Source organism: Hyposmocoma kahamanoa, unplaced genomic scaffold, assembly GCF_003589595.1.
Source record: "Hyposmocoma kahamanoa isolate Upper Pololo Valley unplaced genomic scaffold, ASM358959v1 202, whole genome shotgun sequence".
NCBI classification, from domain to species: Eukaryota; Metazoa; Arthropoda; class Insecta; order Lepidoptera; family Cosmopterigidae; genus Hyposmocoma; species Hyposmocoma kahamanoa.
In genome coordinates this window covers 4181006-4253094 of record NW_020653726.1, presented here as the reverse complement: position 1 = coordinate 4253094, position 72089 = coordinate 4181006, and the positions used below count along the sequence as shown (strand labels likewise).

General features: G+C 35.9%; 2 protein-coding genes across 2 annotated transcripts; one reads left to right on the top strand and one right to left on the bottom strand.

Annotated features, from left to right (window-relative positions):
* Nucleotides 1-22724: 22724 nt before the first annotated feature.
* Nucleotides 22725-32546, top strand: LOC113227083. The gene is made up of 4 exons (XM_026459958.1): nt 22725-22793; nt 29049-29204; nt 31130-31279; nt 31872-32546. The coding sequence occupies exons 1-4, from the start codon at nt 22725-22727 to the stop codon at nt 32052-32054; spliced, it is 558 nt and encodes a 185-aa protein (XP_026315743.1). The 3' UTR covers nt 32055-32546.
* Nucleotides 32547-33956: 1410 nt separating this feature from the next.
* On the bottom strand, nt 33957-45240 carry LOC113226935 (serine protease 7-like). Its single transcript, XM_026459742.1, has 7 exons — nt 45027-45240; nt 42969-43165; nt 39390-39591; nt 38290-38398; nt 37648-37835; nt 36623-36715; nt 33957-34286 (listed from the first exon to the last, which is right to left on the bottom strand). The coding sequence occupies exons 1-7, from the start codon at nt 45076-45078 to the stop codon at nt 33973-33975; spliced, it is 1155 nt and encodes a 384-aa protein (XP_026315527.1). The 5' UTR covers nt 45079-45240; the 3' UTR covers nt 33957-33972.
* Nucleotides 45241-72089: the final 26849 nt, after the last annotated feature.

Here is a 72089-nt window from a genome sequence, read left to right as displayed (position 1 = left end):
ATCTTCATCACGCAAAGTTGTCGCATTTGAGATGAGAACGAAACTAAAGTCGTAAACTTTATGCAGTGACAACATATTTCACAAACGCTTGGCCTTTTATTAGACTGAACTTGCACGAATGTGAAAAACTGGTTGGAATAACTTTGAAATTGATATGATTTACTGGAGGTACGAAATGTTTCATTTTCATAAAAAAATGTGATGTTTTTGGAGGATACTCTGACTTAAGCTAAAATATGCTCGGGCTTATTAAATTTAGTTCGTCATTTGTAGAACGCACTAAATATACAAAATTTATCAGAAATAAATTCAAAACTCGTGTTAAAAATGTACTACTATGAAGAAAAACTTATTAAAAACTATGATTATATAGATGATACGAACTCTAGTTCCAGATATTAAACGTTTGTGACAAAATTAAAAAAATATATTCTCAATGTATGAAAATGCAAGATATTGTTTTTGTTGGGGCTCTTTTGTCTGTTGAGAAGACCAGAGAGAAAAACTATTACTCCCTTACACGAAAATCGCAGTAAAATGTATATTTTCAAGTATAGATACACAACGAATGTGAATACGCACTAGCCCTATTCATATGATCACAGCCCCTTTTCCAGGGAATTTAAACTTGAGCCGCCATGTATTGCGAAAGTTTTCAGCTCAACAAAAATACACAGGAAGGCTTTCAAAAGAGTGATGGTAGAATCTTTTTGACTTTATTATTGTTTGTAGATTTTTAAGAAGCGATTTACTAAATATATTATTCCGCTTTATGAATCATCACTCATTAATGCTACACTAAGAGGCATATCATCTTTACTTACTAAGTCGAACACAAAAAAGCCTTGGTTCTGCGTCTAGGGTAACAGTAAGTTGCCCTATATGGGCCTACAGACGCAGGCTTGCAGACGAGTTCTGTCCGATTGAAGGAATTTTTCGTTGTGTTCGATCTTTGTAAATTAATAACTATAACAAACTAGTAGAGTAAATTTACAAGAAAGAAACATCATAATATTCAATAACATCAATATTGTTTTTGGTTTTGCTCTGACAACGTAAAATGTATTTGTTATTGTCACAGCAAATCTAAAGTTCTTTGCTGCATTTCCATTTTTAAATCTACAACAAAATTCTTGATGTCTGTGTTTGTAAATTTTACAAAATTTCCGTGTGAAAATTGTACGTAAAAAAATTATTTCAAAAGAGAAACAAACGACCAAAAAACAATTTTCGATCAAAATTTAGATTTACAAAAATTTTACATTTTATTTATATGTCAAAAATCCACTAGCTTTGTGATTATGCAGGGTTGCAACAGAATCTGTGTCTTAGATAAAGCAAACAACAATTACCCTTCGGTGTTGAAGACACTTTTGATAAACTACATAACATAATAATGCGTACATACCTATCTATGCGCTAATCCTTAGATCAATGCTACTTTTTTCGTCATTGCCCGGATTAAGTTCAAACAAGTTCAATCAGAAGCCTTGGATTTGGAAGATTCTTTGAAAAGAGGACAATAGATGATATTATATATGTCCCTGTAATGAACAAAAAATATCAACTCTTACAATGGCCAGTAATAACTAAATTTCGTGTGTTATTAGAAATTGTAAAACTGATAGAAATTCAACTGTACAAAATATACAATACGAATTTTATAAACACATGAATTTATTTTTATTATTTATTAAATTACATCACGCCTGTCTCTTGCGTATGTAGGCAGACTCACTACACTCGTGACAAACTTACACCTCCTCTACTGGCATCAGTCTTTTATATATGCTCGTTGATTCTTAATACTTTTAACATGGCCTTTTTTAAGGAAAGACAGTACTTCAGATTGAAAGTACTTACGTCAAAGTCTTCTATCTCTCCCGATATATCCATACACATTATTATCATATACAGTAAAATAAACCTATTAAAATTGACTATGTCTGCTTAAACTTCTTATTATTGATATTTTTAATTGCGTTTTCATTATAAAGAAGGATTAAACAACGAAACAAACTAAAGACGCTTGACTCGATTCAGTGGCAAACACGTAAAGTGGTAATTTTATGGTCCGCAAGGACAAATTATCTGCCAATTTTTCCATTATCCGGGGACTTGACGTAGGCTGGGTTTCCACCCCTTAATAGCGAGTATCCAAGGATTCGCCTGAACTGGTAAGCTGCCATAGTTTTTTATCGTCGGTAACAGTTTAAGTGTATCGGAGAGTGGCTATGAAGTAGATTTCCCTGAACGCTGTAAGTTGAATCTTTTCACGGCGAGAGTAAATAGGCATTATTTAGGTATGTATGCTCCATCGTCGACCTCATCGTCATTTTTCACTAGGTAAGATGGAGGTTAAATGCACACTTATTCATTTATATTCTTTAAATAATACTTGCAAAATAAATTCATAATTATTGCAAACCAAACACAATACCTAAAATAAGCGACATAACTTCCACTTTTACCTAAATGTTCTACATCTAACAAACGAAAGCTAACTTACAAGACATTGTATATACAGAAGATACATTACACAAACGCGACATTGTTTACTGAGCCATCCGTCTCAAAAGGTCTGTCTGCATCTAGTAATATTATTTACGACAAATGTATAGATTGTACGGAGACGAAACTAGCACTGTCTTGCTACTTTACTTAAATAGATTTGATGTGTGGTCAATAGACATCAAGTCAAACGATCTGTAAAAATATATAAATGTTTAAATTTGTAAAGTAGACATTCGAACAAAGACATTGGACTAAGGAGCTACATGGCATTTTCAATGTTGATGACGTCTGTGGCCCAATGGTTTGCAATGTGGACGCTGAACGAGGAGGTCCCACGTTCGATCCCCGGTAGGACCAATTTGGGAAATAAACTTTTCTAAATTGATTCTGGTCTGAGTTTTTCAGGTAGCGAATTCCGTTTTTCTGGTACTCATAGTACAGGGAATTCCCCAGTTTGAGACCAGGTAATTAGTGTAGTCTGGCACTTCAAGACTCCAAGCGTGGTGATTACGGAAAACAGTTCTGCTTTGTAACACGCCAACATGATGGTGACATATACATAAATAGAAATATTTAAGTACTAATTTCATCACCTTATTTAAAACCTAGGCTCTTGTCGATGTAGCCTCCTCCGGTCCTCACGGTTCACAGCCATCTCGTTGGCTTATACATTATGGGGAAATAGTTCGAGTTCAAACGAACTTTTTGTGTGCCAAAACAAATTTTGTATGCCAAAAGAAATATGTAAGAATATTGGCCAACAATAGGTCGACAGACAGTTGCAGGCCATATTTCAAAAAACTTAATATTCTCACCGTGCCATCAATTTATATATTAGAGATGAGCAAATTTATAAGAAAACATAATCACCTTTTCCCAAACGAGGAGCCACTGACCGATAAGCGACCTTTGCGACCTAGACACAAAATACCTGTTCCACTTTCAAAATTGCAAATGCATAGCTCCGGCCCGTTTATAATGTGTTTAAAAATATATAACAAAGTCCCAACGATTATCAGGAATGAGATTAACATTGATAAGTTCACGAAAAGTTTAAGGAAATACTTAATACAAAAATCCTTCTACACACTACAAGAGTTTTTTGAGAGTAGAGATTGAGTTGTTAATCATGATTTAAATAATAAAAAATAAAATTTAAAAAGTTAAAACAAAATAAAATAAATAAATTTAATTTAGTATTTTACAGTTTTGATTGCGTTTTTTGGAAGTTTATCCTATATTTACGATATTATTTAATTGTCATTGTTATTATATTGAATGTTGTTTAAATTTTGGAATCTATTTAATTATTGTAATCTATTTAATTATTGTAATTTATTTTTCTCTTTTTTATTGACAATTAATCTTACCATTGACATATTTCAATTTTATTAATTATTCCACTTGACCTTATTTGACTGTATTTGTAAGAATTTTATTTGTAAAGATATGTAAATTATTAAATTGAAAGTGGATAATATGTAATGATATTATGTAGTATTATGTAAATAATGTAAATATTGCGGTGCTCTGCAGGGTTACACGGCAGATCACAACAAATTGTATACCTACTACTACTACCTACCCATGTAATGCAATGATTAAATGAATATGAATATGAATATGGCTTCCTTATAGTTGCTCACCTCAATCTTCTTGATTATTCACCATACGCTATTCTAAGCTTCCTCTCTTTCTTTTCCCTGCTATCTTCCCTTCAATTATCACAAATTCATCATTACGTAAGAAATGTCCAAACATTTAAAAAAATAAACAGATCAACTTTCAGATTTCCCAATATAAGTCGAAACATCTGTAGATGTTTGCATTTTACGATATTGCAGGGACAATTTGTATTCGACTCTTGCGCTGGCCGTAAAAGTTACAAGCATCGCCGCTGTCTGAATTTGTCCAGGTGCACAATCTGATAAGCAGACAGTGTCTTCAGTAAATTTAGATTTTTCTTGTGGTCATTTTGTCTAGGGAACTTAAACTTTAGGTTCAATGTCATTGTATTCAAAGCTTAGTAAATGTAAAGTTGAACAAGTGTGTTGAACGTGTTTAGAAAATTGTAAATCAATTCATAGTGGTTCTTTAAAGTTAAGGAATCCATAAACTATTTTATTTTTTATTTATGACCCAATAACAAACATCAGACGCAACCAATAAAGAAAAAAACACTTAAAATTAATACAGTAGGCTTATCTGTGCCCAATTATACGTGTGCTCAACATTCAAAAGTAGATGGACAAACAGATGCTAAATTAATTATCGGAATAGAAAAAGAAAAACAAAAAGAATACGTTATTCACCTTACAACAAAGCAAGAAGTGACCTCTTAAGCCGGGTACTCACTAGCGAGCTACAACCGTAACCGTTGCATGTTATGTTACGTGTGGTGCACGAGCTTGCCGCGAGAGGAATGCGTGCGGTTCGCAGTGAGCCGACGATAAGTAGGTACTCATCCTAGCGAGTGAAGACTGTTTCATATACTAGAACCTCGTTACTGTATCTGTCACGTTACGGTTACAACTCGCCGATGAGTACCCGGCTTTAAAGGCAGGAAAACCACAGTTAAAGATATCACAATTAGTACATATTTCGTTGTAATACTCATACATCCGGTACGGAAGATTATTGTGTGATAGATTATATATTAAGTAATCGTTGATTACACACAGACCGAGTCGGAACTTTCAACAGCAATATCTCCAGTAACCCATCATCAGACAGTCCATTAGCAATTTTATGCAGTGTACGTAAATGATTCATCCATCTACGTTTTTCTAGAGAAACCATAAGAAAGTAGCTCAAGCCATCATCGTTTTCACGTATATTCTGTTCCGTATATCACATTTCGCAGATAAAACTTGCAGGAATCTGCGCTCAGTAGCTTTTATCCTATCTATGTGGATTTTATATACCATAAAGATTACATTATGGTATTGATTGTAACGTATATGATGAAATTTTGCTACCATGATCGCATTTATTTTTTGTAAAAAATACTCCGCTAGTTTGTTATAATTATTAATACACTGATGGAACACCAAGAAAAATTCCTTCGATATGACAGGACTCGAAACAGTCGCTAATAATACCACCGGTACTACCACCGGTTTTAGCAGCAGTAGACCTTCTCGTGAAAGAGTTCATCCAAGGAAGTATTGCCACCTTACCTATTTCTGCCGCCAAGCAGTAACGTCAGCGTTACTGTGTTCCGGTTTTGGAGAGTAAAGGTGCTGGTGAAATTACAGCTACATGGTACTTGTTACTTCTCAGGGTCATGGGCGCAGTGGCAGAACCCCTGAGATCTTTGCAATTTAAAGCTCTGAGTGGCACTGTAACTGTTATGAACAGGCGTGTAGCTTACCATCAGGCGCACGACTTGTTTGTCCCGTCACTTGATGTTATAAAAAAAAATGCATCGTGTAAAACGCTTGTAGTAATGCCTTTGTCTATTCTAAGTCATCTCTATCCACAATTTAATTGATTATAACTATGATAGATTTCGTAGACAGATGGCTCTAAGATAATTCTTTAACATCACTAAAATAATTCTTGAAAAAGAAAATAAACGACAATATCTTTAAAATAAAATTTCAGTACTTGAGTATCGTTGCATCAGCCAAAACAAACAATGTCCAATCAGATAGTCTCCTGTTTGAGGACACACTTAACTTATATATAGAACTAACTATGTAACTATAGTTCAACGAACTCAAGTATATGAATCCTCAACTTTTTTTACTCCCACCTTGTTTTATCAGAAAGTTTTATTGACTGCCAAGACCCTCTAAGACCTTCTTTAATGTTTATGTAAAAATTGTTGGCAAAAGAATTTTCTTCTTTTTATTTTAGAAACATATTTTTGTTTAGTAACTTAATTACCCGAGGGTTTTTAAAGATTATTGAGAGTGAGTTATTTTAGAGTATCTAATTTGGAAAGTCCACGTTGTAGCCCGGGAGCATGCTATTTAGAGACCTTTCGGCATCTGATTGTTTAATTCGAATGTCAGCCGTACGATTGTTTTTTTAGAATTTAATTTGAAGTACGTTAACGTTTGCTTGCAAAAGGAAAATTTTGACAAAAATGGTTTACGCTTGCCGAAAAGATTCCTTCGGAGTAGGAGGTTTTTACGGAGTTAATATGTTTTTTTTAAGTGACAGTAGTGGTTATCCGTAACTGTTGCAATGACACTCAGAGCTATAAATCGCAAAGATCCGAGGGGTACTGTCACTGCATTCGTCATCCTGGGACATAAAGTTCCCGCTACGTGCCGTATGTACATACGGCACGTAGTGTAGCTCACGGTACTGTTTACTGTTTGACGGTAGACACAGGTATGTATGAACCCTTGCACAAGGAGCTCTACTGCCACTGATGTGATGTAAATAATAAAAAAATTTGTTTCTTTTGTTTCTTCAAAAACTTTTTGTTTCTCCTGGTGAGTGATGACACCACTACAGGTATACCGACAGTAACGTCGGTTTTTTGTTATTAAACGGTTTTTGCACACAACAACTTTCATCGAAACTCAAAACGGCTAACACCATACCATATTTCAACCAACACTTTCAGTCCTAAGGATTATAAATTGCTGTCCATCCTCGACCAAGCTGCAGCTTAACGAAATTTCGGCTACGACTATAAAGCATCCTATTAATCCATTAATGCCTGGATACAAACTCAGGGAACAGACACGATAGTCAACGCATAATGTACCTATACATGACAAAGCCGGGATCTGACAGAGTGGCGGCAACTTCATTTATGAAGTATAATTGGCGTACGTAATTTATGGACGTACGATGAGTGAACGACGTGATTGTCTTTGGCTTCGGCTAAGGTCATTTTAGTTTCCTGTATGTATTATTTTTCTTATTAAAAGCAGAACAAAATTATTGAAAATATACAGTTTTAAAAACTTATTAAAATGAAATGTATCTGCTTAAACTTTTTATCATTGAGATTTTTAATTGCGTTTTCTTTCTAAACTAGAATTGATCAGAGGTCAGTGGCGAACATGTAAAGCGGTTGGTAATTTTAAAGTCCAAAAGGACGAAATATCCACAAACTCTCCATCGTTGGGGGACTAGACGTAGGCTGGTCACTACATTGTGAATATCCAGGGATTCGCAGGAAGCGTTACGTTTCCACACTTATATGGCGAACGGCTATGGAGTGGAATTTCCTGCCTGCAAACTTATTCCCTGAACTCTATAACTTAGGCCTTTTCAAAGCGAGAGTGAATAGGTATTAATTAGGTATGCTTGCGCCATCATCGACCTCATCGTCACTTTCCATCAGGTGAGATGGTGGTTAAATTGTGTCTTTTTTAAAAAAAAACACGACTTAACAAAAGACATAATTTCTTATTATAGGAAATGTCGATGGGCTCTCCGGTATCGCCCGTTGTTGCCGATATTTTCAGAAGAAGAAGACTGAGGACTGAAGACTTTAAAGAGTAAGTTTTACACATAACCCCGGCTAGGCCGAAGATTTTCAAACGGTATGTAGATGATACTTTCACAATATTACCAAAAGATAGCATACCTTATTTCTTGGACCATCTTAATTCTTTTAGTACTGAGATCCAATTTACTATGGAACAAGATAATTGTGGTACTTTAGCTTTCTTAGATCTTTTCGTTAAAAGAAATCCTAATAACACTTTAGACCATACTATATTTCGAGAGAAAACCCATACGGATAGGTAACACAATGGTAATTCCCATCACCATCCTAGCCAGTTAGCTAACGTGGGCAAATCTTTGTTTCGGAGAGCACATGGTGTTTGCGACAGTAATCTCTGGCAGGAGAACTTCAGCATATAAAGCAAGTCCTACGTGCAAATAAGTTGAAGATTCCACGCCAATGCCACAGGCGCCGTGCGAAACCACCAACAGTCGAGCGAAGGCCTGCCATTTTACCTCAAGTGAGAGGTGTTACAGACTCCGACACGCCCTGCTTCCATATCGCTTGTTGCAACGTGTACGTGTAATATGGTGTATGCCCAGGGAAAAAGCGCCACCGATGCAGCAAAAATATCACTTCTTCAATTTTCTGATTTCAGATTTCTGTTTAGTATTATAAAAGCCAAGACTGCTAAAAAATTTGACGAAGTATGTTGAGGAGAGACACGTTTATTTTCATTTTTTTTGTAACTTTGTGACAGTCTTGATTTCTATTTTAACCACGAAACCCTGTCGACATGTAATCACAGCACAAATTGCACTAAACAAAGCCCAGTCATGGCTTCCAAGTAACTTAATTTAACAAAGTCACGAACTAGCAGACTGTAGGCACCGATATTGATTTCATTTAATTAGAAACATGATCTAATTAACACACGAAACTCTGCACTTTAAATAGTCTCCCTTGTCTAGACAAGGGAACGCTACAAACTCAAGAAATTTAGGTAGAGAGAACATCAATTTTATCTTTATTTAAATATTTCCTTACTGTTTTGATTCCAACTGCTATATGTTAATTAATTAACTGTGTTACCAAATTATACTTTAAGACCTGTTACCTAAGATTTGTTTTCTTTTTGTCTCTTCGATAAGACTATGGCAATTGGGAGACATAGCTGCCTCCGTGGCCGAACGCTTACCATGCCGAACTGCCACGCAGAGGCCCTGGGTTCGATTCCCGGGCCGGGAGAAATATTTGTATGGCCTACATTTATTTCTCTCGTGAGTTTGGGTGTAATTTGTCGTTGTCCATGTGTGTGTCCAAGGTATCTCGCTATTCTCGCATAGAAATCTTGTGCTCTACGGGGCTACACACAGGTTATTATTATTCCTAGTCTAAATATTATACTAAATAGTAAACTAATATATAGTCCCACTGCTGACCACAGGTCTTTTATCACAATTTTTGTGACACAAGGTTTGGGATGTGGTTTCTACGTAAACCTAATACGGATTGAAAACTTCACACTCATCATTAAATTGCTTTGCAGGTGTGTACACTGTACAGGTTCCCTCACGATATTTTCCTTCACCGAAAACTCACGGTAATAAATTCCGAAAACCCAGAGGTGCAAGCCCGGATTCGAACTCAAGACCCTCTGCTTGACCCCTCAAGGTAGGTCGAACCATTAGGCTACCACAGCTGTTCAACATTATACAACTGTGGCAAAGTGTCAAACAAAAACTGAATATGTATTTCGACGTGTGTATAATATAACGATGTCTTTTTTATGATACTAGTGACGGGACGAACAAGTCGTGTCTGGTGCTAAGCAACACGCCTGTCCACAACAGGTTCAGTGCTTTAAATCACAAAGATCTGAGGGGCACTGCCACTGCGCCTGTCACCCTGAGACATAAGTTGACAAGTTCCCTTACCCTTTAAAACCGAAACACAGTAATGCTCACATGACTGTTTGACAGCAGAAATAGGTAACGTGGCAGTTCTTCTCTGGACGAACTCTTTCACAAGGAGCTCTACTGTTACTAAGTATTATTTATGTTAAACAATTGTTCCCGATAAGTCTGTTCCAAAAGTCGCTTTGAAAACTAGGTACTTCGATTCGACTAGTAAAAAATCCGTTATCGCAGTTATTCTAGCCGGCTCGCAAATCCAGCGGGAGAAAGGGCGGCTATTGGCACATTCATGGCTGTAACGGGCCCAGTGTTTCACGGCTTACTGCGCTGTAAATTCGCCGATATCTCACTTGCCTGCGGCTCGATTCATGTGGGTGTAATTTGTAGATTAAGCGGTGCTGGTTAAATACACAATATTATTCTATAGTCGAAACTACGGTGATGTTTTGGTAATTTTGGCAATATCAGATACAGACAATTCTGTCCAAAATCCCTTAAGTACGTACTAAAAACTGCATAAAGAACGTCGGTAGTCATTAATAAGTGGTTAACACTGCTTCTCGTTGTGAGTTAATAGACCGTTCGCATCCTTTTTTATATGACGGAAAATGACGATAAGCAAGACGAGGCACATCTAAATAATGCTTATTCACTCTCGCCTTGAAAAGGTCCTATTAATGCGTTCAGGAAATAAGCCTGCCACTCCCTAGCCGCTTGCCATGTAAATGTGGAAGCGAAACGCTCGTGCGAATCGTGAGAATATCCACAACATTGGGTTGGGACTCCAACCTACGTCAGTGCCCGATGATGGAAAGGGGAAGGCGGAATTATGTCAATCAATTACATCGTACACTCTCTGTGATATAGCCTGTTGAATACCGACAAGCTGGCAAATTTACGGAGGTGTTCAAGGCTCTGTGTAGCTGTAGTAACCGTCATTGTGTGTAACCTCTGTACATATATTTGTAAAGTTTTTATATACGTTCTCCAACACGCAGGCTTCTTAACGTTTGTTTATTTTCACCGTGTGATAATTATTAACTAATTATTATATGTAGTAAGAGGGTAATAGGGTGATCCAGTTCATAACTGGTATCCACAACCAGTTTTATAGTTCCGTCGTAAAAGCAACAACGCTTATTATTTTCCCGTCGTAAAACAACAAAATAATACTCCTAACAGTAATATGGACCCCTTTAATCTGTGCGCGACGGATTGTCACAATAACACGTTTTTATTACGCATTGTAATTCAGCTTTTATTGTTACATGCGGTTTTTTTATTGCTAAGTGAAAGATGCTGACGAAATGGAATAATATTTATAGGTAATGATATTGTTATAAGAATTATGAGTAGAATTTTATAGGTTAATAATAAAAAATATAACAACGAGCGTGCTATAATAGGTATACAGAACGTCCGGTCAAAATTGCAAGACTCTAAACGACGAGAGCGGAAAAGTACCTATCACATCAAATCATAAACAAAAACCATAAATTAAAAATATTAAAGAGTTTGCTACTGTTTAGAATCGGGTGGTTCGCATTAATTATAGACAACTGTGTGAATCATCAAACAGTTGTCTTTTAAAAAACAAACCACAAAACTTTCTCTTTACGATGATATTTAACACAATATCACCTCGATCAGTTGTGACCATTGGACTTGTAAAGAGCTCAAAAACTTGCTATATTATCAAAAAACTAATATACGCGATTTATATTTATAAATTTAAGTAGTTTAAGACTAAAATTCAACTTAATGCTATAATATTTAAATTAACAAACACACGCACACACTTATAGTCCCGCACTAGGAAACCCTGTATCGCGGGTGCCATGGATACACTCATAGACAACCACACATTACACCCAAACTCACGAGAGAAATAAATGTAGGTCATACAAATATTTCTCTTGTTATAGTTAAAATTATAACCTTCATAATTCTGCCTGTACCGTAGAGATGGTAGTAACAATTATGCCAGTGTAATTTCAAATGTGTATAAGGTAACATACATTTAAGTATAACATAATCCTATTTGATTCAATTCGTCACATGAGCACTCCATTCTGATCGACTACAAACTAGGGACACTGCTCTATTTCAAGAGAATGTGGTAATAACTTGGACAGTCAGTTGAAATTAGGAATTGTAGGAATTATGCAGAATTTAAGTTTCATTACTTAATTACCTTAATGAATGGCCACTATACAGCGACGGACTCCATGGTCGAGTGGCTTGCACACCGGTTTTCATAGTGTCGCCATCTCTGAGGTCCTGGGTTCGATCCCCGGTTGGGTCAGTGTAGAAAACTAACTTTTCTATATTTTCTCGGTATTTTCTCGGGTCTAGGTGTTTGTGTTACCGTCGTTGTTTACCTACTTCCTAACACAAATGCTTTAGCTACTTACTTGGGATCAAAGCAACATACATATGTGAAGTTGTCTAATATTTATTTATTTATTATTTATTTATACATTATTGGAGATTTCTTACAAAAATTTATTTGTTTATTTTGAACTGCAAGATTTGTTATTATATTTCTTTAGTGCTGACTGGACTATATATGTATAGAATAGAAATTGTTGCATGAGTTGCATGAGAGATGACATAAAATTAAGAATACTTACGCGCACGGCGGATCAGAGGAATCCAAAATGTATTCTTGTAACATCTTCATAACATGTAAAGTTATATGAAAGATATAAATTAATTTGAATTAATTTATCATTCACACAAAAAAATAACATACGTGTGTTGATTCAAAAGCTGGTCGTAATAACAGCTGGGTACTTTTTTCTACTAATAATTTTTAGCATTTGTAAAACTCATTACTTTGCAGTCCTCGTAAAAGTTAATTTTGTGTCCTTTTGAAAACAGAAAACCGTATAGCCCCGTCCTATATGACGCGATAACGTAAAGTAATTGAGTTCTTACTCAAACAATTTTGAACTTTATAGGCTAGTTTGGAAGGATTAAAATTTCTAAAGGATTTATTTGGGGTGTAATATTATCTTCTTCGCATCCAAATAAAAGAGAAAAAACTGGGGTCCGGCAGACGAAGTTTTTAATTCGTAATTACAGGACAGCGTCCAGCTTTAAGCATCATTAACTTTTTTCTAATGTTGCGTTGGGTTCCATACAATAAAATGACATGGAACATTTCGCTCTTCACAGTTAAATTAGTTTGGTTCGGTTGTTTACTTAGTTGATTAAGTCGTGGCGAAGAAATACTTGAGGAAATTCGAATTGAGTTAGAATTGTAAACTGATGCTTTTCAAATAAAATGTCAAGCAAATACTGGGAAATAACATATAGAATTATTTTCTTTAGTTTTATCTCGACATCTATACCTGTGATGCAACAACAGACCTCTGCTTCTGTTTCCGCAACTGCGTAAGTTCCGTACGCTTCCGCAGCTTTTATAATGGAATATTAATCAGAAGTTTTCAAAATTCGCGACCGATGGGGCGTCAATTGTTTTGCGTTGGGGGCGCCATTTTTTAGCTTCTGTTAAATGCAATTGAATGCTGATATGCAATAACGTGTCAACCAACTTGACTATGATCATGTTGGTTGACAAACAATTTGATAAAATGGCGCCTAAAGATTTTTTGTTGTTTGCAGGTTTCAAATCACTTAGTTTATGCTTATAAAATGTAAGACGAGATGACAAGCTACAATTTGGCATTAATATCTCAATTTTCGATTTTTTGTGGATCAGCACGTTATTGCTTGTCAGCATCCAATTATGAAACCAAACACAAGTCCTGTTTAGAAATATTTCATTGAGATCTTTATAGTATTTACTCTTCCGCATCCACTTGTGTTTCCGTTTCCAGTAAGTTTTACTGTTGACATTTGCATCCATTTTTGTTTCCGTCATGATACATCACTAACCTTAACTTTAGTTCACGATATTGGTAAAGATATTGTGTCAAAAACAGCAAATAATTTTGTATCATTGATAACTAACTACAATCGACAAATAAACAATAACAAAACATGAAATTTTTCACAAAAGCCATTTTAAATCGCCACATTACTTTGAAGATACCTAACATTTCTCCTTTATTCTCAGCAATAACGGGGATATTAGATCTCGTGTTTACCTCAGCCTCTTGGATATCCTCGGATATCTCAAAGTGCGTCGTTAGCAGATCTTCTTGACAATTTTATTGCAAACTGGTAGGTTATTGAAGGGACTAGAGGACTCTTTACACCTCCCTTACGCTAGTTATCACGTTTCTTGATGCGTGCGGCTTTTTTGTCTCTTGAACTCGGCCTTTTTCTGTGTGTTTACGTCTTTTGGGATGTTATTGACAGATGGTGATTTGAGATTATGATGTCAGAGAGAGGGCAGATTTTTTAAAGATATAATTTTGATAGCTCAGCTAAAATCATGTTTCTATGAGTGCGTCGCTTCTGAGACTAGCTTATAATATATGGTAATGTTAACGAAGTAAAGGCGGCTGTTTTTTGACGGCCAATTTTATGTTGGTAAGTATATTTTATGTATATTTTTTTTAAATATTAACTGAATGCGAGCAAGTCAAGACTATTGAGTTGAGTTGTGGAGATCTTTAGTTGAGGCCTATTTCTAACAATGAACGTCTTTCAGCTGAAATAAAGGTGATCATGATAAAATATTTAATTGATTATGTTAGAACAATATTTGAACTTCCTCTGTTATACACGGACAATCTTACTAAGATTGAGGTGCTGTTACATTATTTATATATATATATAAAGCTACAAGTTTAGACTCACTTAGAAAAATAGAACGCATACTTCCCGATATGGTGGAAAAATATATTTATACCGTTGTACGCGGATAGGCTCCGAGGCAAAGAATCAAATATGAGAAGACCTGAATGTGAAAAATGTAAACGGGTGATCAACGGCCTGCAAAAACTATAATACATGGAGGGATTTTTGTGCATTTTTATGAGATACACCCTGGTCAATTTCCGCGGGAAGTAAAAAATGTTCGAAATTCAAATAAACAAGATGGCCGCCATACAAATTTCAAAGCCTTCTATTACGGAAACTATTAGAGATAGGTAGGAGGCGCTCGAAGGAATGTCATAGAGGGTAACACTGGTTAACTTCCTGGGTTCAAAAATTCAAGATAGCGATTTCAAAATGGTGGCCGAGGAAAAACTTGCTTCGATCCGGCTGAAAATTAACATGCGAGGATCTTTAGGAGTCCTTTATCATAATGTTAGGGTCAAAAATTTCTTTTCGCCATTTTTCAATATGGCCGCCATATAAGTGCTTTTGTCGTTAAAAATAGCTGCCGAAAGAGATTTGCTCTGATTCGACTGAAAATTGGCAAGTGAAGGCCACTAGAAATGCCGATAATAATTTGTGCTCCAAATTTGTTTTTCGCCATTTTCAAATATAGCCGTCATAGACGTGTTCGTTGGCGGCAGAAAAAAAATTGCTCAGATCCCTTTGAAAATTGGCACATGGGGGTGCTCTAGGAGTGCTTGATAATAATTTGTTATCAACATTGGTTTTTCGCCATTTTGCAATATGGCTGCCATAGAAGTATTTTTTGGCGGCAGATGAAAAGTTGCTCTAATTCGATTGAAAATCGGCATGTGGGGGAGTCTATAGGTGTTTAATAATAATTTACAGTCAAAATTTGCTTTTTGCCATTTGTCTATATGGCCATTAAGAGCTATGTTAATTTTTTTAAAGTCACAAGTGGCGAGACCGTAGGCCGAGGTCTAGCGGAGAGTGAAGCCCGAAGCGTCCGTACATAGGTAGTATACGGAGCCTCTATTACGTGTACAAGATCTCACAATTGTTCAAAATGTAAGGCATACTTCCCGATTTAGTGGTAATAAGATACTTGTAGCGTTGTCTCGACCGTCTTTCTGTTAGATTCTTTTTTCTTGGAAGCTATGCCAAAAAGAGAAGCATTTAGGGAAAAAATGCCAGACAATCACTCCAAATTTCTGGTCTCAAACTACGGAATTTCTACTATGAGTACCAAAGTAACGATAATTCTGAGGGCAATACCCAAAATACCCTGTCCAAAACCAACTTAAAAATATATTTTTTTAATTGATTAATTCAAAAAGGATAATCTAAAGTCCAAAGCTTAATATGCCATGACCTGATCTTGCATGTACTCATAAAAGTCTCAGGCAAAAAAGCAACTACCGAATCTGATCGTGAATTCAAATCCATATTTTTTTAGGAGTAAAATAAAACAAGGATTGTGTTAAATTCGCAAAGAGAAAATTTAGTCTACGAATCCTAATACTACACGATCTCAAAAAGCCGTCCCGAGTACGTAAAGTACTGTCGAGTGTCGCTTTGATTTTCCCTTTTTCGTCAACAGAAGTGTCCTCTACGGACACGGTTTCTCAATTTGGTAAATAGTTTCTGCCCTCTAATTTATATGTCTGGACAATTCGCTCAAGTCTTTCGAGTTTCCGAAGTTACGGACAGTTTTTTGTTTTATTGTCTCGCTATGTTATTTTCTGTTTGAATCGGAATGTCTATAGCGAAATTTCTTAAAATGTTTGTTCTATGGAAAAATATTTTACACGCCCTTCAATAAAAGTATTCAAAAGCATCATACCTATAAAAAAATGGTTTTTCATTCAGTCTTATTTCAATACTACAATAAAAATATAAATGTGCCAACAACTACCCTTAAAATTGTACCCTACGGCTATGTACCCTTCCGGGACACTTAGCACCGCTAAACAAAAGCCGTCGAAATGAACAAAGCGCCGCAAAGTAAGCAAGTCTGAATCATTTCTGCCTCCCTTTACTTAAAACTGACAAAAATAAAATGACCTCGGACATTTTTTAATAATACTAAGTGACGGGACAAACAAGACATGTGCCTGATGGTAAGCGATACGCCTGTCCCTAACAGTTGCAGTGCCACTCAGAGCTTTAAATCACAAAGACCTCAGGGGCATTGCCACTGCGCCCGACGCCCTGAGACATAAGTTGAAATGTCTCATGTGCCTGTAATTTCACCAGCACCCTTACCCTTCGAAATTGGAGCGCAGTAATGTTCACATTATTACTTGGCGGCAGAAATAGGTAAGGTGGCAGGCAGTATTTCCCTGGACGAACTCTTTCACAAGAAGCTCTACAGCTGTTTAAGTCTCTCTTTATAATTACTTAGTATACTGAGCGTAATTCAGTGATCATTTGCAATGAGTTTTGTATCCCGCATATTACAATTTGGGGCAATTCAAAGACATAGCGAATAGGATTTTTTTAGGCACACGTTGCGTACGTACTATCGTCTGGTAAAAGTGCGGTCAAGTTGCGTATTTTTAAATCTAAAATAATTGCAATATTTATTTTATTTAATAATATCGTGATGATTTTACTACCTCAATGAGACAACAGGCACTTGTTCGAGTCCAGTCAGTTCGAAGGATTTTTTTGTTGTTCGATGTTAGTATTAATAATGATTACCAAAATTAGTAATCAAAGTACACTTGTTCCTAAATAATTTTTTTATTCAAAAAATCGACTTTAGAAGTTCGTGGAATCACATCTATTTGCCAAGTTTTATTGATACCAAAGAATCATCACAATCAGTTCACAAATTATCGCGTAACACACATACAAAAAAAATATCGTCGAATTGAACACCTCCTCCTTTTTTTTGATGTTGGTTAAAAATATTATCTGCCTCCGTGGCTGAACGGTTACCATGCCGAACTGCCACGCAAAGGTCCCAGGTTCGATTCCTGGGCCGGGAGAAATATTTGTATGGCCTACATTTATTTCTCTCGTGAGTTTGGGTGTAATTTGTAGTTGTGTATGTGTGTGTCTATGGCACCCGAGACACAGGGTTTCCCTAATGCGGGGCCATGCTGAGTGTGTGCGTTATTACAATAAAACAAAACTACACTATACCAAACCCATATATTTACGTGCGACTGCTGGGCACGGTGTCCTATAAGAAGATGTTTCAAACTACATGTAATCCATAAACTGGCCCGATGTCAACACTTCACAAGTTTTCGAGAAACAGAACAAAATTCAAATAATCATTTCGCAAAAATAAAAAACACGCATACAGAGCACTTATGTATGCTTTTTACGATTGTTATATGCGTATCTTTGTTATGATTGAGAAATACTAAAAAGTTATGTCTGAATTTCTTCAGTGTAAAGGATCTTGTTAAACCAGTCAAATGACAAATTAAACGGGTTCCGTTTTTGAGTAGCGGTAGACGATCCCATTGTTCTGCAATGATTCCAAGTAATTATTCTATTTTCCATTATGACAACATTGGTCTGTCTTGTGAATTTATTTAATTATATTTAATTACATTATATTATGTATTATTATGTTATCTTTTATTAGAGAATTGGGTAGTTGAACGTGTCATTATGTTTTTTTTTCATTGAAAGAAAAAGTTAGGAGCATCACAGTAAATCGTCAAGTTCGAATTTCAAAAACCTTTTCCACGCTAACTACAAGAAATAGAATGACTCAACTAGATTTGGATCACATTTGTGATATCTTACAATTGGTATAAAGTTATGAAAGTCTGAAAATATTAATTAAATTCTTTAATACCAGATTTAAATAAAACGGCATGACATATGAACGTGTTATTCAAAATAATTTGAATAATATTGCGATTTGGCCCTGTTGAAATGTTAAAGGCGGGATCATATTAGCATATTACAGCTAGTGACCTCGCTGAATCTTCTATGACGTAGTTTTCGCGTATGGTTTGCTAAATTTATGGATATTATTTTTGAACTACGGTAGTCTTTTACTTAAGTGCAGATAATTTAAAAATAATAATAATACTGACAATTAATAAGGTGGTAACAAATTAGTTACAGATAATTTTAAAGTCGTTACAAACGAAACGTATAAAATACAAAAATGTGAAATACCGTGACGTTGATCTTTTTAATTTTTAGGGTGCCTTCATATTGGACACTTATAGAAGCGGTGCAACCGCACCACTACTGATTTTCATACAATATTTAGAAGCGCAATTACACCGCCACAGGTGTGACTTGCGCGCGCCAGTTTAGCAGTCACAATAAGTGAACTAAACATCACTGAAGCGCTAAAGGCGCGCGGCGTCGCACCGCAATCGCTCAACTGCAGCGCTTCTAAAAACGTTTAATTTGAAGGCGCCCTAATAGTGATGTGATTAGTAATAGCTAAAAGATTTCAGAAGATAACAATGACATAACAGTGGTTTTAATCACTTAGTAGTATTGTTATTAACAGGATGTGTTCAGTTGTTTTCTTAAATTTCTCGACACACTAATACACAGTAAGATATTACATCTAAGTAATTATAATGAGAAAAGTAGGAATTGGCTCTGGAAGATCCGTACTTAATTCGTTAGCACCCTGTATTGCTACTGCACGTATGTTTTTGAAACACATGAAACGTTTCAAAATTATTTCATTTCATTATCTAGTGATGCTATTTTTCGCTGAAAACTAGTGTTTGTAATTTGGCGCCTTTAATATTAATTAAATGTAATTGAAGTAGTAAATGCTCGGAAATGTTTAAAAATAAATAAGCAAAATAAGTGTGGAAATCCATTATTGTCCTCTACTCTAACTTTTAAATATACCTATCTACTAACAAAAAGCTATGTAAACAGACTCAAGAAACCTGTCATATAGCCAACTGTTCACTAGCATCAGTGCTCGTAATTGCGAGAATTAAAAAATATTGCATAGTATTACTTATTTTGCGTTTAAATAATTTAAAGTTTAAATAAGGTGCACGATAATATAGAAAGAGCTTGCGTAATGGAATCTTATAATATTATAATAAATGGGTGCAAACATATTAAAAAATGTGGTGCTATACCTCCAACTCATACTTTAAACAAGGCGATAAAATAAATGAAAATACTTTGAAGTTCTTTTTGTTACTCCTATTTTTGAATAGTTTATATTTTCTTCGCTGAAATGAGTTCTAGTGAAACGAAAATGCAATAACGGATTGTACTCCACCTAATTTAAAACAAGATGCAAAATGTGTCAAAGAATTTTAATAATTATTTACTTTTTCTATTATAATATATTGTCCTTCATTTTTTAGTCTTTATTTCCTCGCATTGTTTGAGAAAAGTACTATATATATCTCGACGGGAACGTGGATTACCTGACTCGTGTACCTAATAACCTTGTAACTCAAACTCGTCTCGCAATCTTTTACTTCCCAGCCTCTGCAATAATGTACTATATTATCTAAGAATAAACTTACTGTGTATTATATTCCTTCCCGTTATATTAATCAGTGAAATGTAAAGGTGAAATGAACAATGAGAAATCACAAAAGCGTAATATATAAAGTATTACAAACTAACAAAAGGAGCAGTAAATCAGAACCGCGAATACATTCATTTGTTTCCAAAAGATAACAAATACGAAGAGGGGAAAATCCAATCGGAATATAAAAATTATGACAGTTTAAAAGTAGGCAGCATTTACATAAAACTACTATATCGGAAATGATATACATTCTGTGTTCGCCCCATTTGTTTGTTTCATCCATATGAAAATTTTTACGCCCCGATATCGATTTATTAAAACACTGTAACTTCATATTGCTCGCATTACTTTAATAATATAAATAAATAAATTTGTTCTCTAGCAAAATATAAAATATACACAATAAAAACCAAAACGTATGAGAACTGGTACTGGTTAACTACCAGCAACCTTCCAGTATCACAAAGATACCTACAATTTATATTATTTTAAAGGAAGATGATAAAATAATGTTCTACAATAAATAATAGTAGCAGTAGAACTCCCCGTCATGGGGGCTTACCACAACCTCTTAAAACAATATTACTTTAGCCTTACATTGACTTTTCGTACCATGACGCGCTTATGCTTGACGCGAAAGTAAGCTTATTATTATGTTAAAACTATGATGTTTTAATGGCAGCTTTGTGACTATTCATTCACTCAGTTCGTACTATGACGCGACTTTAACAATAGAGTAATATTGTTTTTCTGTCAAGTTTTACAATCTTAAAATAGTTACTCGGACGCAGTGGAAACAATATTATTTTCGAATTTATTTATTTGCATAAATGTCTTCAATAATTTGTTTATTTTTTATTTAAAAGTACATAGGAATTAATTGATTGAACGATGTTTATTTCGTAAAATTATAACAGCGACACTATAGTCGTCACCAAATAAGAGGTCAAATTTGACATTTGTCATCGTGACGCGAATAGGGATATGGTCTAATCATATCGGTAATCACATTATACGATTTTCACGAGAAATCGATTCAAGATTTTAAGAGTTTATGATTGTTTAGATTATTTTTCGGTTCATTGTTGTTCAAGGGGCCTAAAGGCTAAATCGTGCAATTCTGTTAAAGCAATTCATTCACAGAATTCGTTGCAATTCTGTAGCAATTCCTCTTATTTTCGTAAACTTGTCCCACATTCCGAATAATTGTACCTATCGAATTCTTTTAATTTTGATTTTATAATATTCATAAATGGTTTATTACGAGAATTTAGTGTAAATAAGTATGTTCACCAATAATACCACTACATAAGCCAATATTTTTTTCGAGAAATCGAAGCGACTCTGTGAAATTTGGCGATTAATTGCTTACTACACTATTATTTTTTTTTTAATTCTTGAGGCCTTAACTGTTTTCAGGACGTATCGGAGTAACTCAAAATTGCACGTTATTTTGGAATTCGTGCGAAAACAGTACTTCAAATATGTTTTGTCATATTATATAATGTTTCAATAAAATTTATGTATTTATTTTAAATTCAATTATGCTAATAATTGTTCGTTTATTGTTTGGTTGATCGCATTCAAAGTTACATAGCATCGCCATTTGGTGACGACTTTAACCGTTGACACAAGAATATAGTGTCGAATTCACAACGTATCTATCAAGACTCAGCATGTTCTATTTATTTTCTTCATGAAAATGCGGAAAAATAATTGAAAACAACGTACATAATTTTAATAGATTTTATTATTACATACTTTTCTTTTTTGAACAGTTAATATTCTCTGAATGTAAATAACATTAAATACTTAAACATTACGCTACGATAAGACGACTCGGAACATCAAAAAAGAAAGATATGGCATTATATAGTTCATATAGCGTTATTTCTTGCCTATTTTTTGTAAGGGATAGACAATATTGGGAAATCATTCGTTCTTTTAACCACTTTAGCAATAATACATTACTAGGTTGACAGATTTGTCATGGTACGAATACGAGTAATATTATAATAAGCTTACTTTATGCTTACATTAAAATAATATTGTTTTTGGAAAGGTTATGGTAGGCCCCCAGGGAAGTACTGCCGCCTTATCTCTGCCGCCAAATGTGAGCATTACTCTGTTCCTGTGTTGTAGGGTGGCCGCACAGAGTATTTTAACAAAAGTTATAATAGTTACGTGTTTGAAGCATCGTACAGTCAAGAGCACGTCAAGCTTGACACTTTGTACTTTGGACCGTTGTTACCGTAAGCTGCATAGAGTTGGATTGAAGTCTTAAGTGTCAAGCTCGACGTGCTATTTATTGACCCTGTACAAAGTTTACTTTTTGAAAAGTACTACTACAATACTTCCGTAATAAGCTAGTTTATTACAAAATTAAATATAAGCCCATTAACAGCACCATATTGATACAAAATATGAAAATAACGTAAACATTGCGTTTCCATTCAACGAGTATACAATTACCCATTGTGTGACGAACGTACAAAACAAACTATCTTTCAGATCTTCCGTGTTGCTGAACAAAAAGATCTTTATCAGAAATTGTTAAGTAGGTTATATAAAAGAATATTACGCAGATTCCCATACTGTCACATTTTCTGATTCAAATATGTGGGGTGCAAAATTTTTTCAACTATTTTTTGTGCCTTTATTGTGGTCTAGAGGAGCAGTAGCTGAAGTAAGTTTGGCTTTTTTTTTTTATTTCATCTTCATTTATATTTTTTTTTATGTAAAACGCGCACACTAGGCCGTAACCTCATCCGATGTAACCGACAATAATTGTCTGAAAAATACCTTTATACACTTATTTTAGTAGCAGCAGAGTTCGTAGTGAAAGAGTTAGGCCACGGAAGTACCGCCACGTTATCTATTTCTGTCTCCAAGTAGTAATTTGAGCATTACTGTGTTCCGGTTTTGAAGGGTAAGGGTGCTGATGAAATTAAAGGCATATGAAACTTTTCAACTTATGTCTCAGGTCGAGCGCATTGACAGTGCCCCTCAGATCTTTACAATTTATATGGATAGGCGTGCCGTTTACCACCAGGCGCAAGTTTCCGGAAACAGAGATTCTGGCAATGTATTCCTTTCTTTTGCCGTATGCATTAGGAATATGAAAGCAGAGCGCTTCGTGAGAATGGATGGCAAATCAATGACTTAATGGAACGTTCCTTCTATGAAACAATAATGTACTTTGATTAATTGATACTGCTTATACAGTCTGATTTTTTTAAATTGAACATGGAGAAATTCGGAAACAGATACAATGGAACTCAAACTATTAGGCATTTTTTGTGAAAACAAATTTGACATAGTAAAGTTTTTGATAAGCGTGTGATGCCCATAAAAAAGAATATTACCGACAGTTTTTATAATGCTGATTGACTTAGTTTCTTGTAAAATCATTCCATTGTATCGGAAGAAAAAAATTGGGGCAGCAATTAGTCAAATTTAATAAAATATTTTTTTCATTCAATAGGATTTTTTTTAATAAAAAGTAAGTTACGGGAGGAACAAGTACGCACGAATTTAGTACATCACGGACGTAAAGTACTAAATTAATCATAGTCCAAGTACAAATCACTTAAAAAGTGTTCATTATTGTTTTTCCTGTCAAATATGAAAGACACAAAGCTGAGCGATGGAACGTTTTTATGGCACTCAAAAGTTTTCACAGATGTAAGAACTCCTGGCAATTACAAACTCCATGAATTAAATTTAAAAAACTTAAAATGTCAAATTTAGAAACAACTTTGTTTTAACTGTTAAAACATGCTACGTGCCCGTACCTACTTACAGCAAGATGAAGGTCATATTGAATATTTATTGAGGTATTAAGTAGTTCTGTTAAGGTAACAAATTATATGAAAACATTTTATTAAATTTGACTAAGTTCTGCTGTCCCGATTTTTTCTTCCCGTACAATGAAATTAATGATCCTCACAATAAATTGAGTCGATCAGCATTTAAAAAAATGTTAATATTATTCATGGTTATAGACAATGCACTGTGATTCCCCCATAGGCCATAAATCAAAAAAAATCATTGGCTTATCCCGGTTAGATCAACTCACTAAGTTAGTAACTAGTTAACAAGCTTCCAAAAACTATAAATATCAATGTAATTAGGTCACGTTATCATTCACTTTTGTGCATCGGAAGTGAGCGCATCGCGAGACTAATTATCACCACGTGTGAGTCATCGAAACTTAATCACTTTGTTTTTGAGTGTCACTATTCCAAATCAAGTGTTTACGTGTTGTGAAAGCATGGAGATCCAAGAGCATGGTATGTACTTTTATTATCAATTTTTTTTAATTTTTTTTATGCATACTTTTTTTTATATAATTTTTTTATTGAAGGCAGTTTTTTGGTGAAAATTTTTGGCATAACTTAATTTCCTTTAGACCTACAACTTTTGGCTGCGCTGAGCTGCACCTGAGGTATATGGTTTTTGAATAAGGAGTATGTCCTTATTAAGAGCTATAAGTTTCATTTGCATCTTGCTGCCTCTTCTTGGCTTAAAGGGGTGTCAAAGTATGCATGTCCATAGTATTGAATTTTTAATTTTTTTTTAAGTTCAGCTTTCATATTGTTTTAGGTACATTTTTCAAATGTTCTGTATCGAGGATGACAATTTTTGATATTTGGCACTCTAAAGTGGGTAATCCAAATGAAAAAAAGGAACACGTCCTGAGCACTTTGACCGAAACATCATCCCTTTCTGACGACATCGAAAATATTGATTTAGAGACTTTAAGCCTTAAAATTAAGAATATTTGTAAACGAATTTCCCACTACTGGGCAAAGTCGAATCGTACTAGATCTAAATTCTTAGAAAAATATTCAGATTGGCTGCATGTCGTTGAAAATATTGATGTACAGCGAACTGAGTTACGTGTATCTCAGAGCTTTGACGAAGTTAAACCATCAACTTCTTCATCGCATGGCCGTCCGAGAATTAACTTTGACGACACCAGTAAACGTACAAAAAGGAGAAGATTGGCTAGTTTGTCTAACCAAGACCCTTCTCTTGTACAGTCATTGCTCAATGCGTCCGATAGCTTGTCTTGTCCTGAAATCGATTCTAGCGAAGTTTTATCGCTCATTGTTGAAGCTCAGTTAACTCGACATCAATATATATTAGTAAAGAAATTTATAGACAATAAGTTTTCAAAAACCATTTTCCCATCTTACCAAAGTGTCGTGGAATCTAAAAAACACTGTTATCCTTCAGATATTACTGTTACAGAATCATCCGCCGAAGTCGAACTTCAAAGTTTATTAGATCATACTGCCAATCGGATTCTCAAGTCTCAAAAAGATGTTTTGGATAGTGTACCTAATGAGTCTCTAGATAAGATATCTTTGATAGGGAAATGGGGTTTCGATGGCAGTACAGGGCATTCAGAATATAAACAGTGTTTTTCTGACTCCACTCTTGAAGACAGTAGCCTGTTTGTTACTTCGTATGTGCCACTTCAGCTTGTTTTGACAACAGATAACAAAGAAAATTCAGTAGTTTTGTGGAAAAATCCTCGTCCTTCATCAACTCGATACTGTCGTCCTATACGCCTCCGATATTTGAAGGAATCGACTGCAGTGTCAGTTGAGGAAGAAGCTCATTTTAAAGATAAAATAAGGAACTTGCAGCCTACTGTTTTCAAGGAAGTAGATCGCGAATATCGCATTACTCATTGTTTGCAACTTACTATGGTAGATGGTAAAGTGTGTAATGCACTTAGTGGTGTTTCTTCATCAAAATGTTTTATTTGTAACGCCTTGCCCAGTGAAATGAACAAAATTGACGAATGTTTAAATAAGGAAGTCGATGAGAGTAAATATGAATTTGGTTTATCACCTCTTCACGCGTTAATACGTTTTTTTGAATATTTTGTTCATGTCGCGTACAAGTTAGATGTTAGGAAATGGCAAGCTAGGTCCGCTAATGACAAAATGCTTGTTGCTGCAAAAAAAATCATATGTTCAGACTCAATTTAGAGAAAGATTAGGGCTTATAGTGGATAAGCCTAAAAGTGGCGGAAGCGGAACATCAAACGATGGTAATACAGCCAGGCGGTTTTTCTCGAATTCAGAAATTTCCGCTGAAATTACTGGGATCAAGAAGGATCTCCTAGATCGTTGCTGGATCATCCTTCAATGTTTAAATTCGGGATATAATATTAATAAGACGAACTTCGAAGAGTTCGCTTTAGAGACGGCTCGGCAGTTAGTTGCCGAGTATCCGTGGTATAACATGCCTGCTTCCGTTCACAAAGTTCTAATTCATGGTGCTAATGTTATAGATTACGGTTTGTTGTCAATCGGAGAGTTGTCTGAAGAAGCAGCTGAAGCGACTAACAAATACATCAAGTCTTTTAGAAAAAATCATACGCGTAAAATGAGTCGCATTGTGACCAACACAGATTTAGTAAATAGGCTGCTTCTTCATTCAGATCCCTTCATAACAGGTCTACGAAAGTTACCTGTTAAAAAAAAAGGTGTACTGTCAAAAGCTGTATTAGACTTGTTATGTATTTAAAGTTAATATTGTTGAGATTTAATGTATTTTGGTATAATTTGTGTTTTGTTTGTATTTTGTAAAATGAACTTTTTTATGTATTTTTATTGTTTTAATTTATTCATTTGTGGTTATTGTTAATACAAATAATCATTATTTACACAGTTTTACCATTAAAAGTCGCAGTATAAAATGTTTTAGATACATCGTCTAAAAACAAAATTAATGCGAGACATTTTTACACCTAAATATTGTCAAATATTTTTTAAAATGTATAATTTTATTAATTTACGTTTACCTAATCATATTTTAATGTAATAAAATAAAAAAATAATAATAATTTCGGAGTTACGTATTTATGACCGCCTTAGTATGGAGCGTGAATCACCGTGCAATGCACGCTTAACCAAAAAAATACTATGTGAAAATTGATTTTTAACTAAAAAAAAACCTTAGACAGTTTCCATGTATTTCCTATGGTTCCAGAATTCCCCATATTGTCTCAGTTAAAAAATCACACTGTATATATGAATTTGTCGAGCAAAATAATTTAATTTAACAATGAAACTATTTTCTCGGATCTTAATCGCGTATACTTGTTTTTTCAAATAAACCAACGTTTCGGGCTCTTTACAGGTCCCATGGTTAAAGCTGCCTAAGATGGTAAACTGACGCAAACCACCCTATTCTGAAGTATAGACAAAAATTATTGATTTAAATACCTTATTATATATCAAATTATAGAACAATGTTAATTTCACCATTAAAAAGGAATTTCCTCAGGGGAATTTATCTCCGCCTCTTTGAACAAAGTAAACGGTATCTAAATGCATCGTTACAGGGGTTCTACTCCCTTCTTCGTCCAAAACAATTACTGTCAAATAAGTAATACTCAATGATTATCACTAATATCAGGTTTCTTACCACGGTATGACTTCTTTTTATTTTCCCGTTATTTCGGAACGGTTGCACGCTCCATGGTCACGGGTTGACTGGACGGCGGTAGATGACAGCTTTAAGAGCAGACATATCTGTCTACCCTCTTGCCCTGTCGACGACTACCTTCATCGCGATTTGTTGTGGCGTTACCATTGTCACTCACTTTTTTCACACAAACCACGCTCACTGTATCCACACGCGAAACTGAACTCGAGGTGTTTTTGTTTTTATTACTGTTTAAAACCAGTTTAAAACCATCATCACGGTTAAATGTTTTGTACTTCGTGATCTCAATGGCTTCTCGTACCAACCGTGGTATGTAGTGACGTTCTGTCGAGAGTACCTGGGGGCTGTGCAACTGGATCCAGTGGTTCGTGTCAGTGCTATAGCCGACTTCTGTGCATCATTGTTTTTTACTGCTCGGATGTGTTCCTTCATACGATCGACAATTGCTCGTTTAGTCTGACCGATATACGAGCTCCCACAACTGCAGTTCACTTTATAGACACCCGGTGTTTGTAAAGGAAGGTGGTCTTTTGGTGAACGTAACATTTTTCCTATTTTGGTTAAGGAGGTGAAAACAGTTTTTATTGAATGTTATTTTAAGGAAGTTTTCCATAAAAACTTTAGAGTTTGTGATTATTTTTCAGTTCATTGTTGTTCAGGGAGCCTAAAAGGCCAAATCGTGCAATTCAGTTAAAAGCAATTCATTTACAGAGTTCCTTTCAAATCTGTAGCAATTCCTTCCGATGAATTGTATCCAATTCTTTTAATTTTGATTTTATAATTATTAAATAATTATATAATAATTAAATAAATAGTGTATTACAAGAATTTACTGTCAATAAGTATGTTCATCGATAAAACAACTATATAAGTCAATATTTTTTCTGAGACATCGAAGTGACTCGGTGAAATTCGGCGATTAATTGCTTACAACTATTAACTATTATTTAAGATAAAATAGCCTGAGGACGTAACTGTTTTCAGGACGTTTCGGTGTTACTCAAAATTGCATTTTATTTTGGAATAAAATAATATTGTGCACAAAGCTGTCTCTACTTTATTGAGTTAATTTACTTTAAAAAACATGACACATTGTGACTACAAAGGAAGGTTAACGTATGGTACTTTGTGGGTTATGTTGATCATGCAGCAGTCAACAATAAAAACCAATAAAATACCAAACCGGAGTTATATTTCTTTGGCCTAGCAAGCAGACACTTTTATACTCCTATCTGTTGCCCTTAGAACAGGGTTTCTTAACCTTTTATTTTCGTCAAGTATTACTTATTTGACAGTAATTGTTTTGAATGAATGTCAGATGGAGAACGGGAGACAGAAGAAGACCCCCCTGGTTCAAAATCGCTAACGCTAGTTGATTGGAACAAAAAGTCTTCTTAGACTGAGCCAGTGCATACAAATGGACAAAAAGAAAAATGTGTTAATTTTGGTGTAAATTTTTTTGTGGTTGTAGGTGCGCTATGCTTGTGCATTTTCAGAAGAAGTACAGGAGTGTCCCAATTTCAAAAATGAGTACTTTGACGCTTCCGGGTTGAAGCTCAGCGATGATGATGGCTTAGGGCTTTCAGGAGCCTTAAACGTAAAAGTGGCCGTAGACGTAGGAGATGAGGTGAGTTTTCTATAAAAAAAACGTAAAATAACTATGTAGCTTAGTACAGAATGTAACAAAACGGATTTTTACGCAAAAAAAGTGTGCATTTGACCTCTATCTCACCTAATGGAAAGTGACAATGAGATCGACGACGGAGTATGCACACCTAAATAATGCCTATTCACTCTCGCCTTGAAAAGGTTCAGTTATAGCGTTCGGAGAATAAGTCCTCAGGCAGGGAATTCCACTCCCTATCCGCTCGCCATATAAATGTGGAAGCGAAACGCTTCGTGCGAATCCTGGGAATATCCACAACATATGGGTGGAATCCTAGCCCACATCTAGTCCCCCGTTGATGGAATAGGAAGGCGGAATCAAATCATGCAATTCCATTGCACACTCGCCGTGATATTATATCCTGTAGAATATCGATAAACAGGCAACTTTACGACGATGTTCAAGCAGCTTTGCTTCTACGAAATCTGAGTCATATAAGCCTATAATCCAAGATGGCAATTTGGTATTTAGCAGAGCCATCCCATAAGTGGCAGCAGTACTCCATACATGACCGTATTTCTGGTTGGTACAGCCACCCGAGAGATGGGGATTACGGGCTCGACGGCAAGACCAAGGCACAGCGGGCGTCTGGGCCAAGCTCTCCGCCAGTGATATGCCGTTGGGGGCGTCTCTGGCGGACCCGGACTTGGGTATGGACTCGCTGGGGTTTGTGGTTAGCTGCAGAGGCGGACATGTTTGTCTGCCCCGGTTTTGCATGTTTCCGAGACGCCTGTCTCGTGAGCAGCTAGCGCGTCTTAGTAGCGGTCTAGTTGAGGGCCTGAAGCGAGGAGACGCGAGGGGCACATGTGTTGCCCCATAAATTGGAAACTATGTCCGGACATTGTCGCAAGACACTGCGACTGGCATCTCCGGCACTAGCCCGGAGAGCTAGTAGAGGATAAGCTAGATATCCTCCAGTCCCTCCAGCCGCTTAAGTTATTGGGAACTGGAGAGACGTCGTTTTTCGGCGTCGGAAAGTGAGCGTACCTTACAGCTCTACCACCAATGAGGAGATTTGGTAGTGGACTCAGAGTCGACGGCTTAGAGGTGGTAACCGCTAGTTGTGCAATGCCCAACGGGAAGTGAGCGTGCCTACAGCTAGCAGTACCTATCTGGAAAATAGGGAGGGTACTGTACGTGCACCCGGGGCGGCTCACTCGAGGCATTAGCCTCTCGAAGAACCGGATGAAGTCAAGTGACAGAGGTCTGTGAGAACCCTGTACACTGGTTGATCTGGGATCAGAACCTGAACTTACAAGGTTCCTGTGCGCGCACAGATTATAGTGCCCTTCTCGTATGCCCTAAGAGTAGGTAGGGAGGGTCACTATAATCAAAACTAACGTAGAAAGATACAGGAGCTTATTCCGGCGTAGTAACGCCTCACCTTGGAAAGGATGCGAAGCTTCCTGGCTGCATTTTTGGCCATGAATTCAATGTATCTGCAACATGCAATCTTTATCTGCAAAAAAACAGTCAACAACACGCTCTACCTCGACAATCGGGCTGTCCAACCGGTCGTCGACCACAAGGACTAACCATTTAGGTTCTTTTCATCGCTCTATGAGCTGGCATCCGCCGTTCTTGTATTATAGGTACTTATTCAATTACTAGGATTCGAATTAAGTTTTAGAGTGAAAACAAAATGAGTATAGTATTAGTGATACAAAAATACAAAGAAACATTTCTTCCACCCGACTGGACTCGAAGTAATTTTTCTTTGTGTTTGTTGGACCTTTGCATCAATAATAATAACACACTGGTGGAGTATTTTCACAAAAAAAAATTATCGATATCATGATAGCACAAGTATCACGATATTCAATAAAAATAAAAATGAAGTTCTAAAACTTAGTACAGATATTTCATGTTGTTTTTTATGTTTGTAGATGTGCGCAGATGTGTGGAAAATGACAGAAGTTGGTAAAGAGATGGTGTTCAGTGCTTGTGGAGATATTTGTGATAATCTGGATGATAAAAACAACCCATGGTATCCATTATTCGATAAAATGAACACTAAATCGTGTCCTATTGAGGCTGTAAGTAGCAACGTTTACTTACTACAGAAAAATTATGTAGGTACCTAAAAATACAAAGATCGAACACAAAGAAAAATTCCTTCGATCTAGCTGGGCTCGAATCACCAACCTCACCATACCGGGGCATACGGGGGCATATCGCTCTCCCAATAGAGCTATGGAATGAGTCAGCAGACCTTTGAATTTCTCTAAATACTTGAATATTTTTTAGCTGTTGTTGTAAATCATATATTTAACGTGACTGCAACTTAAAAGAGTGTACCGATGTATAAAGAAGTTGGTTGAAAAGGCGGAACCAGTCATTATCTAAGTATTTCCATGTGTGAAAATTTTAATGGGGAAAAATCTACTTTAACATATCTCCTGTAGTTATTTTTTCAAATTCAAGATCTGCTTCTGAGGAACACAAAGACCTACAAAGATATTATAATTGTAGATATTATTAACTTTTTTCTGAAATCGACAAACGCAAGATATAGTGTTTTCATTATAAAACAATAAAAAACCAAAATCTTACTTATTTATAAAATTAATACGTAAATTTATACGTAATTAGCTTACGTGTTCATGGTCCTTTATTGTTATATTTCAGAAAGTATATGAAATCGATAACATGATAATTGACTTGGCATTTGCGAACGGCGTGATGTGTCACGAATTTTGTGCAGAATATGAGGTGACACTGTCGGTTAAGGATAAAACGGACCAAAAGTCCTGTAACATCCTTAACATCGTTATTTACGAATCCAACGACGATGCGAATGAGGAAAAATAATTTATGTACATTTTTAAGTTTTCATTAAAGTGTGTCCAACATTTCACGTTTTTGCTTTATGGATCATAAATGGTATATTGACGAGCATGTTAAGTAACGACTACAACCACAACACATTTCTTTTTAAGTACGATTAAATGTAATGCTTAAAGGAAGATTTATTCAAATGTAGAACATAATCTATCATTACCACAAAACTTACTAAACTATAAAAAATAAATGCCGCTCTCCTGTTGTTTGTATGAGATCCTGTATTTTTATAATTAGAAATATAAAAGCAACAAAAGAGGGGGGTACAAATATGGGGTATAAATTTATATTGCGGCGGGTTCCAGCCAACTTCAAGCGTTATTAACTTTTTCCTGCAGTCGGAACGCTTGCGGTCAGCGGCAAAAAATTTGCTGCACACATTAATTTTACCGTACGGTAATTACGAATTTGGGAATGCTTTAATGAACTCATTACGGGAGTTTGTTTTCCTAGCATTGTTCCGGCCCTTAAAACTTTGCTATGAACACTCATGTAAATTCAAATAAAGGTCCCTTTAATCGAAATAATTGGATTTTTGCAATCAGAAGTATGTATAGTTGAAGGGAGCGAAAGTTAATTTTTAGTATCAGAAAGCTCCTTGTGAAAGGTGTTCATTCAGGGGAGTACTGCGATCTTGCTTATTTCCGCCGCCAAGCAGCAATGTGGGTATTACTGCGTTCCGGTTTTGAAGGGTAATGGTGCTGGTGGAACAGATACATGGGACTTGTCAACTTATGTCTCAGGGTAACGGCCGCAGTGGTAGTGCCCTTCACGTATGGACAGGCATGTACAGTATGGGCAGGCGTGTCGCTTATTACCGGCACACGACTTGCTCGTCCCGTCACTTGGTGTCATAAAAAAAACAACGATTGTCAAATTAAAAATGTTTAATCTACAAAGATCCCTTGACATCTAAGAGGGTAGATGATCAAATTATGCGCATAACATTACCGCTCTACTTAATTTGATTGTCAGTGACACCTATGCAAATCGCGCGTAACGGCTAATTGAATATCTTTGTACCGTGTGGGGATAAATGCCTTTTGGGACTCAGTGCCAAGTTGGAAAGCATTAAATACGGTGAGTTATTTATGGAATTCACACCCTTACTCTAATAAGGCCACATCTGCAAAACGACAGCTTTTGAAGAGAAAGGTTTAAAAATTCAACTAACGAAATTTGTTTAAATAGCAGGGTTATAAATTTTCACATAATATTTTCCAAGAAGTTCGTATTTTTATGACCTTAATGTGATAAAAGCACTTTTGACTTTTAATAACAAGTGGCTTTATTATAATAAGGGCATGAATTTATCTTTTTACTGAATCTATCTACTTTCTGAATTTGAGAAAATGCGACATCACTTTCTATAAAGTAGACCGATAGTCTATTTGAGGGTTTGCAGTCTTTGCAATAAAGTATACCTACCCACTCTTAATGCATAGCCAATTACTTCTTTGCAGAGTACTTATAAATGTGTGAAGGCTACCCCACCAAGTTTGTGACCACAAATAGAGCACTAAGAGCCTATGCACACGGCATATTTTATACGCGCTGACGACGCGAGTATACGCGCCGTTAAAGCGCGTCATCTGCGCGTATACGCGCCGCAGACGCGTTGTAGCAGCGCGTACTAGGTATCGCGCATTTTGATAAGAGTTTTATTTTAGTTTTGTTTGTTAATTTGAATTAGTTTTTGAAATGAAGCAACTACATGAAAGATATTCGAGTATATAAGCTTCACGCTTGCAACGCGATGTTTGCTCATGTTTGAATCGATTCAGTACAGCCCATCGGCGGCGCGTATAAAATACACCGTGTGCATAGGCTCTAATTAATGAAACACATTTAAATTACGATCATTTTTTTTCTAAATTTAAAATGTCTGCTATTTATTGGTGGAACGCATCGTCGATCTTATCCAATCATCGTAACTGGCAACGGAAGTATACACTCCTGGCCATCCATCTCTTCCACAGCCATTGCCGAAGGAGACCACTCCTATCGTTTCCCATATACCATTAGATAGTTTCCTCATCAAAGGTCCTCCGGAATCTCCTTTGCAAGAATCCTGAGCATAAGCACCACCAGCGCAAAGCTGCTTTTCTGACAATTCTGCTCCTAAAGGCCTGTATTTGTTGAGACAGTCATTCTTATCAAATATTGGTAGCCCGAGCTTCAGTTTAACTGGACTCTTTTTACCTGAAATAGATAATAATGCAGATATTACGCAATTATAACTTACACCAGTGCCCAAATAAGATACGATCGTAAAGTAAAAATGCGAGAATTTACATTTCGATGTCTACATAATACTACACAGCTAATGAAAATCTCTCAGCGGTATAATTTTATCATTAAATAATAATTTATTGCCAGAACAGGTCACGAGTATCTGGAAATGTATATCTGTGATCTTTTTTATTCTATCCTACACTATAATAACTCGTAGGTACTGGTACAAGGAAAATTATTAACAAAACAGTAAAAAAGAAATACGGATAACTAAGGAAATAAGTTAAAATATACACTCTAAAGTGGCCAAGTTAATATCAACGAACAGGAGGTAGCCAAAGTGCTTCACTAAGAAAAGAATTGATATCTAAGTGGTTATTGATTCGGTTACATCGTCTTGAAACTTGTCTACAGAAAAAAGTAATATTACTGACAATACCCATATGTACAGTATCATTATCATAATCAGCCCATTTATTACATCCCACTGCTGGGCACGGATCTCCTCTCAGGCGAGCGTTTAGACCACAGGTTCCCAAACTTTTTAGCTCACCGCCCACTATTTTTTATATTAACTTACTACAAAAAATCTCATGGAAAAAAGTTATATACAATGTAATGTAGTTTTTATAGATAATTAAGTTTTTTTTTTCAAATGTGGTAGCGCCTCTTGCATTGCCCCAATTGTTTCCGAATTTTTTAATTTAGAGAGAATTTACCGCCCCCTTAGGACTTTTAAGGGCCTACCAGGGGGCGGTAGGGACCACTTTGGGAAACAATAATTTAGACAATAGTCCACCACGTGGGCCCAATGTGGGTTGCGGACTTTACACTTTTTCCGAGGGGTGTGAAACCTTCTTCGACGTGCTGGTTTTAATCACGATGTCTTCCTTCACCGATAAGTTCATAGTAAATCTGAAATTAAATTTCGCACATAAATTAAGAAAACTCAGAGGTGCGAGCCTGAACTCGAACCCACGGTGGCTTGGGGGACGGTAAAAAAAAAAGGTCAAACCATTAGATGACCACGGCTTTTACAGTACTACTGTCGATGAGTACTACAGAATCATACTAATCTGTAATTCATAAGCGATAAGTAATCTGTTTAAAATCCCTTTGCTGTAAAAAAAACTTTTAATTAGGCACATACGTGCCATTTAGCCATTTAACGTACCAACGTTAAATGGCTAAATGGCACGTATGACGTAGGCAGAATTCATAGCAATTTGCAAATTTACACCAGTAAATTTGCAAACTGTTATGAATTCTGTAGGTAAGTTTCTACAATTTTAATTATTAAATTCCATAGCGGCCATTGTATTTTTTCTGTAAAGGAATTTAGCAGTTGACCGCTGATAACCTCGACAAAAATGATTGAACCTATTCTGGTCTTTTTTATACATTGTACTAATATAAGCAAGAAGACGATTGTGTTTTTGTGAAAAAAATAATGAATTCCATGTGCTCCGTCATGGAGTTAAGAAAAACTCCGTAGAAGACAGTATTGTAGTTGTCTTCAATTTCGTCAATTTTTAACTTACACTAGCTGCTTTCTGATTGTTTTTGCCTCATATTATATGTCTGATGATTTGATTGCATGCCAATTTTTTTTCCTTAGTCAACTAGAAGTGGCAAGCATTATAGTGTATGCCATCGAAACGATAAGAAGTGGCATAGAATTTTATTACAAGGTGAGTTGTCTTCTTAATGCGTGGCTATGAGTGTGTACGTTAAAAAAAGGGTTTGATAGCGAGTATTAAAAGTGGCGATATTCTAGTTTTATAGCTTACGATATTTGTTTTTCAATGGAAGGAAAATTTACTGAACATACATAATAATTAGATTCAGTCGTCACTTTGCGGAAATCCATATTAATAAAAATGGAAGTAAATTGCTTTGCTACACCGTGAACTCTACGAGGCAACCTCTGAAGTTGTTGTTTGGTCAACACACGGCCGAAGAATGTGCTCGTTCAGAACGGTTAGCAATATTTATACCCCACTATTACCATCATTGTAATTTACAAACACATTTGAGAATAATCAAACAAGAGCGCAGCTATTCTGTGCGATTTAATCATCGCTAGGTTTGAAAAGGTCTAGGGAGCAGAAAAAACAACAGGATAATACAAATACACATAATATACATATTTGATGAAAATTTCCTCTAAAATTTGGCTCAGTGTATGACTCTTACACTTATTATAATTTCCAAGAATCGAATGGTGTGTTTAGTTTCCAATAACACAAACGGTTACCGTGTGCAAAGGTAAAATAAATATACTGATCAAATTTCGAACATACCGCTTAAAGTTCTCCCCCAGCCAGCTACAAACGCAGAGTCGCCTACGTCTAGTTCTGCGTCAGTTGTGGTCAGACAAATTGGTTTCACGTAGTCTGAAATTTTAAATAATAGTACATTATTACAGAGACTAAAAATATAAAAATAAGAGTCAGGCAATCCCCGTTACCGTTGAGGTACATAATAGTACTTTTATCAAAGAGTACGAAGAAATAACAAATGATTGAAGAATGAGCTGAGACCCAGCATTTATATTTTAACAAATTGACGCCGCAAGCACACAATGTTTTTTAACCAACTAAATTTAAATAAAAAAAAATTAAATAAAAAAAATATTTAAGGCGAAATGGTATCATGATTGCGTAGGCTTTGAAGGTAGATGCGGAGAGATTAATAGAACGATATTTAAATATTTGTCTTTTAGAAATAAAATATACTTTCTTACTGTAAAATAAGCTCACAATCCCTGATGTATTTATTACGGAACAAGGGATAGAAAATTTCATGAAAAAATGTCTCTAATAACAACCGAATGACCTTTTTCCGTAGATGAAATAAAAATTTTGCGAATTTTTTTTTATCGAGCGAAGTTTGTTTAATTGTCTTTCAGGCGCCGTAGTTCACCACCGGTATCTGTTTTCATTATAAAATAAATAAAAAAACAAATTTAATTCGTGTTTTTCAATGTCGAAAATGTGCGATCGAAGTACCTTTGCTTCACCCTTAGTAAATACAACTTAGTTTTACTGTTCGCGTCGTTATTAAAACAATACCTCCAATGAACACTATGCCAACTTAATTTTTGGATCTGTTCTGTTTTTATTTTGTCTTTTGTTTCTTTATTTTTTCACAAAATTCGTTATTTATTTTTCCGAGTTTTGTTTTTGTTTCTTTTTTTACAAAATTGGGGAACGTAATATTAATAAGTAAATAGGTACTTACGGCTGTTTACAAAATAACAGAAAATTACCAATAGGATAAAATTGCCGTAGTGTTCATTGGAGGTACCGAAAATAAATATTCTTACCAGATAGCCGAACCCTGCGAGCAAGTCTGACTAGTGCGATATCGTCTTGTCTGTTAATGTTTTTGTCACTGTAACCTGGGTGTGGATAGCCACCTGCCGCCGCTATGTCCTGTGGTCGAGGAGCGCAAGTGCTTCTATCACAGTCAACATCCTGTTGCGTGTCATATTCGCCTAGTCGAACTGTGACCCTAGAAATTAAAACATTTATGTGAAGTTCAAAAATAGTAACTTAGAGAGTTTCTAAAACCGCGAAGGATTCAGAGTGTAGCGAGTAAACAAATATGTGCTTTATTTAATGGATGTATTGGGATCATAGGCGAACAAGCAAATACCAACATCAAAATATTATTTAGTACTTTTTTATTTATGTACGCTTACATTCAGATCCGATAAATTCATTATTATGATTTCACCCCATAACTATAGGCGCAGCAATTGCACAACTATGGCGCTGAAGCCCTGCTACTACTAATTTTCATACAATATTTTGAAGATCGGCAGCCCCACTGTTTGACATGCGAGCGTCAGTTCAGTCAGTAATGAAGCGCTACAGACGCGCGGCTGCCGCGCCACAGTCGCGCCACTGCAGAGCTTCTACAAGCGTCTATTTTGAAGGCGTCCTTAATCTATAAGGAAACTTACAGGCTGCCAACTTGTTGTTCAATCTGTCCTGTTACACAATGGGCCGCTGTCAGAACGTATCGACTGTTGATTAAAACTCCTCCGCATTGATAAGATACGTTACCGCTTCCTTGAAAAATGATCGTTTATATTATTTTTGATACAAAAATCGAATAAACATAACTGTGTATTGGGTTTAAATGGCTTTTGAAAGTTTCTTCATAAATATCATTCATTCATTCATTCGTATCTATCATATAGAAAGAAAGAAAGAAAAGAAAGAAAAATAATTTATTTGGCAACATTTTACAATAAATAATACAAAACAAACTTGTGTTTATGATTGTTCATACATTATATGTTACCAAAACGGTCACCACTCAGCTTTTTGTAATGAGACGTTGAAGAACGCCTCATTACGCTGGTTTTCAGTGGCGCCATATATGGACAAAAAGAAAGATGGCGCCTCGTCCAAGCAGGCGGTAAGATAAAAATAAAACAAAAAAGAAATATAAAGATTAGGTACAAAACTTAATTACAAATATAAATCAAAACTTAAAATATTAAACAAAAGCATAAACTAATCCTAACATAGATACATAATAATAAAAATGAAATAAATACCAAAAATGTGATTATAATGTAGTGTAAGTGAGGTGAGTATACGTAGTGTAAGTGAGGTGAGTATATGTAGTGTAAGTGAGGTGAGTATATGTAGTGTAAGTGAGGTGATTAGTGTTAACACATTGTACAAATTGGCTCTGATCACTTTTTAAGAACTTTGCAAGCAATGCACGACTACCTTATGTAATGAGATTATAATTGAGTTGATAATAAAAACTTCTTATAGGTTAATTTAAAAGAGGCAACAGATTTGGAATTTCGTATTGGTGGTGGTATATCGTTCCAACATTTTGTGGCATATATCAGATCATTTATATTGTCAAGGCTGAAGAAGTAAATAAGGAAACTGAAGCAAGCAGAATCCAATTACTATCTTTCTGAAATTCCCATGGAACAACTTTTGTTTTTATGGAGAGATAACAACTACTTCAAACCTTAATACCGTTAATATTGGTTATTAGCCCAAAGTTTAAAATGTAGTCAAGAATTATACTTACGAGTGCGATATCCCAACAATGCCATCCAAGGGAACTCATCCAGATCTGTTATTTGCCCTCCAAATATTCTATCCGAATAATCAATTCCACATTGATCTCTAGGAGCAGGTGCTGAGTCTTCACTGTTTACAGGGTCTATCTCTCCTGAATTTGAGTTACTCTCTGTGTTGGTTGCCGGCCACACTGGTCGTGATGATTGGGGCTGAAAATATTCTTAGATACGTTATATTTAATACTTGCTGTAAGGAATTTAAGAACATTTTTTTATAATATCAAACGATGAGACAAACATTCCTTAGTAAGCGACCATAGATACACCTACTATATAGCAACTCGCCTACTTATAACAGTTACAGAGCCGCTCAGAGCTTTAAATCGCAAAGATTTGAGGAGCACTACCACAGCGCCCGTCACCCTGAGACATAAAGTTGACGAGTCTCGGTCCCTTCAAACCGAAACGCAATGTAGCTCATATTACTGCTTGGCGGCAGCAATAGAAAAAGTGACGGTACTTCCCTAGACGAACAATTTCACAGTGAACTCTACTGTTACTAAAATACATAATTATACAATAAATTAAGAGTTAGATAACGTCCGGTGCCTCCAACCGCCTAGGAATTTTGGGATTGGACAGCTCCGCTATCAAAGCAGAAATTTGATAGTTGACTTTACAGTCAAAGGTTTAACGGTGTCAATCGCTAGTTGTACAATGCAACGGGAGGTAAACGAGCCAACAGTTCCGGTACCTATTTGGACGTGTGAAGGCTTGCTTGCACAAGTAATAGTGCTGTATTCCCGTAAAACCACTGACCAAAGGTTAAGGAGTGGCACTATAAACAAAACTTAAGAGCCTTTGCACACGGCATATTTTACACGTGCGCATACGCGCCGTAAATGCGCGTCATCTGCGTAAGTATCGCGCATTATGATAAAAGATAGTTTTCGCACGTATGAATCGTGTATTTTGATAAAATAAGTTTTAATTTTAATTTTGTTTGTTAATTTCAGTCAGTTTTTTTTTATGAAGCAAGTACGTGAAATTGAACGTATAAATTGTAAGTCGACCTTTTTATGAAAATATGACACAGTCTCGGCGTATTTTTAAGGCAAAGTAAAGTGGTGTCAAAATGATACCGAGCAAATAAAAATGGATATTCTTGCTTCACATCATACTAATAAAAATTTTAAACATTTCTAGAAATGCACTAAAAATCTAAAACATAAATCTAGCGTCTCTTTAAATGTAGATGGTGTGAATGAACCCAGTGCCATTGCTGACATGTTTAGGCGTCACTTCCAGGTTGGAACTGCGCCCGGAGCCTGCGTGTCGCGGGAGCTCGAAACTAAGATCCATCAGTCGTCTGTCTCGCCTACTTTTAAGGCTAAGGAGGTCGATTCCGTAATTAAACACATGACGAGGGGTAAGTCCCCAGGGCACGATGGCTTAGCGTCGAACACCTGCAGCAGTAGGTATTCATCTGCCGAGAGCCTTAGCCATGTTTTATACTTTTTGTGTAAGACACGCTTATTTGCCAAACGAATATATGAAAACGGTGGTTGTGCTAATAATCAAAGATAAAACCGGTGACTCTTCTGATAAGAGCAACTATAGACCCATCTCACTAGCTAGTATTATTGCTAAAGTGCTAAAGTTTGCTTGATGGAATAGTGGGCAGTCATCTGAGGCTAAATGATGCACAGTTTGGCTTCAGTTTAGGTTTATCCACCGAGTCTGCAATATTGTGTCTCAAGCACACTGTCCGGTACTACACCAACCGAAATAAGTGTGAAAAACTTTTGAAATGGTATCCTATAAGTTGCTCTGGCATAAAATGAAAACAGAAACTACTATTCCACATGAGTTTATCGGGATATTCGATTATTGGTACAATAACCAGACAAATGTTGTTAGATGTTCGGGAGTTGTTTCCAGTGCATACCAGTTAAGGTGTGGAGTGAGACAAGGAGGGTTAACTTCGCCGCGCCTTTTTAATCTCTATGTTAACGGACTTATTGGAGAGCTCAGGGGTACCGCATTCGGCTGTTTCACTGACGGACAGTTCATAAACAACGTTAGTTACGCCGACGATATGGTGTTGCTGGGCCCGTCTATACATGCTGTCAGGAAACTTCTGGAGGTGTGTGAGAGATATGCCGAGGACCATGGGCTTAGGTACGCTGACGTCAAGAAAAGCGAACTCTTGGTTTTCCAGACACGAAGCTATAAGATATTCACTGTGCTCCCAGTTACTTTAAACGGCGTCCCTTTAAGCAGAGTTTCCCGATACAAGAACCTGGGCCACTGGGTTTCGGAGGACCTCTCAGACCACATCATCATCATCATCATCAACCCTTTTGTACGTCTCACTGCTGGGCACGGGTCTCCTATCAGACGAGGATTTAGGCCATAGTCCGCCACGCTGGCCCAATGCGGGTTGGGGACTTTACACGTTTTCCGAGGGTTGTGAACCATCTTCGACGTGCAGGTTTCATCACGATGTTTTCCTTCACCGAAAAGGTCATGATAAATTTCGCACATAAATTTCGAGAAACTCTGAGGTGCGAGCCCGGATTCGGACCCACGATTCTCTGCTTGAGAGGTAGTAGGTCAAACCATTAGACTACCACGGCTTCAGACCACGATACGATTGAAAGGGAGCGACGGTCGTTGGCTGTGCGAAGCAACATGTTGGCTCGCAGATTTGCATGTTGCAACACAGCGATATAGGTTACACTTTTTAAAGCTTATTGCCAGTCTTTCTATACGTGCCATCTGTGGCGTTAGCTACACGCAATATACAACAATGCCCTTCGCGTGCAATAAAATAATGTATTTAGGGTGTTGATTTGGCTGCCAAGACACTGCAGCGCGTCAGGTATGTTTGCAGAAGCTCACACAGATGACTTATATGCTATCATACGGAAAAAAGCTGCCTCGATGCTGAGTCATATCAGCGGTAGCACCAACACCATCCTACGCGTTATAGCCGACCGTTTTGACTGTCCCATAATGTCGCATTTGATTCGACTGCATGTAAGAAAAGTATGAATTTGTTAACATATTATATTTATATATTATATTTATATATAGTATATATATTTAATTATTTTTAATTTTATGCTTTTTAACTTGTGATTCAGATTTAAATATTTAATTTTGATTTAGCATTTAATTTATAATTTAAATAAATTTTTTTTCGATATCAATTTTATTTTAATTTTAAAGTGATTAACTCATTTCATAATTTAAGAATATGGATCATAGATATCTGAAATAAATGATTTATTATTATTATTATAAACTCGAGAGGGGTATCTAAGCTACCTGCTTGCGACGCGATGTTTACGAGCGTTTGAATCGAATGACTCGTTCATGAGACGCGCGTTGTCGGCGCGTATAAAATACTCCGCGTGCGTAAACTCGAAGTAGAATGGGCCAGTAAATTAAGGTTTGATAGACAAAATCATAAAGGTAAAACATACAGGCGAGTCAATGTTTATTAGGATAGCGGAATATCCAGATGTATCAAATTAAAATGAGAAGACATTTTTGAAAGCTGTTCAATATTTTAAACCTACGGTAGAGGTCTCCGGTGGTTGTCCTAGAGGCCCACAACAGACTTGTGGTGTAATGCCATCGAAGCCACATTGCGAGAGTTTCAGGAACCTGAGGTATGCACTCGATAGAGGTCGTTGTTCAAATGCAGCCAGAAGTGGAGGACAATCGTAGAGAGATATACATTGACTACGCTGTCCTAGAGGTGTTGTACAGGTGTCTGAAATAGGATGAAACAAATATTTAATTATTTAATAAATACAACAATAATACCGAATTATTATTTAGATGGATGAATGGTTTTGGACAATTAAAAACATTTTAAATTTTAAGTGAATTAACATCCAATAATGTTTTGTGAAGTTACTCCACTAGTTTGTTATAATTATTAATACAAAGATCGAACACTCAGTAAAAATTCCTTCGATCCGACCGGATTCGAACCGACGTCTTCTAGCATACCATGCTAGACGCTATACCAACTAAGAAACGGAACGATCCCGCGGACCACACGAATTTGTCTATGTGCTTGTTGTCGTATCTTTGTATTTACTTTTTAAACGACCTTTTAGTCGTAGCGCCATCTATGAGAAATCTATGAAAGTTTTTATCACCCAGTTAGATACCTTTACAGCTACCAGCCCTGGCGAGAGATGTCACCATTCACTGTATTTTAATTTTTTATTGAATTGATATTCAATTATTTTTTGTGAAATTACTCCACTAGTTTGTTATAATTATTAATACAAAGATCGAACACTTAGAAAAAATTCCTTCGAGGCCGGATTCGGAATTAAAAACATTGTTTTCGTTAATTGTTTTTTTTTTCACCTCCGTATCACCTCATGGAAAGTAACAGATGCAGAATTGGCGTGAGCCGGACAGAAAAATCTCTATGTTCGTAGGATAAGAGCGAAAAAACTTTGTACGTCTCGCATGTGTCGATTCACGTCATCCATCGTCAACATCTTTATTTCGCTCTTACAGCATAGACAAACTTTTTTTCTGTTCCTCCATCGACCCAAAACCCCGATATTTATCAATCAGGAGCCTTGAATATTCTTTAGAAAAAAATATCTAAAATGTCAAAATATTTAAAAACTACAATTAAACATTGAAATGTCAAAAAATGTGAATACATAACTATGCGAAATTATGATAATGTTATAATGCTTCAGTATTTGTTTTGCATCAGTTCCGGGCACAGATATAGGATATCTATGGTTCCGGGTGTAGTATACTAGTGACAACCATTTCGTACAAGCAGTAATTACCAAAAGTAACACGTAGGGGTTTAAAAAGTAACAACTTTTTCAATATCGACAATCGGAAACACAGAACCCTAAAACGAGTTTTTTAAATCGTGTTCTCTAATTAAAGCACATAAGCGTGTTTACTCATTGTGAACAAAGAACGCATCGTTCTTGAATAGAAACTCGTCGTACAGGGAAAACAAGTTGAAAATATAATTTTACACAAATTTTATACAACTGACAATAATGTTGTCAATTTCGTACTGAAATGTCGCACTGCTATTACAATATTGTTATAACTTAAAACGCGTGCAATTCAAGATTATGCTATTACAGAACGTAAAATTAGTTTTTTTTTTATGGTACTAAGTGACAAGATGACCAAGTCGTGCTTATGGTAGGCGTCACGCGTGTTCATAACAGGAACTCAAAAGGCACTGTTAGTGCACCCGTCACCCAGAGACATAAGTTGAAAAGTCTCATGCGGTACCTATTTCACCAGCACCCTTCCCCTTCAAATCCGGAACGCAGTAATGCTCGCATTACTGCTTGGCGGCAGAAATATATAAGGTGGCAACACTACCCTGGACGAACTCTTTCACAAGGAGCTCTACTACAACGAACAATTTAGTAAAAGCATACTGTCCTTTCATTTACATACTGGCCTTCATTATAAAACTACATTTCGAAAAAAAGTGTACAAGTATTACATTGTAATACTTTTATCGATAAAATACAAAATCTCAACGATCTCTTTTGGCTTTTAATGTTTTAGGTTATCAATATTCGTTAAAAACCTTCCAATATACAATAAACAGTAAAACTTACAAATTTGGTTCCACAAGAGCGATGACAACACAAAAAACAGCCCATACTTCATTTTTATCCTATAAAAATCACTGAAAACACACTTTTGTATACTATTAAAAAAAAACTTGTAACTAACATAAATATTCACTTTTCAGCATAGCAGTTAAATTCTAAAATTTAAATGTTTTATGCTACATTAATTATCAAGTATGTGAGACTTGGGATGCGCATAGGCATGTACTGAATGTTGGAGGTCAAGATCGCAATACTTATATGTTGAAGCATATTATTCTTAGTACCGTACGCAGAAAAATAATACGTCATTGCGTCTTTGTGGCATGATAAATATGGTTACCATGATTATTTGCACGTAAACAAAACAACACTAGAAATTAACACTTTATACAAATACCGCGGTATCTGACTTGTGGTGACACTGTGGCCCCATCCTATATTCATGCAGGAATGGTGGCCCGGGCTCTGGTTTCAAGTACGCCAACCAGAGCCAGTGCTAAGGCTGTGAGTTTTACGGTGGACGCTCTGAATTTTGAGGCACCAATAGTGACTCTCCTTGTTACAGAACATGCAATTCGCTTCACTGAAGCATCAGGTGACCTGGTTAACAGTTGCTTCCGCCAAAGAATAAGCGTAGTTACCCAAAAGCGATACCAGATACCAGCCTCCTGATCACGGCCCTAAGTAAGTAACTAAAGCACTTGTGTTATGTACTGAAACAACAACGGTACCACAAACACTCAGACCCGATACAATATAGAAAGTTACTTTTCTACATAGACCCGGCCGGGGATCGAACCTGGGACCTCAGAGGTCAAACCTTCGTCATCGAGTACCTTGCATACCGGTTTTGCTGTACTTCAAATATATCCGGTACTTCAAATATTCTTAACAGCTTAATTTTGCTTATTAGACATACTACATATACACACCACACACTTAGCACATATACAATACAAACGCATCATTCACCATACCCACACATACGCACAACCATATACACAGGTTAAAATTTATTATTTTTATTTCTCTTTCATATTCTGTTTGTATTAATTTTATTATATAAAATGTTTGAATAAATATTTAAAGTAAATTCTACGGAAGACGCTGCGTCTATACTGCAATTTCATTATAAAACTAGTACGGGCGCGAATGTTCAACCTTATCATAAAATGTACCTCGCATAATAATTACGCATAATGCTAATAGCAATTGCCTTGACTCAATACAGATTATTATTATTATTATTTATTTTTATTATTTTGTAATATATTTGTATATAGGAGTTACGTAAACAGGACACCAAGTATACTTATTATAAATATACTTAGTGGGTCCTGTTTACTTAATAAATAGATGTATTTGTCCTCAATTTAACGTAAGTATTAAGAGATGAAGTTCTATTTTCAACTGCATTTAATTATATTTACCTACCATTATTGTTATTATTTTTATTCTGACCGTACGAAATATTTTCTTGTCCATATTTACGTTACCATCATGTCTCTTCGGATCGCTCGCGATCGACTGCGTCATCATACGGATTTACCCGTGGCCTTACTGCTCCTACGATATATACATAACTAGCATGTTTGTCCAGTTAGCATTTCGAAGAACTAGTAAAATTGTATATATTTTTATTGCAAGTATCCGTACACATGTAAAGATGCCTTAAAATACTAAATAATTATCAAATACGTATGTATATCAAATGTACTTGTAATTTAAGGGCAAATGTACACTTTGGATTTTGAACCGTAGTAATTGTAAGTGACATAGAGTTCAAATTGAATCATAAGTATAAACTGTGATTGGCATTGGCTGCATCTTAACGTGTCGGTAAACATATTCGTGTCATCGACGCGTCACTACTATTTCCAACGAATGTTGTATAATTATGAAGTCGGCCACAGTTTTTTATCGGGTTGAATGACGGGGCGGAACCTTAGCTTGATAACTCCAAAATAAATTTCTATTGATGATTTAATGGACCTCGGCGTTATTGTGTTAGCTGTAAGGCATTGATTTAGTAACAGTAGAGCTCTTTGTGAAAGAGTTGATCCAGGGAAGTACTGCCATCTTACCTATTTTTGCCGCCAAGCTGTAATGTGAGCTTTAGTGCTGTCGTTTTTGAAGGCTAATGGTAGCTCTGAAATTACAGGCACATCTCTATTATTTAACAAAATACCACGTAGGTAGCCTCTGGTTCGCCAGACTTGAATCCAGTTTAATCAACGTCCAATTGACGATCTAGTAAAATTCTTGATGGCGAAATAGATTGGTAAATGTATATAGGTTATCAACGGTTATCAAAGGTTATAAATACAGATTTGTGCCATTCTATGCGTTGAAGGTTTTTAGTGCGATATAATCGCATTATAATTACAAGCTGAATTAATAAAATTAGTTTTTTTTATTATAACACATTTTGTCTCCTTTTACTTCAGAGCCTTGTTCTGCACAGCACTGCGGTCGCCATGTTTGTTTTCTGCAGCTTTCCTTAAAAAAATACCTTATGTTAATCCTTTAATACCGCAGCTCCCAATCTTCCGACCTCTCGAATATCAAACAAAAACATAATAAAAGTAACATTTTTAAAAATAAATTAAGTTATTTTTAAAAGTATATGCACCCAAAAGGACTTATCATCGAATATCGAAAACGCTCTACTGATACAAAATACAAATTCAGTATCGGGAAATCGAGAATGCTGAATTCTTATTGGTTTCAAAATTTAAAGTTAAATTACGTCGCGCTACAGGTTGGTGCGTAATTGACACATTACATTCTAAGTAAAAAGCAGGAAATGAGAAAATAAAAAATAATTGCAATAGAATTACTGCTAATCGACACACTTCACAATCAAGCGATTTGTGCAAGTGGATCGCAATTTCCTTTGCAATTCGTTTAAGGATTAATACAGTGACTTATTCAGTGAGTCTATAAAACGATTTTTAATATTTCTTTTTAAAAAAAATGTTCATTGGAGTTCTAACGCTAGCATTCGTGCGAGACACAATAATAGAGAGAAAACAATTGCCGTTAATTAATTATTTATTTCTTAGGTAATCAAATTACGCTTGAAAATAATAAATTGAAGTAATTACATATTAATTAAATAATAAGTATGAAAATAAAAAGCAATGTGAAATACATGACTCTTTATAGTGTTTTGTCATGTTATTGCACCCCTTTTTATAGGCCGCTCTGCTAAACTTAATCCATCTCTGATTAACAACATTAACTTTCATGTCTCGTAGCTAATTGTGTTGGCTCCCGGCCGTGGGTCTAACATTTGATTACGCAGTCGTTTGAAACCAAATGATCCATAGATAAATTCATAAGAAATGTCATTGGACATTTAGTGACATATTTACGCAATACTAAATAATCATCACGATATTGAGAACACTCAACCGAATTCGAATTCGAAAAAAACATTCGAATTGATGAATTCTTTTCCTAATAATAATAATTATAGTTTTAAAGGTAAGAAAGATTGAAATTGTCTTATGGACCCACTGAATAAGTATCTGTATTAATGTGTAACAAACAATTAAAATATTAAGTCACGGCTCTTATGTTAATACAGTTACTGTTTGTAACCTTTAAAAAGGTAATCTTTAAATTTCAAATAAGTATAACTTATTCCCTTTGTTTGTGTTCTGAAAGCAACAATGATGGCTCGCCGTAGAATTCGCATCCGTTTTATTAAGGTGGTAATGTTTATTCTAATTAAATAAGACAAAGGTTTTCCGCATACACATAAATAACAAATACAAAATTGAACAGTAACAATGACATCAGAAAGTAAAAGGAATGTAATTTCTTGGTCAGACTAAACTTTCTGAATTATCGTAAAATGTAGTAGTGAAACTATAGAACAAGGGGTAAGTACAAATTCTCTGGCAAATCGCAGTGTTGTAGGTGAAGCACGTATTCAATCGAACGGTCGGGCGGACAGCGGCCGGCTGGGGGGCTATTTTCATGTACGTGCGATACACTAAAGCGGCAATATATGTACGTTATATAATATTCAGGCTATGTATTTCAAGACGAGCCTACATTTTAGGAGGTGAGGTGTGGGGGTCGCCCCTCGCGTCTGCTACTCACAAATTATTATGAATAAAATAAAAACAGGCGGAGAAAATTTGACACAGATTCGACGTCGACAAGCGCCCGATGGCGACTGACGGTGTAGCAGGCGGCGCAACGTGTCGTTCAACTGCTGGGCAAATAAATAAATAAATAATAATAATAATAGAATAAATGTGAAATTAATAACTTCTACTTCTTAATCTATCGATGGCATACACTATAATGGTGACACTTCACACGGGTATTTGTATCTGCATATTTGATATATTTGACAAACAATCACCATGCGTACATAGCATGTATGACAAAGTATTTGCGTTGTTTGCTTATTCGACAAATACAGCAAACACAAACTCGCGTTACAGTGCAATTAAGTGACTGAGACCAGCTTTGTTATAAAAAAATACTTTATTTCTTATGCCAACCTAACTACATGGAATCCAAAATTACAATCAACCTCTTCTAACTTAAAATATGTAATATATAGAAGTTACAGAGCGTTGTCAGCTATGTGTTGCCATGCCGCATATCCTACTTAGATGGGTGCTGTCGCGGCGGCTTCGCAGGGCTGACGAAGCTGGTAAATAAGCGTTTCTTACACTTGACATGTTGCAGTGCGCTGGTCGGTTTCTCGACGCACATCAAAGAAGCCAAATAGACAAATACGCATGTAGACCGTCCACACTATGTTCATATTCATTATTTTAACTGCTAATTTGGCTCCATGTATAGACGGTCACATTTGACAGTGTTTGCATGTTTATCTGCACGTCAAATATTTTTTCAAGTACATCAAACATCCATTAGCGAATAAAAGTAGCCATGTGAAGTGTTGCCATAATGCTTGCCATCGTGGTGAAAGGATTTGCCAATCGGCGTAAGGTACTCGCCGATTGTTGCTCTGAGTGCACCAGACGTACATCGTTGGGGGAGGCTATTTTCGCCCATTTAATAATAAGTAATAACTAATAGGTCTTCAGTTGAAAACCAAAATTTAGCAGGTTCTCTGTAGTACTTAAAGTTACACATTTTAGATATTTTTCAAGATTTTATATGATCGGATAGAGTACATCCAATCGTGTAACACATTAGCACATTGTTTAGGCAATATCCTTAGGTGAATCGTATATTTTTTGAAGGCCGTTATTTAGTAAATACCTAAACCATTTAATCTAGCAAAACAGTTTTTCTCTCTTCTCCTCTGCTAAGTTGTCTTAATGAACATTTCAAATGATCATGAAATAATTGCATAAAATTTTTAACAAAACATCTTCATTAGGATTCTAGTGTTTTTCAACAGACATACGATATTCACAAACATTTGCAATTGTAAGTCATACTCCACATCCCGTAACGCACATTGCAAGTGACAGGTGTTCAAAAATTGGTCACAAACCTTTGCAAGGAAATAGTCCTTGTGGTCGCCGGTGGCGAGAATATGTTTAGAATAAGCCCCCTAGCGTCTAGCGTCCAAAGAGATGGCATGATAAATTGGCGATCGGGGCACTGGAGAGGTTGTGGCCTCTTCGACTGTCTCAAAAGCTTACGTAAATAATTCCAACAGCGGGCAGTGGGCAGACAGAAGGGTTTCTTAACGAGAACTGTCGAGACTTATTCGACTACTCTCTTAATGGTACTACATCTTTCGATTCTGCATAATTTATATGTTTTTGTTTAACGAAAGTATTGGTATATCGAAAAAAAAAACAGGCTACGGTGTTTATGGACAGCCTATACATGCGGTTAAATATAATGTAAATATATTTGTTAGATTTGTTAAGAGAGCTTTGTTGTAGTGGCTAGGACAGGATAAAATAAAACGTGTCTTTAGTTTCATCAGGTAACAGGTTGATGATAGCACATATTTATAAAACTAAAAACAATAACTAAGCCATATTGTTCTGAGTTATAAAACTACTGTCGATGAAAAAAGTCGACCCGGTATACATATTTATTCTCAACCAGATCAAGTCTCCTTAACAAAAGAACAAAGTCATATGCAACCCCAATAAACGTGATATAATTCGTTAAAGTATTTTTTTTTTAAATGCGGTCTGTGCCAATTATGAAAAAATCCTAGTTGATATTAAAAATATATTAATTTTTTCGTATTTTTCTTTTATATAAGTATTTTGGTCACATTTCTAAAATATATGTACATAAAAAGTCTATAGAGATCAAGCACGTTGTTGCTAATTATTGAAAATCAGGTATTTTAATTAATTGTATTAACACAAATGGTCCTCAAAAATCTCATAATTAAAGAAATAAGTAACTAAATAAGTAATTTAACAAATTTATATAGATATATTTATTTAACCCTAGTAGGGTAATCCAATATTTAAAAAAAAACCGTTCCGTGGTAACCGTTCGGCCACGCAGACAGTTTAATCAATATTTTTTGTAAATAATACACTTCACAATCCTCGGGAAACAACCCACATTGGGCTAGTGTGACGGACTATGACCTGTCTGAACCTTCACCACATATACAACCGAATATGTTTGCACATATACGACCGAAATATTTATGAACGGTACTGTCATACGTCCCACTGCCGGGCGCGGATCTTCTCTTAGGTGAGGTAAATTATTATTTTATGGCGAATATCGTGTATCATATAACATTACTAGCTGTTGCCCACGACTTCGTTCGCGTGAAATTTTTGCATGCATTATATACCTACTATTAAAACATAAATAAAAAATATTCCAGTTTGTAAATTCCAGTCTGTAAAAATTGTAAGATATACGATTTCCTATAGAAAAGGTTTTTAAAAATATTTCGAGATCGAGTCCTTAGGTTTTCGCGATTGTTACACATAGGAAATGAAACTATTTTTCCGGATTTAAATCGCGTATATTTGTTTTTTTTCAAACAAACCGACGTTTCGGGCCCTTTACAGATCCCATGGTTAAAAGCGAAAAAGTTCCCATACAAATATTAATGCCCCATTTCACCCTAATTTAGGAATAGTTTTGAAAAAATGTCATGTCAATGTCATTTGCATTATAGAACATTTTTACTGAGTTTCAGCTTTGTAAGTTCAAGGAATACGATTTTTCATACAAACATTTTACCTTTTTTCACCCTCTTGGGAATTGAATTTCGAATACTCCGTTTACACACTACATAAAAGTAACATAACTTCAAGTTATTATGTTTCTACAACTTACAGTTTTTGCTGTGCGCACATTTGACAGTGAATAGTTCCGGACCTAGGGCTTGCTCCCGAGAATTCCCGATTTCGGAAATACCGGGAAATCCCAGTTCTGGCAATGTGAAATTAGTCCCAGTACCGCTATTCTAGATTCCAGATACTCACGATTATGGTAAGGAACTACCTACCTACTGAGCTATGAGTAATTACGCGCGTTGGCAACTTCACACGGACACACGTACTGCCATTATAATGCTACTGAAACTTATTACTTAAGTACAACGTGATTTTACGATACCTGTTATATTATGTTAAATAAAATAGTAATTATCTCTCAAATAAATTATTTTTAGTAAAAATCTTTAGTTTGATTAAAGAATGAAGTTTTTCTTTATTATTTATGGAATTATTATTACGTAAATTATTGAATAGGTATTGATAACCCGGAAAAAGCATACTTACTGGTTACAGTTTGAGCTTTCAAGAAATACCGGGAATACCGGAAGTATCGGTACTGAGCTGAACCCAGCACCGGGATTCAAAATTTTAGGAACCAGACCGGTTCTGCAAGCCCTATCCTTTGTATATATAGAATTATAAGAAAATTGTAAACCGTGACAAGTATGAATGTCACTGTGATTGAAATACTCAATTACCTTTCATTTTTATTAATTATATTATTATTATATTATATTATTAATTATTTATTTGTATAGTGTCAGAAATTCTAACAATTTATGAAGGATGTAGGTAAGTACCTTGAGACATATATATAGTAACAATTGCAATTTAAATCCAACGTCATCGTTAAGTGTTGCAAATTCTTAATGTTGTATTCAGGTCAACTATTTTATCATATAAGTTCTTAGTAATCATTTTAAAATTCCTAAAAAATGAGTAGTGCGATTGTCAAGGTTAGAAGCAGGAAAAATGCTTTTGAAGTCTTAAGATTCCTTTTAGAACCTTTTTAACATTTATTTGACGACCTCAGTGGCCCAACGATTTGCACTGTGGACGCTGGGCGAGGAGATCCCAGATTGGGGAAACCAAAGTAGGACCAATTTGGGTACTGATCTTTTTTAAATCATTCTGGTTTGGGTGTTTTAGGTAGTGCCCCGGAGTGAATTCTGTTGCTCTGGTACTCATAGTAAAGGGAATTCCCTAGTTTCAGACCAGGTATTTTATCCTTAAAATTAAGGCTGTTGATTGGTTGATTCATGCAAATTCCTTCATTTCTCAATGAAAAATAGTCGGAATCAAGTTTTATGATATCAAGTGACAGAAATGTGCCTGGTGGTAAGCGACACACCTGTCCATAGCAGTTTCAATCACAAAGATCTGAGGGGCACTGTCAGTGCACCGGTCGCCCTGAGACATAAGTTGACAAGTCCCATGTGCCTGTAATTTCACCGGCATAATTCTTGTTCTTGATTCTAAGTTACAAGGAATACTATTACAAGTAATACTGATTTATATTAATATTCCTTCGATTCGAACTGAAACAGAAATCTCAGGGTGTCAGGTTTGTTGTTATTTCTTCTTATCCAAAGCAAATATACGAAAGATATTGGGCTCATACTTTAGCATCAGTAACAAGATGTGCCAGGGCGTTATCGATGGCGTCTAAATATTATTTATCGCCGTCTCCAAGGCGATCCTAGATGCTCCTATTTGCGAAAACACCTTACCCTATACTTGATTTATGATATCTTAGTAGTTTTGTGAAGGGTTCTTTATTTATTTTGGATTCTCAACGGGTACAGTCAAGTTGGAGTGCTCATTTTATGTTAGTTTTATACCTTACCTATTTCTGAGTAGCAGCAAAGCTCCTTGTGAAAAGTTCGTCCAGGGAAGTAATGCCAGCTTACCTTATATTTCTGCTGCCAAACAGGCGCACGACTTGTTCGTCCCATCACTTGATATAATAAAAAAATAAGATTATGAAATTTAATTCCACTACTACGTGTTATTATAATTTCTTTGTTATTATAATTTCTTTCTTTGCTATTTTAATTAACGATAATTAAGTAATCCCAGGTGTAAAAGCTGTTATGAAGTTTTTTTTGTGTACTCATGGGTGATTGCTCACAAAACGTTTAAACTTATATTAGAATTACGTTTAAAAACAAAGAAATGATAAGTGTTAACATGTAATTTGTTATGTTTTGTTGAATATCATGATGTTTTTAATACCGTGATTCATCTATTTTTTGAAAAAATACTCTAGTAAGTAGTTTGTTACTATTATTAATACATAGATCTAACAAATACATAGGGCGCACTATAAGTTTCCGGAACTGGCCACTTAAATAAACAATATTTAAAAAATAATTACAACATTTGAAAATGGGACTCTTTGGCTGTAGAATACAATTTGTTTCATATGCTGTCACTAGTTTTACCATTGTGGCGTCATTTTAGAAATTGGTTGTCTACATCACCATGGATTTAACTCGTGAAAATTTTCTTAGTATGATTTTCTACGACTTTAAGTGTAATAATGTAACAGCTCAGCGAAGCTTCGCTCGGCTTCAAACTGCTATTGGCGATGAAGCACCATGCAAGACGACTATTCATAGCTGGTTTGCAGAATTCAAACGCAGTCGTGTGAATCTCAGTGACGAATTTCGTGATGGTTGCCCGTCCACTGCTGTGAACAACAAAAACATCGATGCCGTGCGCTGTATGATCAAAACAAACGGACATGTGACATACCATGAGATTCGGGCATCTTTAGTCATACCTACCCATGAGTCAAATACAATCAATACTACACAAACATTTGGGTGTGAAATAGCTGTGCTCTCGGTGGATCCCACACAATTTGACTGAGGCTCAAAAGACGGATCGCGTCACTTGGTGCAATGCCGTGCTTACCATATTCAGCGAAGGGGCGTCAAATTTGGTGCGGGACATAGTAACAGGTGACGAAATATGTATTTATAGTTACGATCCCAAAACAAAGCAGCAATCGAGCGTATGGGTCTTTCGAGATGAGCCGAAACCAACCAAAGTGGCGCGCGTGCAAAGTGCCTCTAAGCGGATGATTGCTTCTTTTTTCAATAAAACTGGACACGTGGCTACTGTTGCTTTGGAGAATCGTAGTACCGTGAATAGTAATTGGTACACGACCATTTGTTTGCCGGAAGTTATTGACAAATTCCGTAAAAATAACCGTAAATGCCGTACCATCTTGCACCACGATAATGCCAGTTCTCATACGGCCAAACAAACAAATTATTTTTTGGAGGTAAACAACGTTGACCTTATGAGCCATGCCGCATACAGTCCCGACCTGGCACCTTTTAACTTTTATTTATTTCTAAAAATTAAGAACCAGTTACGCGGTCAACGATTTTCATCATCTGAAGAGGTTGTCGAAGAGTATGAAAAATATGTTTCAGAGATTGTCACGGAGGAGTGGCATAAATGTTTTCAAAATTAGTTCATTCGTATGAAAAAGTGCATTAACGCTAACGGAGAATATTTTGATGAAAATATACTATAAATTCATTTCTGACCATTTATAGTATATTTTTCTTATTCATTCCGGAAACTTATACTGTGCCCCACGTACAAAGAAAAATTCCTTCGATCCGGCTGGAGAAAGAAAGGTATTCATTCATTCACTTATTTATTTATTGCAATTCACATCCTTAAAAATTGTAAGTATATCAACCATATGAAACCCAGAAATGTCTAGCAATGTCTGCAGCAGCGACAGATCGAAGTTTTAATCTATGTATATAATAGGTACAATTATTTACTCTAATTAGTAATCTATTAATTTTCTTAAATACAGTAATATCTAGTCATTAAAATATTCTTTTAAGAATTAAAAGCATTTATTTAGCAGAAATTGCTTAAGAACTTTATAAAAAAATTATCACGTTGTCCATTTTTTAATGATCGTTTAATTTATTATAGATTTTTATTGTCATTGAATTTGGCCTACTGTTATATATTTTCAGTTTTGATCAAGCCTGGCTGAGTGAAGAAACTTTCATAAGTTCTCACAGATGACACTACGGCAATAAAAGTCGGTTAAACCCACGTTGTACCTACGTAGGGGCAACAGTCGCTGGTTCACGCTCGTTCGGATCGAAAGATTTTTTTGTATTTGTTCGATCTTTGTATCAATAATAAGCTTCTATGTTATTCGTCAAATATAAAAGAAATGGTAATGCAAAATATGCATTACAACCATATAAAATAATTTATTTTAATTCCCTTTTAAGAAACAGGCTCGCACCCTGTACATTTTGTCATACATAAGTACAGTCAACGAGAAAACTTTACCCAATAAAAAGCAAATGAATTGGCGAAAGTTAGTCAATTTATTCCCGTTTAGTGGGGAAGGAGAGCGGGGGGGCCGGGACATCATTACCGGGCCATTTGCGGGGCCAATCCGGTTAAACATTGACGTTAAATAATGATTCCTATTTCCTGCGCGGGCGACGGACTCTCGGATGAAATTTTTTTTCCGTGGAAATTGATGGTGAGAATCGGGCATCTTTAGTGAAAAAGTACCTAGTTCTTGAATCTTATTTTTTTTATATAGAGTCAAATAACGAGACGAACAAGTCATGAGCCTGATGGAAAGCTACACACCTGTCCATAACAGTTGCAGTGCCACTCAGTGCTTTAAATCGCAAAGATCTGAGGGACACTGCCACTGCGCCCATCACTCACAGACTTGAGTTGACAAGTCCCATGTGCCTGTAATTTCACCAGCACCCTTACCCTTTAAAACCGGAACACAATAATGCTGACATTACTGCTAGGCGGCAGAAATAGGTAAAATGGCAGTACTTCCCTGGACGAACTCTTTCACAAGGAGCTCTACTGGTACTAAAATCTATTAGTAACCTACAGGGAATGTTTCTTAGAAAATATCCAATTTAAATAATAAATTAAATAAACATTCAACAAGATCCGTGTAGTTATCTTTACATTCAAAGCGCGTGCATTCTAGTGGTCGATCTAAAACAGTAAAGGTGGTGACCGACCAAATATTTTATCGTAAAGTAACATTCGCGGTGAACATGTAACGTTACGGCATTAACCGCCTGACCGGTATCATTACTCATTTCCAACTCTGCGCTCGGCCGTGCTCCACATTCGCAGTCGAAATGTCGGAAGATGAACTCATTATTCTTGGTTCTGTAATTTTACTCAATTAAGGTTTACTCCAAATGAAGAAAAAAAAACGTTATTAGATTCCAAACTTGTACAAAAGCAGAAACGTAGCTGGTGGTTTACCGTACTGATCTAAAATTGTGGCGCAAACACAGAACAATTAAATATAGTAGAAGTTCTTAGTCGCAGTTCACGTGTCACGCATACCAATAGTACGCGGAGCACCACATATTTGACCTCAGTTCGCCATTTTAACTTTATAGTTGTGGTCGTGTCAATTATCTCGCGCAAAACCTCGAAAATCTTAGAAAAATGCGTTATTTTGCTAAGTTTCCTCAACTGATCAGGGCCCCAGTGGCACGAGACGGGTGTGGCGATACAAGTTAGCAGGTTGGGATGAAATGCGCCATTTTTTTACTTCATATCACATTTGCAGAAAACTCGCGTCTGGATGCCGCAGGGACCCTACCACCTTCACCTCCTACCTACCCACTCTACCTCACACTGGCTGCAGTATGGCGCCAGTTCGCATGCGCCAAAATGAGGTACTCAGAACTTTGCGAAATTTAGACGTGAATAAAGCTAGCGGACCAAATCGGATTCCAGCAATAGCCCTACGTAACTGTGCGCCTGAGTTGTCTCCTGTTCTCACACACTTGTATCGCCTCTCACTTGAGACTGGTGTAGTTCCCAGGTCGTGGAAGCTTGCAAACGTGCAACCTGTGCCCAAAAAAGGAAGCAGAGCTGACCCTGTCAACTATCGACCTATCTCAATACTCTGCAGACTGTCTATTCTCTACAAAACGGAGTCCCTTTTGCCTGGCTCCGACTTTTCGTGATAAATCCATACCGATAGCCGACCGTCTCCAGCTACTTGGAATGGACCTATCATCCAATCTGAACTTCGGCAGATACATTGAATGCATGGCCAAAAATGCAGCAAGGAAGCTTGGCATCCTTTCCAAGGTGAGGCGTTACTTCACCCCGGGACAGTTGCTTCAGCTCTAATAACCACAAGTCCGGTCGTGTATGGAGTACTACTGCCACTTATGGGATGGCTCTGCTAAACACCAACTGGCCACCTTGGATTTAATAGACAAGCGTGTCAAGAGGCTCATAAGTGACTCGAAATTAGTAGAGGCGAAGCTGCAGAGCCTTGAACACCGCCCAAAAGTTGACTGCTTATCGGTATTCTACAGGTTAAATCACGGAGAGTGTGCGAGGGACTAGACGTGGGCCCCAGCCCTATGTCGTGGATATTCCCTGGATTCGCACGAAGCGTTTCGCTTCCACATTTATATAGCGAGCGGCTAAAGAGTGGAATTCCCTACCTGCAGACTTGTTCCCCGAACGCTATAACTTAGACCTTTTCAAGATGAGAGTGAATAGGCATTATTTAGGTGTGTATACTACATCGTCGACTTCATCACCACTTTCCATCAGGTGAGATGGAGGTCAAATACGCACTTATTTTTTATAAAAAAAAAAGTTGGAATGCATAATTGATAATCGCACTTGTAATATTATCTATGGTGCTGTTTCATATCATCGTTAAATCTTTTTTGTTTAATTTTAATAAATTTTCAATTTTCTGTTAATCATAATATTTTTTTATTACAACAAACAAAATTAACCTTATAGCACTGCAATATGCCGCTAGTTTTTTACAGCACTAAGTAAACATATCTAATTTGTTGACGTTCAACTATTGCCCACTAGATGGCAGCATATTGATTAAAATTTCAATATAAAATCATAACTTGCAATTACAAGTATTGAACTTTCAATAATACGCATGTGGGTGAAGTTTACATTATATAATATTAACAGTCCAGAATTTGTTATCTCTTTTTAAATAAGAAGCAACGACCAATCATTATTAAGATTTCATAGTGTTCCAAATTATGGATGTGTGAGTTTTGGCGACAGCGGTTCTGGTAGTAATCGAGGCTTAAGGCACTTCCATTCTTTATTTCCGTGGGTGTAACGTAACACACAAAGGGTTCGTTAAATAACCGACAATCGGGTAGAGGACTATACAATGGTCACATCGTAACGTGTCATGATCCGGTCAGTCTGCGCCTTAATAGTTAGCAACATCCTGTTGCAGTTCTGCCAAAACATACCTCAGGACTTTCCCACTAATTTCCATAAATTATAGACACCACAGTCCTCGGTAGCGAGCCATCCCCGCAATCATTTATTAGAAGTAGACAACTAGTAGATCCGTGTATTTTAAATAAGCTTTACGACATTAGTAAGTAGGCATAACGTATATCTAATTCTGGATTTATGTTTGGCTCGTGCAATAGAAACAATACTGTCAAAAAAAATTAACTTATAGTAAATACACCTACTATGGAAGAATGACATATATAAAATTACTTTTGAATTTTTTTGTCCATTAAATACATTACAAAGTAACGTATTTCGGCTCTAATTTATGTAATATTGACTAAAATATGTATAGACTTAATACTTAATTTTTTTCTGAATTGTATGACGAAAATCTTGCAAATGTCATTACATAACGTTGTTTATAATACTATTACAATTGCCGCATTAAATAAAGTCCAGAAAGTTAAAACCGTAACAAAAAATATATCTCCTATATCGAATTATATTTTGCATACAACAAAACGCACCCGTCATGGAAGAATGGCATAAGTGGAGTTACGTCAAAAACGTTTATTGCTCCATTAGATACAGAAAAATATAACCCACATCGACTCCAATTTTTAATATTGTAGATCAAGTTATAAGAATTGGGGAGTAAATAAAATGGCTCCGCAAATGCTCCGAAGACGAAAGACGTACCTTTAAGTACAATAAATTACCAATTTGTAAATATCTAAAAACCAATCAAGCAACATTACAATGCAGATAAAATCCTCGTAACTTGAGCAATTAAGGAATTTGTTAACTTTTAAACTTAGAAAGCGTTCTATTTTTATTAGCTATACTTCACCACGATCTTCGGCGAGTTTTATAAAACTTCTGCAACATGCAGGTACGTTACGATTTTTTGTACACCAGTAAAGCTATACTTATAGTGATATGCATAAAATGAAAATGTTCATGATGGACTCAGCACTGGAGGCATTTTTTATTATATCAATTGACGGGACGTTTTAGTCGTACGCTAGTTCCTCTCAAAGCTTTAAGTCGCAAAGATCCGAGGAGACCCGCCACTACGTTCGTCACCCATAGACATAAGTTGACAAGTCCCATATGCTTGTAATTTCACAACCACGCTTAGATACCCTTCAAGACCGGATCGCAGCAATATTTACATTACTGCGTGGCGGAGGAAATAGGTAAGGTGGCGGTACTTCCCTGAACGAACTCTTGCACAAGAAACTGCGACTTAGGAGCCTTCTCCCAAATAAACGAGAACCAAACGAAAATCTATTTTTTTACACTTTATTTAAGGTTGAAAAATAGACGCTTTGATCTTATAGTTTCTACGTGGCTTGGCAAAAAACACCGCTAAAGTAATTTCGAGTTAAAGGAGGTATAAAGTATAATATTATTGTATATAATATTAATGCTCCGAAGACGAAAGACGTATCTTTAAGTACAATAAATTACCAATTTGTAAATATCTAAAAACCAATCAAGCAACATTACAATGCAGATAAAATCCTCGTAACTTGAGCAATTAAGGAATTTGTATATGTCGAGGGATACCATGATCGTCATTAATGTAAATAATAATTTTATTGAGTAACTTTCATCCAGTCACTTCTTATCATTAAAAAAAAGCAACAAACGGTCAATTTGCAACTTGATCGGTGTTATTTGCTAAACTACGATTTGTGTCTACAGGTGCCTATAGATTTTGCTCAATCTTTGGATGATCAGCACGTGTCAATCTGCAAATAATACGACATCGATCGTCTACTTTTACACAATTTATACGATTTTGTCTGATTATAATTATGTTGATCGACTGAAAATACGATGTCGATCGTCTGTTGCTTACAAATTTACTCGTTTTGTCGGACCACACGTGTCGATCGTCAAAAAATCAAGCAAATCTATGGTTTAGTTTACATCTACTCGTGATCATCATCAGATACCTATTATGTGTCTCAAGTGTTTTCTCTAAGAAGAGATTTTGACCACATTCCGCCACGCTTCCCAAATGCAAGATTCATGTTGTTCAGGGATTGTGAACCTTCTGCGTCATGCAAGTTTCGTCGCGAACTTTTCCTGTTATTACACTTTCACAAATGCGACAAGGATTCAAATAATCAACATCCCAATTGAGATACATCCATTCCCCCACGGCTGTACCACAGCTACTCATAATACACGTTTAAAATAAAATATAAATCTCGAAACGAAAATCACTACGAGGAGAGACGTACTAAATGTATCGAATGTACTGCCTATGTAATTTCAGCTTTGTCTTCCGTGAAAAAGTAATCTTAATTATAACTAATTCATTTCGTTTTCTCATTGTGGGCAAGTCGTAACTTGTGATTTATATCGAACATACAAAGCCCTGACGACAGTCATTTGTATCAATCCACGAGTATTCAGAAAAAGCTTTTAGCGTAAACGTATTCAAAGCAAACTGACACTAATGAACGTAACTTGAGAATTTTAAAAGTTTGATGCAGTTTTATAAGTGATTGGGAGGGTAATAAACCTGACTGCATTCTTTATTAGTGACTTTATATTATTTTTATTGCGTAGGCTATTCCTTCGTGTGTTATTTTACGTTATTATTTTATGTTGTTATTTTTAATTTTGTTCGTAAATGTTTATAGCAATTATAAACCTAGCCTTAGGTATATAACCTCATTATTAACCCATTAGCCTTCCTTCTGCTGAATACGATCTCCTCTAAAGAGAGGTAAGTAACAGTAGAGCGCCTTGTGAAAGAGTTCATCCTGGAAAATACTGGTACCTTACCTATTTCTGACGCACACATGCACAGGCACATGGGCTTGTCAACTTTTGTCTCAGGGTGACGGGCGCTGTGGCAGTACCCGTCAGATCTTTGCGATTTAAACCTCTGAATGGCACTGCAACTGCTACGAACAGGCATATCAGGCGCACGTCTTGTTCTTCCCGCCACTTGGTATCAATAAAAAACAAAAAAAAAAGAGTTTAGATTATAAACCGCCACGCTGATGTGACATAATAACCTTATTAAGTCATATCAGCGTGGCGGTTTATAATCTAAGCCTGTGTATAATATTTTTTGTAGCATTTTTTTATTTTCTCGGCGGGATTTGTATAGAACGTGCATGTTCCGTACCCGTGGTATAATAAAGTTACATGTGATCTCACATAAAACACTGGTTTTGTCACAAGAAAGTAACAAAAAGAATACGAACTAAATGAAACATATTATGACATTTTATAACTCTCCGATTTAGGAATAAAAAAATATCGACTGCTTTAGTTCGTAGAACCTTTACACTTCTCTTCTGAAAAGTTGTAATTTTGCAGATATGACCTTATTACACCAACGTTGTGAAGTATATACGTCACAATTCAATTGATCAAAGTTAAGGTTATGTGTAGAAAATGAAACAATTTTTCGTGATTTAAATCCCGTATATTTGTTTTTTCATACAAACCTTTGTTTAAAAAAGCAAATATCCAAAAATGGTTTGTTTGAAAAAACAAAAATATATGCGATTTAAATCTGGAATAACCTAACCTCCGTTTAAAAAAACCGACCTCAAAAGTCATTCATCCCCTAGATTGCAACCATTAGAGGTGGAATATTCTTGAAATTTAAATGGGACCACATCTGAGGTACCTTTTTTAAAACAAAAAAGAATCATCAAAATTGGTTCACAAATGACGGAGTTATCGCGTAACATACATACAAAAAAAACATACAGACGAATTGAGAACCTCCTCCTTTTTTTGAAGTCGGTTAAAATACTTTCATTCCTTATGGTTATTTCATTTATTTACGGCATGAAATTAAAACATTAAACAAAACTAAAAGGTTTACCAAAAAGATGTTAAAGGTTTAATATTTCATTATGATGGCCTGATATTATTAAAACGTGTTTTTCCTGTACCCAAAGGAATTTAATAACCCCTCAATAATGAATCCTCGAGCAACATCAATAAGCTGAAATCCGGACGAGCCTTAATGAGATGGTCTCGGCCTTTCATGGAGATCAATCTCTATCCATTTACTTTGACCACGGATGTGTGGACGTAGTAGCAAGAAAAAAAGCTTAAGTACACATGACTGACGTGGTGCAAATTTTTGCACCATAACTTTTTTGTTAAAAAAACCGACCTTAAACGTTTGCTTACCCGTTTTCGCTTTGTTTCAATTTCTTTGGGATTACATCTGACATGTTTTATTGAAATCGGTTAACGGAAAGTAGGAGACATTCAATAAACGAAATTCATACCCTAATTTGCCACATCTAGAGGTGGAGGTGTATTTCCTAAAATTTTAATGGGAGTGCTATCGAGCTATCTATTTCGAAAAAAAATCATCAAAATCGGTTCACAAATGTAAGAGTGGGTAATCGCGTAACATACACGCAAAAAAAATGAGAATATAAAATTTTTTTGAAATCTTTTTTAAGTCGATTAAAAATTAAAAGTACTGACTCACTCATGTCTATAATCCACTAAAACACTACACTATTCTAATTCATGTTTAATTAATGTACTCTGCATAGGCTAGATTACACTGACTATATTTTTTTTTATTAATTTATAATAAAAACAGTTTGGAATTATTTAACACCGGAGTAATTATTATAAAACAGTGAAAGCAAAAAAGTAAAGAAAATAGATTATGGAATCACATTTTATTTACTATTTATTATTATTCCGTTTGTAGCGTGCTTAAATATGTATTATGGTTATGTATGCAAAAGTAAACAGCTAAGCAGCAATTTCTATTGTTTAATAATATTGGTATTTACCACTGTGTAATGTCATATAATTATACAATTACAAACTTTTTTATATCTAAAGTCATAACGATCAGATATCTTCACAAATTAAAACAACAAAAATATTCTTAAAGTCACGAAACGTAAGTAATCGGCTATTTTGCTGAGCTACAGATCTTTTTATTTCCCACCACTATCAAAAAATAATTTATATATATCTAAAAAATATTTTATGAAATTGACCAACTTCTGCTGTTTCGATTTTTTTCATCCCATTATAATTAAATAATCTATTCATGAAACTGAGTCGATTAGCACAAAATAAAATTGATCAATTCTCAGATATTTTTTTGTAGTATTTAGCGCTTAACCAAAGAATTTACTATGCTAAAATCGTTTTCACAGAAAAATATTCAGTGGTTCCTAATACAGTTTCCTTGTATCTTCTATGCTTTCGGATTTCCCCATAATGTCTCATCTAAAAAAAAACGGTATATCATATAGATTTTAAGACTTTCGTGGTTATTCACTAAATGATTATCACTAGTATCAGGTTTCTTACCACGACGGTATGACTTCTTTTTATTTTCCCGATATTTCGGAACGGTTGCACGCTCCATGGTCACGGGTTGACTGGACGGCGGCAGATGACAGCTTTATGAGCAGACATATCTGTCTACCCTCTTGCGCTGTTGACGACTACCTTCATCGCAATTTGTTGTGGCGTTACCATTGTGGTATATCATAATTGATTACAACCAATTACAGAGTTCTTAAGTCATTGCAGCTGCTACACTCAGAAAATGGAACTATTTTTTCGCATACATAACAAATATCATACATAAACAAGTATTTATTTTTTCAAACAAATCTACGTTTCGGACTTTTTACAGGTTTCATGGTCACGGCTGACTAAGCAAATTAGATTCGAAATATTAGTTTGATATCGGATATTGACAAGTTTCATAACATAGTATGACGATTCATAACATAGTATGAGTAAGTAACCATTCCAAAAGGAATGGTTATTTACTCCATGGTAACGTAGTTGACTGAGTGTCGTCACACGTGACTACACTGTACCAAAATATCGGGAACTTAAAAGAAGTCATAGTTTTATCTATCGTACTCCCTGTCTTTAACGATTTGACAACGACTCCTGAAGTCCATCAAAATCGTCCCGCCAACTCCTTCTCGGCGCTCCCCGTCATCGCCTTCCATCCTTTGGCACGAAAAACTTAAATTGTATAATTATTATATTATCCGTTTCAGATTCTCGCCTCTCCATGGCCTAAAAGATAAATTTGGTTTTTAAATGTGAGAAGCTGTATTTCCCGGTAATGCCAAAGCCGGCTAAGGTTTAAAACCCGGGTTCAAGAACCGGCGAACGGTAAATTATCACATCGAGTCGCGCTACTTTCTACGTTTGTGCTGCAAGCGGCACACCTCAGGAATCCAATCGCCTTAACTCTTAATAAAATTAAAATAAAGGTAAATTATTTACCACCATATTTTTTTAAATAATAATTTTATTGAATAATTGTGTTACTACATCTTCAAGTTCAAATAAATAGTAAAATACTAAAAAAGTTTCCCAAAATGGACCCGCCCCTCCAGTGGGCCCTGAAGAGTCCTAGGGGGGCGATAGGAACCTCGGAAGCAATTGAGGGGCGTTTATACTGTCCAGGGGGTGCTACCGCATTTAAAAAAAACCTGACATATCTATGTGTATATAAACTACACTACATATATGTATATATTTTTCCTTCTGATTTTTTGTGTTAAGTTAATATAAAAATTTCGTGCTTTCAATTGTTTTTTGTAGCGATAGGCGATGAATTGTTTTATCTTGCTTAAGTGGGTGGGTCAAAAAGAAGAAGTTTGGGAATCTATGGTTTAAGAGTTAAGTTGTTAACGAGACTGGCTGAAATTAACACATTTGCTGACAAAACAAATGATATTATTATTTACCTGCATTTTCATATTGTTATACGCGCTCGTTTTGTGCGTACTTTCCTCTACATTTCCATGATTTCACTCTTCATAAGCGTGGGGTTTTAGAAGGCAGAGATAAAAAAACCTTGGAGAGTTTATTTAATGTCTCGTAGTTCGAGGGACATCAAAAGACGCAATCCAAATATATTAAAGTTTGACGTCTGTTTGACGGCTCTTCTGCAAACAGTAAGGTTTCTGTCTTTTTTACGTCCAATGTTGTTTGTTTGAAATAAAATATATATCTTTGCTTAATAACTTCCCTACAAATTTACGACTTCAAGTTGATATTGCAACTTTATACTATAATAAAATAAAATCGTTTATGCAAAAAGCAACAGCCTGTAATGTCTTCGAAACCTATTATAAAGCACAGGCGAATGCGAATACCTTCTTATAATCTCAGTACAGGCAGCGTACTAAAAAACCGACCTTAAAAGTCCGTGGAGTCGCATCTATTTGCCAAGTTTTATTGACCGGAAAGTGCGCGAAACTGGAATCATCCCCTAGTTTCCCACCCTTAGAGGTAGAATATTTTCTTCAAATTTAAATGGGACCAATACCAAGGTACCCTCTTTCGAACAAAAAAATTCATCAAAATCGGTTTACAAATGCCGCCGGAGTTATCGCGTAACATAATACAAAAAAATTTTGAAGTCGGTTAAAAATAGAAAATCTCTCACTTGCGGCAACAAAGATGGACAAGCGCCCGAGCGGCAAAATTTTTGCCGTAAATCGAGCTTTTGCTACAGAATTGAGGACATTCTACTGTTTGTTCTGAAAATTGTTACCATAAGCTGAAAAATCCGGACACAAAGTCAAAAAGCCGGACTCATTCAACATGTTCGGACGGTAACCCAATCCAGCGCCATAGTACAAACCTTTAGACCGCCGAGATCGTCAATGTCTACCTCTTTTAAACAAGTCAACGTCGTGAAGGACCAGACGTAAATACATTGCCTTGGAAAAATTACCTAATGCTAATTACAATAGTTACTTAGGAGAACGACAACTTGTAGGCAAAATTAAATAAAACTTCATGACTCAGTCGAATTCGAATTCTGTTTTTCGCTTTTAATTAAAACTTTATACCTTACAAAATTGTAAGGTATAAATTGTTAGCTTTAGACAGTAATGACGCACTCCGTCTGCATATTAAAAACTTCATACTCTGATCAATATTGTTAGAAAAAATTATTCTAGATCCACTAAAAATATTCAAGTAAGTAAATTGTATGCGGAGGTCCTGGGTTCGATTCCCCGATAACTCCAATTTGGGGAATTACTTTTCTAAATTAATTCTGGTCTGTTGTGTTGTTGTGTGGTGTTCTGGTCTGGTGTTCTGGGAAGTATCCCGAAGTTAAATCCGTTGCTCTGGTACTCCAAGTGCAGGGAATTCCCAAGTTTGAGACCAGACAATTTGTGTGATTGTCTGGCACATAGTAGCAGACGAGCACCTTGTGAAAGAGTTCGTCCAGGGAAGTACTGCCTAGTGGTACTTATATATTTCTGCCGCCAAGCTGTAATGTGAACATTACTGCGTTCTGGTTTCGAAGGGTAAAGAGTGCTGGTGAAATTACAGGCACATAGGCCTTGTTAACTTATGATTTAGGGTGTCGGGCGCAGTTTGTAATTTAAAGCTGGCAGTTGCACTGCAACAGTTAGAGGCAGGCGTGTCGTTTACGATCAGGTCTACGACTTGTTCGTCCCGTCACTTAGTATTCTAAAGAAAAACATTGTTATTATTATGATATGAAACTCGTATCTGGAGCTGCGTCGTCAGTACCACCGAGACGAGTTGATCAGTGCGACGAGGACGGCTTTCGGAAGGTGGAAAAGAAAAAGAAGAACACCAGCCGAAACCTTAGTGGCACCGCCCTGACTGGCCCGAATCATTTATTGCGTCCAGCGGTACCGACGACGTTGTTATACGTGTCGCGTCTTCATTACTCCACCAAGTCTGCCGATATTGTGGAGTACATGCGAGTGAAGGCCAACGCAAACCTGAGGGTCGAGCGGTTGGAGTCGCGCCACAATGTGAATTTTAATTCATTTGTGGTGCGAGTACCAACTCAACACCTGTCCACCTTCATGAGAGAAGACTTTTGGCCGAAGGGTGTCATGTACCGGCGTTTCCGAGGACGGCTACCGGACACCCACGTTGCATCACACGTCGAAGTACATACGTGTAAATAAATAGTGTTATATGTATATTATCATGTTATATTGTATTTATGATTAGTCGGTAAGGTATTTATTTAATATTTCTGTTATTGTTTTATTATATTATTGTTATATTATATGTATGTTAGTCTGTAAGGTATGTATCTATGGGTCCTAGTTGCCTGAAATAAATAAATAAAATAAATTATTATTGTAACTATTTATAATTTACTTACGCTGGTATTATAATGATATTACGTTGGTATTAAATAAATCAGTAAAATACATAAATTTATTTAAAAGAAATTACAATTTAAATTACAATATTAAAAGTAGACGATAAGTAATCGAAGCTAGATTACGAATGCCGCGATATCCGATGCTCCGGGCCGCCGTTTCCACCTCTAACGTCAATGCGGCCACGTTGTCTTCGGCTACAGGGCTGACGCTGCAACCCGTGCAGCGACCTGGCGCAACGCGTTGATGACGCGCCTCGTTACTACACTATTATATTGAGATCGCCGCTTATTCGGCAATTCCCTTACGTTCGCCTTGCGTAAGGATTTTTCTTATAATACCGAGTGACACACCTATCCATTATAGTTGCAGTGCCACTCAGAGCTTTAAACCTCAATGATCTTAGGGGCACTGCCTCTGCGTTCGTCACCCTGAAACATATGTTGAAAAGTCCCATGTGCCTGTAATATCATCAGCATCCTTACTCTTCAAAACTGAAACATGGTAATGCTAACATTACCGCTTGGCGGCTGAAATAGGTAAGGTGGCAGCACTTCCCTGGACGAACTCTTTCACAAGGAGCTCTGCTGCTAGTAAATACTACTAAAATTTGAATGTATGTATATAAAATTTTGCTCTCGAACGTTACCCCTTAATCGGTTTTTACATCCAGTTTTATCTCCACACAAATCTCGGCGTTACCATTACTCCTATACTGTATGGTGAATTTAAAAGCAGATTTATTCACCAAAAACTCGTTTTATTATACCTTAAATTCCAAAGGGGTACCCACAAAAGGTTCCAAAATGTCCCTAACATTACCAAGATATTGGATTTCTATGAATGTCTTTGTATTCTATGGAGATTGTTCTAATGATGCAAAAAGTTTTCATTACACGTCCTTAAAACAAAGGGAGAGGGGTCCGATTAATCAAGACATCAGGTGCTATGCGGGCACAATTAAAGCGAGACATTGTAGGGACCCCCGATAAAGTGTATTAAACAAACAGTACAACAGCTTCTCTGCAACATACTACTGATAAATACATAGTACTTATTACTGATTAACTTAATAAGTAATTCAAAGGCATGACAAGTGTTCTCAATACACACTAATGATTATCATTAAATTAATTAGGATTTGTGGCGACAGCCCACCTTACGCTTTTTGACATATATCTATTTTTCTACTTTGAAGTTTTTGTATTTTGTTTGATTTATTCTGTCAGTGTTTTGTGTTTGTCGTGAATATTTTGAAATTATTATGTGGATCTAAATTCCAGTTTTATTATTGCTTCCTGCTCCCATAGATTCACCAAACACACGTGTATTTAGAACATTACATGATACATGTAATGGTAAGCGACACGCTTATCCATAACAGTTGCAGTGCCACTTAGACGTTTTAACACAAAGATCTTCCGAACACTGCCATTGTGCCCGTCAACCTGAGACATAAGGTGATAAGTCCCATGTGCCTGTAATTTCACCAGCACCCTTGCTGTCCCAAATTGGAACGCAGTAAGGCTCACATTACTGCTTGACGGCAGAAACAGGTAAGGTGGTAGTACTTCCCTAGACGAACTCTTACACAAGGAACTCTTACACAATTATGATCCGACAATGTATTTAGTAACAGTAGACTGTTCTATGGTAGAAACAAATTCCTAAAGATAATATACTGCATGGATTAGGCATCCTACAGCCATCGTTTTCGTTTACCTCGTATATCTCTCTACTTTATAGTAACATAAAGAATGAACTAAGGTTATAAAGTCTAACGTAAATCGCTTATACGAGCTCGTGTGCTCTTTTAGACGTAAAGGGGAATTAATAAGGCAATTTCGTAAAACCGATTTGGTTACAGAGCTTCAGGTATATTCTATTACATCATGACAGTGCCGTGTGTAGTTTCAACATTACAAACTATTAGTTAAACTTTCTCTAACTCCCTTTTAAACTTAAGGTGGTATGTTACGGTTCAGCTCATGTTACTTATAAATATTCACGTTATTTGCATGCCAAATATTTGCGATTTCTACTATAGGGCTGTCAATAGCACATGCAATATACCTACACGTTTGTTCGAATTTCGCCTCCAGTGCAACGGGACAAGATCCGTCATTGTAATAACTTGATTTGCGGTGGTCTGTTCAAAGGTACTAGCAATTAAGGAATGTAATATATTTAAATATAGTACGTTGCCTATTAGTCTTTCACACAATTGCAATATTGGTATCTTTACATTGACCCGAATCAAAACCTACGGTAGATCACATAAATAAAAATTTAAAGAAAAAGGTAAAAATAAGTAACGTCATATTTATGTTGTCGTCATAAATATTTTTTTAATAATTATACTTACATTTAAATTTTAATAAATTTATTGTACAATAATGTCCTTATTATTATTCACCACTGCTAGGATTGGAAGAGATCTCTTCTAGAGATAAGCTCACCTTTATGTTTGTCCTTTGTATAAATGACATTAAACATTACATGTGCAATAAAGAATTATTATTAACATTTGGCCACAAAAGTGCGAAAGCTTTTCTATATAACTCAGGATAGTGATGTACCTTCTTAAAGCAAATCCTCCAAAGATATATACAGAAGATATTGAAAGTTATCGATCCCATAAACCTAAGTCGATATAAACTTCAATTTGCTACATTTTATTGCGAGTCGTAAGTTATTGGGTTTTATGCTGATATTTATTGGAATTTTTGTGGAAACTATTGATTATCAATCATGACCGAAGTGTATGTACTTTTAGTTTATAGTCCGTATCTTTAAAGGTATGATTATATTTATTCAATTTTAATAATGATTCTAATTTCAACGGGTTGGGTTATATTTTGAATTAAAACTTTGATAAAGTCTAACAATAACAAGATTATAATCTTAAGTCTTCTTAATTATTACCATGAAGACTTTCAGAGCAATTACGTAATAGCATAATATACAAATCATATTTAAAAAAAAGATCTACAAGTGAATCTTGAGTAATGAGTCTTGAGCGCGAGAAGAAGCAGGGACCGGTACAAGATGTATACTGTACCGTATAAAATTATTAAAAAATATAAATACAGGAAATGAATAATTAATAAATTGAGGAGTTACTTTGCGGAAGTTCATGTTAATTAAAATGGAAGTAAAATAATTTGCTACTCCGCGAACCCAGTAAAGGTTGAAACCTTCCACGCTCCACATACACACGCACTTCCACACATTTACACCTTTACCATTAGTCTGTATTTTTTGATATACCTATACCTATACCACTACCATCATAATATTTATATTTTAATTGACAATAGTCGTAAATATCACTTCTTACTAAGATAAATACAATTATATTTGACAGGGTTCACTCTAAATTT

Bases quoted from the DNA above. Each gene is read 5' to 3' on its own strand.
- LOC113227083 (XM_026459958.1), top strand. From the start codon at position 22,725: ATGTGGGGTGCAAAATTTTTTCAACTATTTTTTGTGCCTTTATTGTGG. The intron at 22,794-29,048 runs GTAAGTTTGGCT...TTGTGGTTGTAG, and splicing joins CTAGAGGAGCAGTAGCTGAA to GTGCGCTATGCTTGTGCATT. The intron at 29,205-31,129 runs GTGAGTTTTCTA...TTATGTTTGTAG, and splicing joins CCGTAGACGTAGGAGATGAG to ATGTGCGCAGATGTGTGGAA.
- LOC113226935 (XM_026459742.1), bottom strand. From the start codon at position 45,078: ATGAAGTATGGGCTGTTTTTTGTGTTGTCATCGCTCTTGTGGAACCAA. The intron at 37,836-38,289 runs GTAAGTTTCCTT...TTTAATTTCTAG, and splicing joins GAACAACAAGTTGGCAGCCT to GGTCACAGTTCGACTAGGCG. The intron at 34,287-36,622 runs GTATGTTCGAAA...TATCTATTTCAG, and splicing joins CTGGGGGAGAACTTTAAGCG to GTAAAAAGAGTCCAGTTAAA.